Source organism: Pongo abelii, chromosome 3 (assembly GCF_028885655.2).
Source record: "Pongo abelii isolate AG06213 chromosome 3, NHGRI_mPonAbe1-v2.0_pri, whole genome shotgun sequence".
NCBI classification, from domain to species: Eukaryota; Metazoa; Chordata; class Mammalia; order Primates; family Hominidae; genus Pongo; species Pongo abelii.
The window spans coordinates 100,593,756-100,665,844 of record NC_071988.2 but is presented as its reverse complement, the minus strand read 5'-3'; the positions used below and the strand labels follow the sequence as shown (position 1 = coordinate 100,665,844).

Sequence of the window (72,089 nt, the reverse complement as noted above, 5' to 3'; positions counted from 1 at the left end):
ACAAAGGATATTAAATCAGCATGCTGGAGATATAGCTGCACTCTTACGTTTATTGTAGCATTATTCCCAAAAGCAAAGATATGAAATCAACGTGTGTCCATTGATTAACTAATGGATAAAGAAATGTGGTATATATACACAGTGGGATACTTCTTAGCCTTTAAAAAGAAAGAAATCTTGTCATTTGCAACAAGATGGATGAACCTGGAAGACATTATATCAAGTGAAATAAGCTAGGAACAAAAAGACAAATGCCACATAATCTCACTTGTAAAAGGAATCTAAAAAAGTCGAACTCATAGAAGTGGAGAGTAAAATTGTGGTTATTAGAGATAGGAGGTAAAGGATTGAAAGAATTAGAGAAATGTTGGTCAGAGGATACAAAATTTCAGTAAGACAGAGGTAATAAATTTATTATAATATCCTTATAAGAAACATTGTAATGACTATAGTTAATAAGAATATATTGTGTACTTGAAAAGTGCTAGCAGAGTAGATATTAAATGTTCTTACCACAAAAGAATGATAAGCACGTGAGATAAAGCATATGGTAATTAGTTTTATTTAGCCATTCCACAATGTATACATATATTGAAACATCATGTTGACACCATAAATATAAACAATTTTTATTATTTAATTAAAAAAGTAAAGAACATCTTAGTTTGTACACATAAAAAGATTTTAGACTTTATAATAAGAATATTCTTGTATAAGTCTTTTATCTCTTCAATACCTAAAAGTAGAGTTGTGATACATGGGACAGGTGTGTTGTACCTTCTCACCATCAATGTATGAAAATTGACCCACACCTGTAGCATCTGGTGTTGGTATTCTAGTGGATGTGAAGTGGTAACTCATTGTGACTTTATATTTCCTTAAGGACTAAGGCACTTTTCATGCACTTAAGAACCTTTTCACATACTTTCTGGCTCTTATATCTTCTTTGTGAAGCATATTCTGTTTGTCTTTTAATTAGGTTATTTTATTGTCTCTTTGGAGAAGTTCTTCATATGTTCTAAATGTAAGACCTTTCATATTAGTTTTTGGCTTGTAAATGTTGATGAGTAGAAAATTTTAATTGTGATGACATTCAAATTGACAATATTTTTCCTTCATGGTCTGTGTTCTTTTTGTCTTCTCCAGGAAATTTTTGCCTACACTGAGGTTGTAAGTACATTACCTTATGTTTTCTTCTAGAAGCTTTATGATCCTGTATTTTCCATTTAAGTCTGTGAGCCATTTCCATTTCTTGTGTGTGTAAGAATAACATAGGGGTTTTCTATACAGATGTTCAATTGTTCCATCAGCATTTGTTAAAAAGACCTGCCTTTCCCAATTGAAATTTCATGGCACTTTTTCCAAAAATTGATCAATCCTATATATGTGTTTCTGTTATAAGCCCTTTATTCTATGTGTCTGCATTCCAAAATCACACTATATTCTTTCTTCTAGTTTTATATAAAATCTTGAAATCAGGTAATGTAAGTCTTCCTTGTTAACTTTTAAAACTGGCTATTCTATATACTTGGCATCTTCATATAAATTTTAGAATTAGTTTTTCCATTTCTTCAAAATTGACTAGTTATTTAGGCAAAATAACAATATTAAATTATCTAATCCACAAATGTAGTGTATCTCTCCATTTATATAGAAACCAGTAGTGGCTTCTATACAATGTACATTGCTAAACATTGTTTTCTGTTTTTTCTGTAATGGGATGTATAAACCTTTAAAGACAATAACCCATAACCATAGCACAATAAATAATCCATAGTTGACACTTAAGTAGCACAAAATCCCATGTTAGACTCCAAGCTTTACCACTTATTAACTGTGTATCCTTAGGCAAATTCCTTGATATTTATGTTTTTCAGTTTTCATGTCTTTAAAGTGGGATAACAAAACTCTTATAAAATTGTTTGGAAGATTAAATGAGCTAACTCAGATGAAGCTCTTACAATACTGTCTGACATAAAGTAAGCCCACAGTAAATGTTAGCTATTAGTCTGGCCAATATTTTTATTCTTATCTTTATCTAATTATTGAATACTTCTCTCAGTTCATAGGTGTGGCAACATCTTAACCATCCTAAAGATATTTATCTCAGGAATCTTTTTTTTTTTTTTTTTTTTTTTTTTGAGACTGAGTCTTGCTCTGTGGCCCAGGCTGGAGTGCAGTGGCCCCATCTGGGCTCACTGCAAGCTCCGCCTCCCAGGTTCATGCCATTCTCCTGCCTCAGCCTCTGGAGTAAGGAATCTTAAAAAATGCTACAAAAAGGTACTTCTTAACACTGTAGAGATAACAGCTTTAGATCCTTTTAATTAAGTCTTACTTTCTTAAAGATGACCAAGTAGCTGTTTTCAAAGGCTCTCTTTCAGTACTTTACATTGAAAAAGGTGAAAATAATTATTGGATATCATTGTTCAAGCTTTCATGTTCTTCAGTCATTGTTAAAAGAAAATCGCTGTTTTGATGTATTAAATGTAATGAAGCCAGGCATTTTGCAAAGGACCTAGCATCAGATCCAGCCAGATAACAAATATTTCCTTTTGGAAGTCAAATAGGCTCACTGAGGCCCATTCAACTTGGGATAAAATAATAGCTATTCTAATAGAGTAAAGAGTCATATCAGATGCAAACACATTGGGAAGAAATGACAAACATCTGAAAAGGTGCCAAAACCAAAAATCCTGCCTGGAGTAAAGAAGAACCAGTGAATTTGTAAACACAGAAGTTGTCAACATTACTCCATACTGCTTTGTAAATTATAAAACGCCTGTGATGAAGTTGTGCCAAAAGCAAGCATTTCAAAGTAACAGTTTACATTGTGTCTCTCCATGCATTGACTGTATTTACCGTATCACGCAAGTAAGTATCCCAGAAATACCAGTGGGCTAGATTTTCCCAGCTGTATATCTCTCTATGTGAACATGGCTTATATTTCTTTCTTATCAATGTACCTCAAGAAAAGCATTATAGAAAAATGACCATCCAAGTGAGTAGAATGGCAGAACTTCCACTAGTTTTGATAAAATTAAGGAATTTTCAAAAGGGTCCATCACATTTTCAGAACAAAATTAATTAGAATATCTCTTTTTTAAAAAAGACAGAACTTCAAACATTTACTCATTCTGTGGAAGTATTATTTTCTATCAGACTTGTTTAATGAGGTAATTCCAAGTGACATATAAGGCTAATTTGTCTTTCCCTATGGGCTTTAATCTCTTAATATCTAATCTTTAATATTCTTTGTGAAAAAAAGACCAGCAAGGGTATCAGAAGTCTTTTTTTTATCTTTAATTTTTGTTTTTATTTTTTATTTTTTTTTTATTATTATTATACTTTAAGTTTTAGGGTACATGCGCACAGTGTGCCGGTTAGTTACATATGCATACATGTGCCATGCTGGTGTGCTGCACCCATTAACTCGCCATTTAGCATTAGGTATATCTCCTAATGATATCCCTCCCCCCTCCGCCTACCCCACAACAGTCCCCAGAGTGTGATGTTCCCCTTCCTGTGTCCATGTGTCCTCATTGTTCAATTCCTATATCTATGAGTGAGAACATGCAGTGTTTGGTTTTTTGTCCTTGTGATAGTTTACTGAGAATGATGATTTCCAGTTTCATCCATGTCCCTACAAAGGACATGAACTCATCATTTTTTATGGCTGCGTAGTATTCCATGGTGTATATGTGCCACATTTTCTTAATCCAGTCTATCATTGTTGGACATTTGGGTTGGTTCCAAGTCTTTGCTATTGTGAATAGTGCCGCAATAAACATACATGTGCATGTGTCTTTATAGCAGCATGATTTATAGTCCTTCGGGTATATACCCAGTAATGGGATGGCTGGGTCAAATGGTATTTCTAGTTCTAGATCCTTGAGGAATCACCACACTGACTTCCACAAGGGTTGAACTAGTTTACAGTCCCACCAACAGTGTAAAAGTGTTCCTATTTCTCCACATCCTCTCCAGCACCTGTTGTTTCCTGACTTTTTAATGATCACCATTCTAACTGGTGTGAGATGGTATCTCATTGTGGTTTTGATTTGCATTTCTGTGATGGCCAGTGATGATGAGCATTTTTTCATGTGTCTTTTGGCTGCATAAATGTCTTCTTTTGAGAAGTGTCTGTTCATATCCTTTGCCCACTTTTTGATGGGGTTGTTTGTTTTTTTCTTGTAAATTTGTTTGAGTTCATTGTAGATTCTGGATATTAGCCCTTTGTCAGATGAGTAGGTTGTGAAAATTTTCTCCCATTTTGTAGGTTGCCTGTTCACTCTGATGGTAGTTTCTTTTGCTGTGCAGAAGCTCTTTAGTTTAATGAGATCCCATTTGTCAATTTTGGCTTTTGTTGCCATTGCTTTTGGTGTTTTAGACATGAAGTCCTTGCCCATGCCTATGTCCTGAATGGTAATGCCTAGGTTTTCTTCTAGGGTTTTTATGGTTTTAGGTCTAATGTTTAAGTCTTTAATCCATCTTGAATTAATTTTTGTGTAATGTGTAAGGAAGGGATCCAGTTTCAGCTTTCTACATATGGCTAGCCGGTTTTCCCAGCACCATTTATTAAACAGGGAATCCTTTCCCCATTGCTTGTTTTTGTCAGGTTTGTCAAAGATCAGATAGTTGTAGATATGCGGCGTTGTTTGTGAGGGCTCTGTTCTCTTCCATTGATCTATATCTCTGTTTTGGTACCAGTACCATGCTGTTTTGGTTACTGTAGCCTTGTAGTATAGTTTGAAGTCAGGTAGTGTGATGCCTCCAGCTTTGTTCTTTTGGCTTAGGATTGACTTGGCAATGCGGGCTCTTTTCCAGAAGTCTTATCCTCAGTGCCGTTAAGCAGAATAAACTTGGTCAAGTCACGAAAATTTCTCTAAGCCTCAGCTAGTTCATTTCTGTGATGAGAAAAAATAAATGTCCATCCCCAGCGTCTTTATACAGCAATCATGAATTTCATCTAAAAAATACAGGTATATGAAAAGTAAGGAATTTAAGATGCCAAAAATGCTACATTGCATAGGGCCTGGCACATAGTGGCCTCTCAATAAATATTTGTCAAGTAAATGATTACCTACTCAATAAATGATTTACTACTAATATTTGAGAAAAATGGAGTAAAATTACTTCTCTGCTCTCTGATGATATTTTTGTAAAGTCAGTGCAACAGTGGGACAATCACTTAAATAGTGCATATCTAAAATAAAATAATACAGATTGTCCAAAATGGAAGTTATCTTTCCTTGGATAAATTTTCTGCATGAATTTAATGTGTAATTACTTGTTCACCCACTTTACATTTTTAGTGACTATAAGATCAATATGAGACCAATCAGTGAGGAATTGATTCAGGTAAAACACAGCCAGAATGAATTTCTTACAATGAACTATAGAATCAGTTAACAAACAAGGGTATGAACAAAGAAGCAAGACTTGGATCAGTCATTCTAGTATCAGATACAGATGAAATTAAAAAGGGGCAAGAGGAACCAGGACATCAGTACATAGAGCGGCAAAAAACAGTTGGCCAAATATCTTTAGCAAAAATTTCAAAATATAGTAAAAACTAGGTAGAATATACACCAAGTAGGGTAGGCAGCTTGTGGTGACTTAGTTAGAAGTTCTCATTTATGGGATCACCTGAGCAGACAGCAGCGGTCAGATAAAAATAGAAAGTGGTAGCCATATTTTCTGACCAGGAAATACAATTCCTATAAGAATTGGTGACAAGACAGAAGCCAGGTGACTAAATAAGTGGGGTATGCAGAAAGAAAGCCCCTAAACAAGACCTGTGACAACAGCCCACACTGGGAAAATGGAAACAAAATTCATGACTGTACTGACTCGAGGTTGGCCAATAGACAATGGCTAAGGCCACCTTACTATATATCCTTTCAATGCAGGTCAGTGTCAGGCTTTGGCTTAGGAGAAGCAAGAACAACAGAGGAGAGTTATCCGGCCCAGTCTGTCACTAAGAATGGTGGGCTACAGGCCAAGTCATAGTCTTTTCCAAAAGATTTCCAAAAAATAGAACTTGCCCCAAGGACTGACTCCTATCATAATAGAAAGATTAGACAGGAACAGGAAAATAATCATGAGTATTCAACCAAATATGAGAGAAAAGGTCAAAAATAAATATCCTCTAATAGGTCAATTTAAAAATTTCTCTCATTTGCTTTTCTCAACTTTGTTCTAAAGAATAAAATACATTTACTAGCAGCTAATAATGACATTTATATTTTTTGATATCCCAAGCATAATCAATAGCATGTTAACTGACTACTTATAGCACAGAAGTATATTATTATTCAGTCATCAGTGAACATTTGTTACTATCTCCAGAGAAGCATTTTAGTACGGTAATTAATAATGCCAAGTCTGGAGTCAGATTGCCTGTGTCCTAATGTAAGATCCACTACCTACCAACTATGTGACCCTAAACAAATTATGTGACCTCTCTGGCCCTTATTTTCCTAAGCTATCAAATGGGGTTAATGATAGTACTTGCCTCAATAATATTTTTAGAATTAATATGTATCGTTACTTAGAATAGTAACAGGCACATGGTAAGCATTTTACATGTTGTCTCTCTATTTTTATTATTATTATTATTATTATTATTATTATTATTATTATTATGTGTTTACCATATATTCAAGAAATATTTATTGAGTGTACTTTAGACTTGCTAGGTGTTACAAGCAAGATTCTCTGGAAAGAGACAATGGGACATTGTTTGTTTTATAGGATATTTACCAGGACCTAACATAGCTGGAAAGAAGGAGGAAGAACAAGAATTGGGCAGAGGGAGAAGCTGAACTACAGCTCAGGCCAATCAAACCTTGGCCAACAGCACAGAGGTCTGGAGTGTATATAGAACATGAAAATTGTCTCACCAAGAACTGACATGGTCAGACCTCCATGCCCCAAACATGATCAATCAATAGACAGACAAACAATTCCTGAATTGACCAAATATCTTGGTCCATACTTTAAATATTTAAAATTATAAATCAAATTAACAAACTGTCAAATCAAATATAACCTACTCCATTCCCCCTTGACAAATACACATCAGAATAACCTGGAAGGTTGAGCTAAAAATTAAAATCCTCAGGTGCTCAAATTTCCCTCCAACAGCATAGAGGACTGGGGGGAAATTGACCTTTGTCTTGCCCCAACCCACAGCCCTGTATCTTCTCATTCCTAGTTCTCATCCAAAATGTGAGAGGTCTCAAGTCACAGGTTTGGACTCCTGGCTGAGGTCCAAGTTCAGTCCACTTTCCTTGAAAACAGTTGTCCTTTGGTTGTACGTGGCTTGGGGGTGCACATAGTGTCTGTCCTGTCTGCCCTGAAGAAGATAGAGCCAAGGAAGAAGGCCTGAGCAGACCTTAAGAATGGGCTCAGCTCCATGCATGCAAGGAATTCCAGAGTCCCTGGGACAGAAAGGGAGGGGACACAGGCTCCTCTTAGCCAGGTGGTATCCTCATCCTCAGGGAGGGTCACTGCCAGCTGAGGACTGGACTGGAGCCTTAGAATATGTGGCCTGTGATAGGCACATCTCTTTTCTGTATCCAAAGAGGGTGTGTGTGGCCAACTGCCCAAACAGCCCAAACAGTTTGCCCCTAACTTCTTCAGGATAAAGTGGAGCATATAATACCTCTTTCAAAGATAGTGTGTGGGCCTAAAACAGAGAGGTGATTTTGAAAGCACTATATTCAGATGTTAGCAGCAGTTTTGATAGCCAGGCGAAGAGGAAAATGGAAATATTTCCAGTTAGAGATTAGTAAACTCCTTCTACGTCCTTCTATAGAATTTAGACTTGAAAAATGGAAAGCATATTGAAAGTCCAAAGTGTGGACTGTGGGTGAAACAGAATTTCCAGCCAAAAGAATGACAGGAACAAAGGCATAGAGATAAGAAATTATTGTATTTTCCATAACAAGCAATTGGTCCAGACTGCCTGAGGTGGAGGACATTTGCTCAGGCTAGTGTGACTTATGTTCAATGGGAAAGGTGGACTGGGCAGAGACTGGGGTGAGGGAGTGTGGGAGATTATGCGTGTATGCATGAAGAGTGGTTGAATATCAGTCTCAGAATAATTACCAAGACATAACTAAATTAGGATAGTCTTTATATTTTCAGTTTCTGATTTTATATGCACACACATATAAAATATAAAGTTAATTATTTTAAACACAATTATAAACTTCCTCAACATTTTGCATAAGAGCGATTTCCCAAGAATAGAGCTGGTGATGAATCTTTTGGCATATTTTCTTCTTTCTCTTCATATTTGCTGCTTTGTGAAGATTTGAAACCTAGATTCAGCCCTGAAGACACTGGATGCATGAACTGAGGTAAGTTATTTAGCAACTCTGAGTCTCAATTTTCTTTTCCATAAAATGGAGATATCATGCCCACATTATGTATTTCATGGAGCGATATTACAATTGTTAACTTCTTATTCATTTGGGCACATTTTCTACTGACATTCATCCTTGTCTTTCTCACTCTGTCACTTCCCTACTTTCTTGTTGAAAGGGGCGTTTATAGGTTTTCCCTTTCTCATTGCTTTAATATTCTTGGAGAAATATGCAAATGTAAATATTTTTTTAAAGAATTTGTAAGCAATTGCTGGGCAAGGAATTTGGAGGAGGAGGAAACTTGGAAAGGCAAAGAAATTCAGTCAGAGATACAACTAGTCAAATGCTGGGTATGGGATAGTGCAACATGAGCTGTACTTGCACTGAAGTTTTAAATGCAATATAATTAAAAATCATAACTCTTGTATCAAATTGATAGAATGTCAAAATATTTAGGCTAGTGCTTTGAATATCTGGCAAATATTCATTATGGGAATAATGCTTATATCACATGAACTCTTTCAATACTTTATCCTCACTGCTATTCCGCACTTAAGAATTTCTACCTTGCACTGGTTTGTAAAACTAGTTAACTCTCTGCCACCTTGCTCCTACTTGACCACATGCCCTTGAAAGGCAGATTTACATGTTACTTCTTGCAAACACAAGAATGTGCCATTTTACCTTGTAAGTAATACTTAACTATTAAATATTGAATAAACTCTTGGATAATTCTTTCCTAAAGTGCGAACTCTTTTTCAGACACCATGCTAGATAATTATAATACAACAGAAAGAACATTGGTGAAAAGGTAAGGAAAAAGTGAAGAATGGGGTCTAACCCAGACTGGGAGACCTACTGTGAGGAGTGGCACCGGGGTTAATGCTAAATGATGAAACATTTGGTTAGGTCGAGGGCGGGAGGAAAGATGGAGGAAGAATGTTACAGGCTAAGGAGACAGCATGAGCAAAGCCCAGAGAGGAGAAAGAGCTGGATAATTCATATTTCTGAGTGCAGAGTACACTGTTGAAAAGATATAAAATATGACTTTAGAGCAGCAGGAAAATGAGACGAGAGGAAGATAGTCCCCCCAACATAAAGGATGGTATATGGCGTCTGAAGAAGCTCAGAGTGTAATGTGCAGTCAATGAGGAGCCTTTGAAGGGTTAAATAGAAGGATAGCATTGTCAAAATAAACATAGAGCTGGCTGTTGTGTGGAATTTGGATTTGAGACAGACAAGACTACTGGTAAAGGGGCCTGCAGTTACAGGCTATTATTGCAGTGTGATTTGGAGATGGTGAGGGTGAAACCAGGGCAGAGGAGAGTTTCAGTGTGAAAACTCACACCAGAAAATAGAATGAGATATTTAAGAGTGAAAATTGGATGGACATGGAGATTAAGTGAATTTGGCTTATATAGAAAAGGGAAAGATCAAGAATGACTCACAGCCTTCTGGACTGATTATATGCCCATGATTTCATCAAAAAGTAGAGGAAGCAAATTAAGAAAAATATGAGCTTTTTGGACACACTGAATTTAAAAGTAGGTCATATTGATATGAATGTACAGTGGGCAGTTAGCCATGTTATGCTTGGGCTTGGAAAAGATCTGGGTTGTAGTTACAGTATTATAAGCATACATGTATTAATACATTAATAAAACATATGCTTACTATATTATAAGCACATATATATTAATAGGAGCTGAAGAAAACTGCCCAGGAAATACATGATACAACATGAACAGTGGGAACAGAATGGGAACTAAAGCATGGACAGATGAAGAAACACCCAGGAGAGAAAAAATAACAGTTGAGAAATCCAAAGACTAATGTTTTGGAAGCCAGGAGTTGGAAAGTTTCAAAGAGTGAGTGATTAACAAGATTGAATGTCACAGAGAAATTAGATAATATGAAGACTGAAAACTATGAGTGGATTTGGGACTTGGGATATCCTTAATGACCTTTGTAAGAGCATTTTCAGAAGACTAGTTAAAAGTAGAAACTAAATTTCAGTGCATTAAAGAGTGAATGAAAGAACAGTGAAATCTTGAGACAAGAAGAATAGACTACTTTGATGGGAAGGGAGAGTTTGAATGAAAAAAGAGGTTGGAGAAAGTGATAACAAAAGGGTGGCACAGGATTAAGGGAGCTTTTTAAAGTTTTTAGGTGGAGGGAGACTTCAGCACTTTCAGAGGTTGGAGTGATGATGGTAAAAATTTAGTGATATTTTAAAATAACTAAAATATTTTAAACACATTATATGTGGGGCACTGCACTAGATGTTTATATGTATGGTTTTATTTAATGCCTATGACAATTTGACACATAATTATTTCTACAAAGGAAGAGACTGAAGTTAATAGAGATTAAGAGAAACTGCTAATGATTAGAGAGTTAGTAAGCAGTGGAGGTAGAATCTGAGCTTAGTCAGCCAAACTTAATGTTTTGTTCCTGGTCACTACTCTGTAATGTTTCTAGAAGGGAAACAGACAATGAAGAGATGAGAGTAGAAGACGGTGAAAGAGCAGGTGAGACGGAATGAGGCCATGAGCACAGGTGAGATGGCCACCCTTAAGGTGAAGGAGAGATGCAACATTCTCTGAGACTTAAGAGGGGATAAAAGGTAGAGTTTTAGATGTGTTTGTTTGTATCTCTGTAGCAGAAAGAAAAGGATAAGTTTCTTTGTATTCCAATTTTGTCAATGAAGTAACGGAACATTGTCCATGAACATTGTCCATGACTTAGAGTAAAGGCGTGGGTGGTGAGAGACTTGAGGAAAGTGATGAAGATCTGTAACAGATGTTTGAAGGAAAGGGAAGAAGTTAATTGACCAAGTTCAAGTGAAAGAGTAACAAATGGCCTTGAAATAAAATATTAATCAGCATGGCTGTATTTCTATCAGCAGGACTAAGCTTCATGGGTATAAAGAATGAGTAGGCAGTCAACTTTAGGAGGCCAAGGTGGGAGGATCACTTAAGCTCAGGAATTTGAGACCATCCTAGGCAACATGGCAAAATCCCATCTGTACAAAAAATATAAAAATTAGCCAGGTGTTGTGATGCACACTTATAGTCCCAGCTACTTGGGAGATTGAGGTGGGAAGATCAATTGAGCTCTGGAGGTTGAGGCTGCAGTGAGCTATGATCATGCTAGTGCACTCCAGCCTAGGCCACAGAGTGAAATCTTGTTTTAAATAAATAAATAAAGTAAGTAAGTAAGTATGAGTGGGTAAACCTTTTCTTTAGTGAGCCAGAGAGGCTGTGTGGTCCATAAGGTCTCTGTTATAACTAGTCAACTCTACCTTTGTGATGGAAAAGCTGTCATAGACAACATGTAAATGAATAAACATGGCTGTGTTCTAATAAAACTTTATCCATGGACACTGAAAGCTAAATTTCATATAATTTTCATGTGCCATAAAATATTACTCTTTTGAATTATTTCAACTACTAAAAAATGTAAAAGCCACTTTTAGCACGCAGGTTGTAGGAAAAGTGGTGGCCTTAACTTGACCATAGTTTGCTGACCCCTGGGTATATAGCACAGAAGTTGGGCTATATATTTGATATAGGGTTGGGATTTTGCTTATCCAGAGTAGTAGATAGTACAAAAGAATAAAGAGTATTGGTGTGTCAGTCATTTGCCTATTGTACTTAGATCACTTCCTGTCCTTCCCTTGCTCTGCGAGGAATTACATTGTCCAGGTTCCCTAGCTCACTGGTTTTAGGTACATTTAGTCAACAGGGAGGCACTGGTGGAAGATGGTGATAGGGGAGCAAATGGCTGTGTAATTAAGTTATCATTTATTAGCCCCAAACACACCCTTTTATAGTCTGCCCTGTTATGCTGAACTTCTGACTCCACAAACTCTGTTTCTCCTTTGCCAAGAGACTCCTGTTAGGCTTTGTAAATAGGGAGTGCAAGGAGAATCCTGTAAGGCAGTAAAAGGGAGGGCAGCTGAGTTCCTTCCTATTTGCTTTCTGTTAGTGACAGCATGACCACAGCAATGATTTTTCATTCCAAAAGTGGCAGTTTCTTCAGGTAGCCCTTGATTCTAAGTTCCAGGTTTTTTTGTTTATTATTTTTGTATTAGACACTTTCAGAAACAGTCTCATCATCACACTTCATAAAGGATCCAGCACAAGCTGGCAAGCAGCCCCTCCTCAAAGATCTGAGTTCCAGCCCACAGGGACCTTTGCCTAGGCCCCTGAGGTTACAACAGCAGCTAGCTATTACCCACCTTCTCCCCTATTCGGAGGACTGAATTTCAGCCCGGCATGACCCATCTTCAAGTCCCTAGCTTCCAATACTCCTAACTTCTTTCTTTTGTACCCTGGCCCTGGGGCTAGTGGTTGCTTTCTTCAGTTACTATCTCTGTACTGCCTCAGTGTCCCCTCTTTAGTATTTCAGTACTTCAATACCTGTATGTCCAATTACCTATATTAAATTACCTCTGTTAAAAATAATTGGCATGGGTTCTCTTTTTTTCTGACTGTACTCAGTTGCACATACCCCAGGGCTATTTTTTTCTCTTGTTCAGCTTTGATTGGTCTTTCTAGAAGCAGCTGTAGCTTCTCCAGCTCTTTCTGCACATACCCTCCCCTCATAATACCAGCTCTGCCAAGCAACTCTCACCATGGTTTTGCTTCTGTTCAGTAAGCTTTGACTTTTGGACTAGTGGAATGCTACTCTTTCATGCTTTCTATCCAGCCCTGGGGGTGGTGGTGACTTCCTATTTTTGCTAACCTGAGCTGTGACACCATCCATTATTTGTATTTTCAACTCATCTATCACATGTCATTATATTAAACTCCATGTGTTTTAAATATCTAGTATGGCTTCTGTTTTCTTGACTGTACCCAGACTTATACACCAGTGAAGGCATAGCTTAGATGATCAGTCATGAGATTCGAGGTATAAATGAAAGTGAGAGACAAGAAGGGGTTTATTACATTGTGAGAACCTACAGAAATCACATTAATGACAATCTAATGGGGTCAAATAATAGTGTCTTGGGAATAAATAATAAGCAAGCTGCTGACAATGAAAGGTTTCAGTTAGAATGTGAGATATTTGAGGTTTTGTTTTAGAATAATAAAATATTATTTAATGGTATTTCTATCAATCTTATTTAAGAAAATTTTATTTTGAAGTGAGGAAACCAACTCAAGCAACTAGAGAAAATATGAATAAAACTGCTTCTTTGCAAAGTCAATTTTAAATGAACATTAAAATTGTTATTTTCCAGCTTTCTCAAATTGTCAGTTAAAACATATTGAAAAGGAAACTGCTGCCTGCTCTTACCAGATGTTCTGCAAATATTCAGAATATTTTATACACATTAAGTCACTATGGAAAAGTAGTGCTGGACCTGCAAGGTATTTCTCTTGCCAATTTTTAAAATATTGAAAACAAATTTTATATGTCAAGATTATTATGATTAATTTTAATTAACTTTTTTAACAAATTATTATTTTTTAAAAATTTATCACAGGGTATCACTATGTACTAGTGGTAAACTCAGACACTATTACAAAATCAGAATTAATACTTCTGATAATTTATAATGTGTAATTCTGATTTTCTCATTCTTGAATAGGAAAGCTTGTAGTAATTTTGCATTGATTGTTAGGTGACATAATAACAAGTTATTTTGTTAAATGAAAGAATTTCATTTGTGAGTTTACTGAAGTATTTAACCAACTGCATGTTATTTTACATCTCTTTATTGACCTCTCTGCAGCATCAGACAAATAGATGATCTGCTTTTCACTGAGCCTCTAGAGTACCACACTCTCTTGCTTTTTCCCCTATTTTTTAAATCTACATTCGAATTCCTTCTCTTTTCCCAAACCCATTCATATTGATGTGTCCCATCCCAGTTCACTGCTCTGGACCTTTCTCTCTTCTAGTTATACTTATTCACTAGAGAATCTCACTTAGCTTCTTGGCTTTAAATGCCATCCACACACCTCACACCAACTCAAACTACATCTTTATCCCATGTCTCCCTTTTGAACACTGCACTTGTTTACCAGGCTGGCTAGCTGGCATTCCCACTTACAGATCTAACTGATGTCTAAAGTGGAAACTGTCTAGAACAGAGCTCTTTATACCTGCTCCACCTGTAATCTACCCTACCTCCACTGATGGTAGCAACTTTCTCCTTTATATTCTTTGGCCCAAAAACTTCAGAATTATTCTTGAGTCCTCTCTTTTTCTTATGTTTCATTTCTAATTCATCAACATATCCTACTGACTGCCTTCAAAATACATCTAAAATTTGAGCACATTTCACCAACTCAGTGTTTCCATCTTAGTCTCAGTCACCATGATTCTTTATCCAGATTACTTCAGAAGCCTCCTACCAGGACTCCATGTTTCTAACCTTGCCCTCACCCCCCCAATCTTTATAGTTTTTTTTTTTCTCAATACAGCAGCCAAAGTGATACTTTTTAAATTAGATAACGTCATTCTTCTGCTCAAACTTTCCAGTGGCTTTCTGCTGTGGTCTGAATGTTTGCATCCCCCCGGAATTCGTATGTTGAAATCCTAACTACCAAGGTGACGATAGCAGAAAGTGGGACTTTTGGGAGGTGATTAGGTCATAGGAGTGGAGCCCACATAAATGGAAATAGTGCCCTTATGAAAAAGACCCCTCACCCCTTCTACCATGTGAGGACACAGAGAGAAGGCACCAGTTAGGAACCAGAAAGTGGGCTCTCACATATTTAATTGGCTGTTGCCTTGATTTTCCACTTTTCAGCCTCCAGAACTGTAATAAATTTCTCTTGTCTATAAGCCACCCAGTCTATGGTATTTTGTTATTGCAACCCAAATGGACTAAGACACTTCCCATTCCCCTTGTAGTTAAAGCTGAAGTCCTTACCATGGTCTGAGGGTGGTACAACTTCTACCTCCTCCCATCACTCTCTAACTGCTGCTTCTCTCCCCCTTGTTCATTCCTTTCCAGCTACCCAGCACCTTGCTGTTCCTGTTTTCCCAAACTATCCACTGAGGTGCTGACATGGTTTGGCTGTTTCCCCACCCAAATCTCATCTTGAATTGTAGCTCCCATAATTCCTACGTGTTGTGGGAGGGACCCAGTGGGAGTTAATTGAATCATGGGAGTGGTTTCCCCATACTGTTCTCATAGTAGTGAATAAGTCTCACAAGATCTGACGGTTTTGTAAGGGGGGTGGGGGGTTGCTTGCACAAGCTCTCTCTCTTGCCTGCCACCATGTAAGACTTGCCTTTCACCTTCTGCCGTGACTGTGAGGCCTCCCCAGCCACATGGCACTGTGAGACTGTTAGACCCCTTTTTCTTTATAAATTACTCAGTCTTGGGTACATCTTTATCATCAGCATGAAAATGGATTAGTACAGATGCCCTAGAATGGCAGAACAAACTCACAAAGGTATTGAAAGACATCTTAAAAATTTAAAAGAAAAACAAGCAATACCTGACATCTGCCAGACACCATACGAACTTCTAGCTTGAGATAGCTCACAGCTCGCAGTAGATTGTGCTCTATTCTTTTCGATGAGGTCAAACCTTTGTGAAGTTGAATTTGGGGTAGTTTTTGTGGTAAAAGTCTTACACCTCACAAAACTAGTGAGGAATAAGAAATTATGATGTTAATGTTCACTTAACTTAAAGATTTGAGAAGCTACAGAGTTCTCAATAGGCATACATGTTCCATTCATAAATAATTGTGGTAATTTATAAATAAAATAAAAATATTCAATTTCTTACAATATATGTGTTTTAGTTTTTCAACTGACTACTAAAGTATTTGGGAAAACAATTCATGTTGATTGGGACTAACTACTTAATGAATGAAACTGTTTATTTTGGTTTAAAGACACTGTGAGCTTCGTGAATCTAAAAAGTTTGGGACATCTGCTTTGGTCATTCTCTGGCTTTAGGGCCTTTACCCTCTGTTCTGTATTCCTAAAAAGCTCTTTTCTCACACACCTGCATGGCTAACTTCATCACCTCCTTTGAGTCTCTGCTCAAATGTCACTTCACAATGAGGCTGACTGTGAGAACTCTATTTAAAATGACAATCAGCTTCTTACCTCCATCTTGGCACTTGTGATTTTACATAACTCATTCTATTTTATTTTTCACCCCATATCACACATCACTTCAAGCAGACTTAAAATTCTTTAATGTTCATTGTTATTCCCATTAGAATACAAGGAAGAATTTGTCTGCTTTGTTTCCTGATATATTTCAAATGCCTAGAGTATGCCTGGACCATAGTTAGTATTCAATAAGTATTAGTGGAAGGAATATATTTATTTCCCAATCTACAAAAATAGCCACTCAAAAAAAGCAAAAATATAAACAGAAGTGATCTATTATCTTAGTATACTCATTCAAAATTTCACATGCTTTTTAATGTTTAGATGAGACAAGAGGATATTTCCTTGAATCCCAGGATAAGGATTGATTCTCACCTATGTAACCATAAAATGAAGTACATCTTTCTTTAAAAAAAGAACAAATAAAAACCTCTTTGTGTTCTCTTAGCTTTGTCATTCAGGTGGCAAAAAATAATGGGAAAATGATAGGAGGGGTAATAAGATTATAAATAATGAGTGGGAATCATGTCACTATTATAAGAGTTTTCTTAAGTATACTAGATATACTAACTGATTTTCAATAATGTACAAGCTGCATATTAAAAACTGTGTGATACATAAAGACCCCAGACCCTATCCTTGAAAACTACATAATTGTGTATATAAACAGCTACTAATATAAATGGGAAGTTGTTAGTGACTTCAGACCAATATAGACAGAGTGTAATAGGGATTAAGGAGAAACAGGAGGAAAGAAGAATTTGGAAAACTTCAAGGAGAATTTAAGTAAGCTTTTAAACAAGGTTTAGAATTAGAAATGCACAGATTGTGGGGTAGGAGGGAGAATGGATCTTCCAGGCAAAAAAGAGGAGAAATATTTTTAAAGTAATTAGAAGGATAAAATAAAGTAAGTCTTGTTTGGCCAGTTGTGAGTAGATTTATATAGCAGTCATTATCCATAAATATAAATATGTAAATTTGCCTTCATTTATTTGAAGGGCCATTTTGAATCATTTTATAATATTCTCATTTTTTTTAGTACTTGTGTCAGTCTTGAGCTTCTTTGCCCCTAAAGTCACTCCCTGTCCTCCTGCTTCGACTGCAATGCAGGAGGACCGACTCCAGCCAGCCAGGCTGTAAATAATTCTCAGGCTCCTGCATCAGCTGACTTCTGCCCAGTTTTAGCCATTAGGAGGTACAAGCAGAAGAATGAGACTAACAGGTAAGAGTACTCTCCCTTCTCTCTCTGTCTGGAATACTAATCTATGGTAGCAAGTGTATTTCCATTGTGGTTTCCTTGTTTTCAGGCCCTCTAGCCAGGCCTACGTGGTTCCAGCTTCCACCGGGTGATGTCATTATTGCCTAGGTTAGAACTACTTCCTGTTTTTGTCTGTTCACTCTAGGCTTATAAGGGGGTTCCTATTTTTTGATATGTGGATTGCCTCACCATCTCCTTTAAGTTTGCAACTCTCCTATCACCCATAAAATCAATCCCTTGCTTTAAATTGTTTCCATCACAAATAATTGAAGTGCTTTCCATTTTGCTGACTATAACTGACCCTGACTGATTCAGTAATTATTACAGTATCTGTTATGGGCTAAGTTGTGTCACCCCCAAAATTCATGTTGAAGACCTAATCCTTAGTACCTCAGAATGTGACTATATTGGGAGGTAGGCCCTCGATGAGGTAAAACAGGTAAGATAAATTCACATCAATGGTCCTAGTCCAATATGACTGGTATCCCTACAGAAAGAGGAGATTAGGACAAACACACACACAGGGTGAAGACCACATGAAAATAAAGAGGAGAGTTGGCCACCTATAACCCAACGAGAGGCCTCAAGGAAAATTTTCCATGTTAGCAAAGTGTGTTTTCTGTATTCTAATTTAATCAGAATTTTTCTACATGTAATCTGTTGAATGTCATACTCAGAAAGACATACCACTGCATGTAGCCACTAAAAAGCCATGGATTCTTCTAATTTATGGGACAATCTGCTTAAATATACCCAGGAGAGGTGTAGCAGAAAAAGAAAAGTATTATAATAACAGTGATTAGCCTTTCATAATTATTTTTAAATGCACATACATCCAACTGAAAGAACAGATTTAGAATATTTGACTTGGAAGAGGAGATAACTAAGGTGAAAGAAGAGAAAGAAAAATAGCTACTCCAAAAAACTGAGGAAGAACTTCTCACTGACACATTTGAAGAAGCCAGAATTACCCTGATACCAAAATCTGGCAAAGACATAACAAAAAAAGAAAACTACAAGGCATATCCCTAATGAGCACAGACACAAATATCCTCAACAAAATACTAGCAAACTGAATCCAGCAGCACATCAAAAAGTTAATTCACTGTGATCAAGTAGCCCTTATTTTTGGAATGCAAGGTTGGTTTTATATAAGTAAATTGATAAATGTGATTCAACACATAAACAGAATTAAAAACTAAACCATATGACCATCTCAATATCTGCAGAAAAAACCTTCAATGAAATCCAACATCCCCTCATTATAAGAACCCTCAACAGATTATGCATTAAAAGAACATACCTCAAAATAATAAGAGCCATCTATGATAAATGCACAGCCAAAATCATACTGAATAATCAAAACCTGGAAGCATTCCTCTTGAGCAGTGGAACTAGGCAAGGATGCCTACTCTCACCATTCCTATTCAACACAGTGCTGGAAGTCCTATCCAGGGAAAATCAGGCAAGAGAATGAAATACAAGCCATCCAAATAGGAAAGAAGACTCTGAAGGCTCTGCCAAAAGGCTGCTAGAGTTAATAAGTGACTTCAGTAAAGTTTCACGATACAAAAATCAGTAGCATTTCTATACACCAAAAATAGTCAAACTAAAAGCCAAGTTGAGAACACAATCCTATTTACAATAGCCACATAAAATAAAATATATTGGAAGTACATAAGATGTACTTCCTAAAAAGAAATCATAGATGACACAAACAAATTTTTAAAAAGTCCATGTTAATGGATTGGAGGAACCAATATCATTAAAATGACCAGACTACCCAAAGCAATCTACAGATTCAACACTATTCTGATCAAATGACCAGTGTCATTTTCTACAGAACTAGGGAAAAAAAGGCTAAATAGTAACAATTCTAAGCAAAAAGAACAAAACCAGAGACAGGCTGGGTGTGGTGGCTCACGCCTGTAATCCCAGTACTTTGGGAGGTCAAGGCGGGTGGATCACTTGAGGTCAGGAGTTCAATACCATCTTGGCCACCATGGTGAAACCCTGTTTCTACTTTAAACAGTACAAAAATTAGCTGGGTGTGGTGGTGTGCACCTGTAGTCCCCACTACTCAGGAGGCTGGGGCAGGAGAATCTCTCAAACCCAGGAGGCAGAGGTTGCAGTAAGCCAAGATCATGCAATTCCACTCCAGCCTGGGAGACAAAGCAAGACTCTGTCTCAAACAGCAACAACAACAACAGCAAAAAGAACAAAGTCAGAGGCATCACATTACCCAACTTCAAACTATACTATGAGGCTATGGTAATTAAAACAGCATGGTACTGGTTAAAACCAAAACAAAACAAAAAATAGCACAAAAGAACAGGATAGAGAACCAAGAATTAAAGCCACACACAGACAACCATCTGATCTTCAACAAAGTTGACAAAAATAATAAGCAATGAGCAAAGACCTCCCTACTCAATAAATGGTGCTGGGATAGCTGGCTATCCATGTGCAGAAGAATGAAACTGGACCCCTACCTATCACCATATATACTCAAGATGGATTAAAGACTTAAACATAAGACCTCAAACTGTTAAAATCATGGAGGAAATCTAGGAAACACCTTTCTCAGCATCAACCTTGGCAAATAATTTATAGCTATGTCCTCAAAAGCAATTGCAACAAAAACAAAAATTGAGAAATGATATCTATTAATTATTTAACTAAATAGCTTCTGCACAGCAAAAGAAACTGTCAAAAGAATAAACAGACAACCTAAAGAATGGGGGAAAATTTTGTAAACTATGTATCTAACAAAGGTCTAATATCAAGAATCTACAAGGAACACAGGCAAAAACCACACAACCCCTTACAAAGTGGACAAAGGACATGAACAGACACTTCTCAAAATAAAACATACACACAGCCAACATGCATATGAAAAAAAAAATGTTCAACATCGCTAATTATTAGGCAAATGCAAATCAAAACTACAATGAGATACCATCTCTTACCAGTTAGAGTGGGTATTACTAAAAAGTCAAAAAATAACAGATATTAGAGATGCTGCGGAGAAAAGGGAACACATATACACTGCTGGTGGGAATGTAAATTAGTTCAGCTACACGGAGAGCAGTTTGGAGATTTCTGAAACAACTAAAAATAGAACAATCATTTCACCCAGCATCCCCATTATTGGGTATATATCCAAAAGAAAACAAATCATTCTACCAAAAAGACACATGCACCCATATGTTCAAGACAGCACTATTCACAATAGCAAAGATATGGAATCAACCCAGCTGCCTATCAAAGGTGGATTGGATAAAGAAAATGTGGTACATATACATCATGAAATACTATGCAGCCATAAAAAGGAACAAAATCATGTCCTTTGCAGCAGTATGGATGCAGCCAAAGGCTGTTATCATAAGCAAATTCATATGGAAACAGAAAACTTAATACCACTTGTTCTCACTTTTAAGTGGGAGCTAAACATTGCATACATACAGCCATAAAGATGGTAACAACATACACTAAGGACTACAAGAGGGCAAAGTTTAACTAGAAGGCCAAGGGATGAAAAACTACCTGTTGGGTACTATACTCACTACTAGAATGATGGGTTCAATTGTACTCCAAACCTCAGAATCATGCAATATACCATTGTATAAAATATACCATTGTAATACAATGTGTTACAGTGTATACAATATACCATTGTATACCACTGTAAAAAACCTGCGCTTGTACTTCCTGAATCTAAAATAAAAGTTGAAAAGCTGGAAAAAAGAAAAATAGCAAGAAAAACAGAAGTAAAACAGTCAGCTTCCCACTTGCAGTTATACTTGATCTTAGCCATGCATTCCTTTCTAAAAGGTAGTACAATTTGTTATTTGTTTACCTTTATTTCCTCAGTTTTTGTCTGACTTACCCACTAGAACCTCACTAAGGCAAGCACTATGTCTGTCTAGAGGAATTGTATTCCAGAAGCTAGCCCAGCAACTATTAAATAGTTGATATTCAGTCAGTATTTTTTGAATGAATGAAAGAAGAAACAAAGAAGAAGAGCAAAAATATAGATTATCATTATTGTGCATAATTCACTACACAGATTATAAAATGCATAAAGCAATCCCTTCCCATCAGGTATCTTACACTGTAATCAGAGAAAAAAGAATACAAGATGTAAAAAGCAATTGAGAGTGCTGAATGAAGAGACATTGCGTGCCTCAGAAGTTCAGAGGAAGTTCAAAGAGCACTGACAGATGGAATTACTAAGGATATCTATAATTAGCCAACAAAAAGAGAAAAGAAAAACATTGGGATTCTTCATCATCATCAACCTCTGAATGTTTTCCATACTGCAAAAACCATCAGAGTTTCTCTAATATGCTATTTCATGTCAAACCCTAGCTGTCACAGTGAAAGAATTACGCTTTCAACACTCGGTGAAACCAGGGGTTGGCAGGAAGTCTACCAGTCACTTCAGTGATGACCACCTGCAAGACCCTCTAGGATATCACTGAATCCCTGGCCTCTGTGGGTCTATTAGCCCATCTGATGAAAAGGAGGAATCTCAGGGCACCTGGTGCTCTGAAGTATGTTACTCCTGTCCCCTCAGGCTAACTGGAGTGCCCATCTGCCTTAGTTTTCAACAACTGCAAAGAAGCCCAGCATGCAGGGAATGAAATATCTACTGGGTAAGGGGACTGTCAATTCTTAAAATGCTTGTCAGTTACTACAACTGCCTCCAAGGGTCTTTTTCATGCATCGTGGTAATTTTTATGCACCGTGGCAAAATATTTTCAACCTAAGTCCAAACATTTGGCAACTTCCTACACAGCATAATTCAGTATCATTAAGTATGATGATTTTCTAATTTTATCTACATTTTTAGATGATTATCACAGACTTTTTCATTTCTGTTTGCTGCTTTTAGCTACATTTTCAGCTGATAAAGCATTAAGCCAATATATATGTCTCCTAGTATTGAGATCATTCATTATTAATAAACATTTTCAGTAAATATGTATTAGAATAACAAATATACAATGAGTTCAGTATGTATACTTCCGTGTAATGTATGTGGCTCTATCAATATAACAGTTCTAACAATAACTGTGGGGAGGACACCAGTAACTCATTTCATCATTTTAAATCATACTTAATTATTTGGCCAATTGTTTTTTTTTTTTGAGACAAGAGTCTCGCCCTGTCATCCAGGCTGGAGTGCAATGGCACAATCTCAGCTCCTGCAACCTCCACCTCCCTGGTTCAAGCGATTCTCCTGCCTCAGCCTTCCCAGTAGTTGGGGTTACAGGCACACACCACCACGCCCAGCTTTTACTTATTTTTTTTTTGTATCTTTAGTAGAGACACGGTTTCACCATGTTGGCCAGGCTGGTCTAGAACTCCTGACCTCGTGATCCTCCCACCTCGGCCTCCTAAAGTGCTGGGATTACAGGCGTGAGCCACCACACCTGGCTGGCCAATTCATTTCATTCTAAACACTTCAGCAAGAAAACACAGAAATTGATATATAGATCTTCCTTTGTGCTATAAAACATATTTTTCTGCCATTTGTCATCTCTGCAAAATTAAATTTACGTGTTTCCCCTAAGCTGAATAAAAATTGGTAAAATGATGGACTCTAGTATACTGAAGAATAGTTTGTCCATGTATGATTTAACTGTTTTGGTGGATTCAGAAAATTTCCAGGGTCACCCTAGAAATTTATCTTCCAGTGCTGCCTAATTATCAGAAACAAAGTAGTAAATATTCAAAAATATTCAGCATTAAGCTGAACTGTTTTGATGTCTATTTTAGGATATCCTTTAAAAATTCTAATTGTTCCGTCAGAACTCTAAAGCGGAGTCTAGATTTATTTGTGCTTCCAATAGGAATGGTGACCTCTGGAACAGTCACCTGAAGATCACCTGAGAGTTTCAGGATGACTATATGGTGATGCAAATGCCAAATACACGTTCTGTTTTCCCTAAAACCTGATAAACCCTGAAAGTTGGTTGGGCTATCCAACTGTCTATCAATAGGTAATACCTATTAAATGGTTCTACATGCCTGGCATGATGTTAATAATGGGTGACCAAGACAGACAGGGAGCTGCCTTCATGGGGCTTACATTCTGAACAATTAATTCAAATGTAACAAATGTAAGAAAACAGAAGAACAAGGTTCAACAGGGAACTATAGCAGGGTTATTTAACTACCGTTAAGGGTTCAAGAAAGGTTTATTTGAGGAAGGAAAATGAGCTGAAGTTACTTTGGAAAATACATAGTAGAAGGAGGGATGTCCAAAAGGTAAGTCAGCATACGGTTTAAGCCTACTGGAACAAATTAACAAGCATGTGGCTGTTTATCAGTAGACAGTGGATTGTGTCCAGATCATCTAACTGAGAGAATAGAACTCTATCATTCTTTTTTTTTTTTTTTTTTTATGGCTCAGCATATGTGGTCTATCTTTTTTTTTATTATTATACTTTAAGTTTTAGGGTACATGTGCGCAACGTGCAGGTTAGTTACATATGTACACATGTGCCATGCTGCTGTGCTGCACCCATTAACTCGCCATTTAGCATTAGGTATATCTCCTAATGCTATCCCTCCCCCCTCCCCCCACCCCACAACAGTCCCCAGAGTGTGATGTTCCCCCTCCTGTGTCCATGTGTTCTCATTGTTCAATTCCCATCTATGAGTGAGAACATGCGGTGTTTGGTTTTTTGTCCTCGTGATAGTTTACTGAGAATGATGATTTCCAATTTCATCCATGTCCCTACAAAGGACATGAACTCATCATTTTTTATGGCTGTATAGTATTCCATGGTGTATATGTGCCACATTTTCTTAATCCAGTCTATCATTGTTGGACATTTGGGTTGGTTCCTTTAGAAACGAACACAAAATAGAAGTCTCTGTTCCACCCATGACTACTTTTTTGCAAATTATCTAGGACTAGAATGAGACATATTGGTAACTCAGGTGACAGAGTCTACACCTAGGTCTGCACTTCATGGTAACTTCACCTTTAGTGACAGAATATTACATACGCAATAGAAGAAAAGCCTACCACCATCCTGCTCCCAAAACAGCAGGTCTCTCTCAAAATGCCATCACAACCTGTCTCGTCATTACCTGAATGAAAGTTGGCAACCCTAATTTGCACATTACCTTTCAGGGGCATTACATTTTTTAAACAACACTATCAAAATGATTGCTTCTTGAACACAATTTTTCTTTCATTAACTTAAAATAAATATCAAGTTTCATTAGACAATATTTTTTAAAAATCTTTAAGTTTTAAGGAGAAGGGGAGTTTCTTTAGAGGTTACCTAAATTTTGCCCTTGGAAAAAAAAAAAAAAAAGCCAGAGAGGTGATTTGACTTGCTAAAGATCATAAAGCTAGAGTCAGAGCTGGAACTAAAATTCTAATTCTTATTCTAACATAGTTTTCATAATTACATATAGATATTTGTTATCTATATATTTTTTCTCTCAAGCAAATGGGATAATGACTGGATGTAGAACAACAGCCATATTAAGGAAATAACTACTGGTCAACTTATTAATTAGGATTCTATTATGTGACAACTGTACCTTTATAAAATAGAATGAGATCTTAATATTAATAATAGTAATAGTGTGAGTTTGAGTCACAATTTGCAGTGATCATAAGCAATGACTATAAGAAACTAGAGAGCAAACTCTGACAGCAAAAGATGTTTAAATATGGCTTTAGTAATGACCCAGTGACAATAACCCCAATTTTCCCAATTCAGTTTGACCTCCATGCTCTGTAGCTTCTTTATTCATTTTGTTGACATATGCAAACAACATTACACACAAGAAGTGCAAGGAAACCTTTCCATCATATTGCCTTAACACACTTGTTCTGTAAAGTATGTGCAGGCATTTCACAGAAAATCCACTAGAAAAATACTCTGCTGGAACACTTTACTAAAGGCAAATTTGATGCTCAAGAAAAGGCCACAGCCACTGATTCTTGCATGTGGCAGCACTCTGTCCCCCATCCTTTTCACAGAGCATCTGCATACTCTGGGTCTCGTGCAAGGGACATGATCAAAACAACCTTTTGTTCTTCTGCATCTCTTCTTCTCCATCCAGGTAAGAAGCTATAGAGTTACACGGTAGATAATAAGTGGATGGACTCAAGAAATGACACCGTCCATCTGCAGGAGTGGCTATTTTGCTCACTTAGTCAGCAACAATGAACCATAGTCTGCCTTGAAAATGATACACATTCCCCTCCCCATCTCCAACATACACACACACATATACACATTCCAAGGAAAGGTTTAAAGCTTTTTTTTTTTTCCTCTCTCTCTCAAAAAAAAAAAAAAAAAAAAAAAAGATAGGGGTGGGCAAGAATGAGCATCTTTCACATTCTGCATTTTCAGAGTAAGTATCCAATGCAACTTGCCATGATAACTAAATTTATTATTAACTGTGTATTTCATGATGTTAGTGACAATATGTTAATGTGATTTTTCACGTCCTCCTGCAGTGAACAGATGGCTCCTTTTACTTTACTTTCCACATCAAGTGTGATTATTTCTTGGTGCCAAAAGCCACCTGCCGCTCCTCGGTCTCCAGTCTAATTTTTTATGTTGGTAAAACACAGCAGGACTTGTTATCAGTTGGATGGCGTCTTAATAAAAGGAGACATGCCAACATATTGACATCATGTTCAAGGGGAAATTTCAGCCCCTTCAAACCCTTAGCCCCCTTTTCCCACCTCCTTTCAAAAAGTGAGGAAAGAAAACAAAAAAATAAAAAATAAAAAATAAATGCAAAGATCCCATCAGTTTCAAGATGTTTGATTACAATTATTGGGCCTAGAGCCAAGATGCTGATTTGGTCTCCCTTTGTTCCTAAACCCAAGCACCTCACTCAGGGCTCTGATCTTTCATCCTGTGTAATGATAATTAGCTGTAACATATTCCAAAGTCAAATGTAAGCAGGAATACATTAACATTGAGATCAGTGTCAGGGCAATTTTCACTGAGAAAATGACAAAGAACACACACACACACACAATCAATCAAACATTTCAAGATTCAAATATTCATAAAATCACTTCCAGATCCGTGAATATTAAACTCATTGGCTTGTTTGTCATGTAATTCTTACCTAAAATGCCAAGGGCTCCCAATGTGAATGCAGTGGCTCCCACAGCCCATGCATAACAGAGGAAACATGAGTAATAAACCACGGTAGCTTGCTTTAATTTTTCCTTTCTTCATCAGAACAAAGAGGGATAGTACGTTAGGTGATTTGTGGTCCAAGAAGAGGTCTTCCAGGCGATTGGATGGCATGGCTCTCAACAGCTGGTCCAGCACATTTGGGAACAGCATGTAGAAAAATGCATCAGTGTTTTGAAGATTACCAACTGTGATGATGCATTGGTTATGACACGGTGTAAAAAAGTCAAATTTGCTAGCCACAAACTATATAAATGAATGCTCTTACCATCAGGTTGCAGGCTCTCAAATTCAAGACTAAGATAAGTCCAAATTTGGTGAAATCTAAACTTTCCACTGATTCCCACTCTCAAGATTGAAGAGTAGCAGCATTCTTACATGTCCGCAGTTTCTTTCTAAGAGCCAAGGCATTAAACAGGCAGCTGGTTTCCTAGAATTTAAAAAGTTTATAAAAAGCAGAAGAAATGCTTATAATAAAAGTACAACTATCTTATAAAAATCAATCATAATTAATGGTTTTCTTGGGATGAACAACTAGATTATTCTGCCACAGAGTCTCTCAAATTAATGTAAACGTAACAGTGACTTTTTTATTCCATTCACTCAACTGTCCCTCCAAACAAAAGAGCCTGTATGAAATAGGTCTCTTTGCACTGTTTTGCAGCTTGATCAGCTTGTATTTACATTACACTTTCCTAACATTTTATTATGAAAATTTGAAAACATATAGAAAGTTGAAAAAACGTTTATCAACATCGTATCTACCACACAGATTATATAATTATCATTTTATTATACTACTTTTATCATATCTATCTATCCAATCCTCTATCTCTTCATCAATCCATCTTGTTATATCAGATTGAAAATGAGGCCTGGTGCTGTGGCTCATGCCTATAATCCCAGCTCTTTGGGAGGCTGAGGCAGGCAGATCACTTAAGGTCAGGAGTTCAAAACCAGCCTGGCCAACATGGTGAAACCCCGTCTCTACTTAAAATACAAAACTTAGCCAGGCATGTTGGCAGGCCCCTGTAATCCCAGCTACTCCAGAGGCTAAGGCAGGAAAACTGCTTGAACTCTGGAGGCAGAAGTTGCAGTGAGCTGAGATCGTGCCACTGCACTCCAGCCTGGGCGACAGAGCTAGACTGTCTCAAAAAAAAAAAAAAAAAAGAAAGAAAAAGAAAGAAAGAAAAAAAGAAAAAGAAAAATGAATAACCAATAGCCTATCCGGCAAGCAAAATTAAATTCATCTTGACTTTATGATGATTGCTTAATAAAGTGAGGGCTATATTTAGTAGTGTTCATTAATCCATTGAACAAATACTTCTTGAGTTCCTGCTTTGAGTGTAAGTGCTGAAAATACAGGATTGAATAAAATAACCAAGGTCCCTGACTTCATTGAACTTACAATTTAGTGTGCTTAAGAGGAAAAAAATAATTAAACAAGTGTCTGTCTAAAACATGCACAGGAAAATATGTCATTAAGATACGTACATTTAGCTGGTACTGTTCTTAACTTAAAGGTTATAATATGGGCAGTAAGAATGTTTGATGCACCACTATATCATGGCTTATAATGAAATCCATAGATAGCAACCTCTCAAAACATATTCACCATGTTACTGATTGAATGAGTAAATTTTAAATGTTACAATGTGAACACTACTTGAATCCTTCAATACTAAGTAGCTGCGCTTTAGAAGAGTAACCTTAAAGGTAAATGAATAATATACAAAGTCAAGTATGTTAACAACTCTATTTTTAACAATCCCATAATAAAAGACTTTTTGAAGAAAGTCCCCTGATATATTTTTTGTTGTTGTTTGGACTATTCTGAATAGTATGTTCACCATTAAAGCATTTATGATTCTGTGGAATATAATACAAATGAAATAACAATTTTCTTGTAAAATTGAATGCCTTCACAAATAAGGTAGTGCCAACAAATACTTCAGAAGTGCTTAAATCCTACATTAGAATATAAAGAAGCTATTATAGACAACAAAAACTTTAGTTGGTTTTGTTTTGTTTTGTTTTTGAAATAAAGAAGATAGTGGACTTCATTTAAGCTCCTTGGTTTTCATTTGTTTGTTTAAAATACTGTTTATCAGCTTTGGTTAAACCCATCAGTAGTTGGCAATTACTCTAAGGAAGTTATTTCAATTTGGTAAACTTTCTAAACTATATTGAGACACTTATTATCTGATTATTTAGTGGCTACAATTTATTATCAGTGAAACTACTATGTAAGCCAGTTCTTTATAAGCAGAACTGGTGATTTTATAAATAAGATATTTGTAGTAAAGACAAAACACTTAAAGTATTCCCAGACTCAAAAACTAATGGAATTAGGAACATTTGTTTGTAAATATTGGTGTGAATGGAGAGAGGGAATGTAGAAAAGAAGCTTTGGGTCAAATCTTTTTATTGCGTATATTAATCTATACACACAATGTTTACTCTTGCCAAATACCTGGAGAGAAAAAAGTTAAAACAATGTAAATACAAATTTGTTCCATGAAAATGCAGACATGTTATGTTTAACTGGCATATGGGTAAATGTTGCCTCTACAATTTTGCTTGGAAAAGCTTTGATAGAATTTTAAAAACAAAGACACAACCAGGAAAATCTGATCCAGTTTTTAATAATTTCTATACCTTACTTCGCAAATTAAGTCTCGATGTTCTTTCTTTCTCAGACTTCATAATATTTCCTGAAGGATTTTTGCTTAAATAAAAAATATGACCCAGTTAAAATAGTGAAATAAAAATATCACAGTTAATTTTTATGTTATTTTCTATCTTGTTCTGTTTGGTTTTGCTAAACACAAATGGGCCTTATCCTTGAGCTAATTCAGAAATGTAGCCTATGCCCTAATACAGAAAATTGCCATTCATTGACTGCATATTCAATATATTTTAATTAATGATTAAATAAATCTTTATTCACCAACTTTACAGTTAATCTGAAAATTTAAGTTTCCATTTAGTGGAATTCCACTCTGGCCAAGATGTAGTAAAAAGGATTGGAGTTACCTTTTCATCTAAAACAATCAAAAATGGAAAAAATAGATGAAATAGTTCACATAATGTGCAAAATATAAAACAACAGTTCACAAAATGCTGGATATCAGGGAATGAAAGGCAGTAATTTCTAAGAGGTTAAAAACAAGTGACATGACTACTATGATTTCCCTAGCTTAGTTTCTTGAGAGAGTTTTGAAGCAACAGCACAGACAGGGAACCCAATTGAAACTCAGTGGAAACCTATGGCAAGGAGATTAGGCTGAGAGCCTAGAGAAACCAAAGAAGCTAGACTCTGCCAGGCGTTAGCACTGGAGAAAACAGAGTTGCACAGAGAGAGAACTCCACAGAGCTTTAGAGGGTCCCCCAGTGAGCATTCAGTTGGGTATTGATCAGTGCATGTATATGAGAAAACTACTGAGGCTAACGAAAGACGCACCTGGAAAGACTAGAGATAACAGTATCCAGTGGTCACCCAGGGCTGGGAGGAATTACTGTTCCAAACAGCCTCATTTGTCAGGGGTGTTGGGTAGAGTACATAGAAAGATCTCTTCACAGTAAAGAGGAATAATTAGCCCCAGACTGAGTACTATCCTTGTGCCATCTAAGAAATCTTAAAAGCAGACGCAAAAGAATTGAACTGTTTCCAAGTAATTCATCTGCATCCCAAAACAAAACTCAAGACCATTTATAGGGATACAAAAATATCAAGCACCCAGTCAGGTAAAATTCACAATGTTTGGCATCTAATTAAAACTTATCAGGCATGCAAAGAAACAGGAAATACAAGCCATAATAAGGAGATAAGCAATCAATCAAAATTGAACCAGAACTGACACAGAGGTTAGAATTGCAGAAAATGAAAGTAAAAGTTATTCTAACTGTATTCCATGTGTTCAGAGAGTTAAGTAGATATTAAAAAACCCAAGTTGAGCTTCTAGGGATGAACACTACAATATGTGAGGTGAAAAATGTACTGGATGAATTAATAGCAGAGCAGACATTGGAGAAGAAAAGATTAGTGAACTTGAAGAGATAGCAACAGAAACTATCTGAAATCAAGCACAAGGAGAAAAGGTAATTATAATGAGTAGGGCATCAATGGAGTCCCTAAGGGACAGAAGAGACAGAATACAACACATTTGAAGAAATAATGGGCCCAAAGCTTTTCAAAGTCGATGAAACCTGTAAACCTACAGATTCAAGTAGCTCAGTAAACCCCAAGCAAAGAAAATAAGAAAACTATCCCAAGACATTTCACGATAAAACTGGGCAAAACCACTGATAAAGAGAAAAACCCTAAAGATAGAGAAAAATAGACATGTTAAAAATAATAGCAAAGTTCCCACCTCAAACAGCAAGAGAGAAGATGGTAGAGCAACAGCTCCGAGGTCCTGAAACTTAAAAAGAAAAAATATGTCAAATAGAATTCTATACCCAGAGAAAATACCTTTGAATATTACTATGAAATATATTTCAGATGTTCAAATTTGGAAGAATTCATCTCCAGCAGACCTGCACTACTAAGAAGGAAAATGATAACGTAGAGATATAGATCCACACAAAAGAGTGAACACTGGTAACAATTACATGGATAAATATATGATTAAAAAAAAAAAAAAAACTTAAATCTTCGAAGACAACTGATTGGCTGGAGGTGAAGCCTAGGCTGGAAGGGTGGGGTGAGAAGGCGCCACGCAAGTTAAAGGGCAAACGTTGCCTTGCGCCTGCGCCTTGTGCTCCTGACCGGCTGTGCTTCCTGCCCCCAACACCGCCGTCGTCTGGGAAACGGTCCCAGAGCGGCTGAGCCGACCTACTGGTGTCATGGCAGCCCCGAAGACAGCAGCTGTGGGGCCGTTGGTGGGAGCGGTGGTCCAGGGCACCAACTCCACTCGCTTTCTGGTTTTCAATTCAAAAACAGCGGAACTACTTAGTCATCACAAAGTGGAATTAACACAAGAGTTCCCAAAAGAAGGATGGGTGGAACAAGACCCTAAGGAAATTCTTCAGTCTGTCTATGAGTGTATAGCAAGAACGTGTGAGAAACTTGACGAACTAAATATTGATATATCCAACATAAAAGCTGTTGGTGTCAGCAATCAGAGGGAAACCACTGTAATCTGGGACAAGTTAACAGGAGAGCCTCTCTACAATGCTGTGGTGTGGCTGGATCTAAGAACCCAGACTACCGTTGAGGATCTTAGTAAAAAAATTCCAGGAAATAGTAACTTCGTCAAGTCTAAGACAGGCCTTCCCCTCAGCACTTACTTCAGTGCAGTAAAACTTCGTTGGATGCTTGACAATGTGAGAAACGTCCAAAAGGCTGTTGAAGAAGGTAGAGCTCTTTTTGGCACCATTGATTCATGGCTTATCTGGAGTTTGACAGGAGGAGTTAATGGAGGTGTGCATTGTACAGATGTAACAAATGCAAGCAGGACAATGCTTTTTAATATCCATTCTTTGGAATGGGATAAAGAGCTCTGTGACTTTTTTGAAATTCCAATGGACCTTCTTCCAAATGTCTTCAGTTGCTCTGAGATCTATGGCCTAATTAAAACTGGGGCCCTGGAAGGTGTGCCAATATCTGGGTGTTTGGGGGACCAATGTGCTGCATTAGTAGGACAAATGTGCTTCCAGGAGGGACAAGCCAAAAACACCTATGGAACAGGTTGCTTCTTACTGTGTAATACAGGTCGTAAATGTGTGTTTTCTGAACACGGCCTTCTGACCACAGTAGCTTACAAACTAGGCAGAGAGAAGCCAGCATATTATGCATTGGAAGGTTCTGTTGCTATAGCAGGTGCTGTTATTCGTTGGCTAAGAGACAATCTTGGAATTATAGAGACCTCAGGAGACATTGAAAAACTTGCTAAAGAAGTAGGAACTTCTTATGGCTGTTACTTTGTCCCAGCCTTTTCAGGGTTATATGCACCTTATTGGGAGCCCAGTGCAAGAGGGATACTCTGTGGCCTCACTCAGTTTACCAATAAATGTCATATTGCTTTTGCTGCATTAGAAGCTGTTTGTTTCCAAACCCGAGAGATTTTGGAAGCCATGAACCGTGACTGTGGAATTCCACTTCGTCATTTGCAGGTAGATGGAGGAATGACCAACAACAAAGTTCTTATGCAACTACAAGCAGATATTCTTCATATTCCAGTAATAAAACCCTTTATGCCTGAAACAACTGCACTAGGAGCTGCCATGGCAGCAGGGGCTGCAGAGGGAGTCAGCATTTGGAGCCTTGAACCTGAGGCTTTGTCAGTTCTCAGGATGGAACGATTTGAACCACAGATCCAGGCCACAGAAAGTGAAATTCGTTATGCCACATGGAAGAAAGCCGTAATGAAGTCAATGGGTTGGGTTACCAGTCAGTCTCCTGAAAGTGGTGATCCTTCTATCTTCTCTAGTCTGCCTTTGGGATTTTTTATAGTGAGTAGCATGGTAATGCTAATTGGAGCAAGATATATCTCAGGTGTACCATAATAATACCAGCCATGGAGTCCCAAGATGTAAACATTTTACATAATGAAAGCATACAGCAGTTCTGCCTCTTAATATAATGACACTATTATAGACTCTGATTTTGTTTATAAACCACTTGCTACATGACCCATGAAAACCCTACACTTGTGACCTGAAATAAAGAAAATACGTTAGAAGAGCACTGTAGAAATATTGGGTGTGTTTTTTTTAACATCGACAGGGTTGGGCCAGCCATCTTGAAGGCTGGCCCCCTCCATTGCCATAACATTCAGCCCCATTCTTTCTAAAATATAAGCTATTCAGATTCTATTCATGGAATCTTTTTATCAACTATCCTCTAACACTTATGGACCCAGATTTGGTTCTTTGTGTTACACACACTTGATTAAGAGGTGTAATTAATCTGCTAAAATTAAGGGACTTTTTGTCATTGTTATTCTTGTTTTTAATAGGCTACAAGTCCTCCTTTCTACATATTAGAGAGACTACATCTTCACTGAATGTTTAATGGAAATATTTGCTAAATTCTTACAATAGAAATTTAGTATTCTCATAGCTTAGATATTTTCCTGAAAAATATTTGCCAAATTGAAATTTGTTAGACAATTTACATGGTGTCACTAATTACTATTTTACTGATTTATTGTGTGAATCCTAGAGGGACAGGGACACTATTTCCCTTTTTTATATCATGTCTGTATCATATAGAGTAGCTCATTTATAAGTTAAAAGTACATCGTAGTCAGTAGATTATAACATGGATGGTCCTAAATACTTTAAGGTAAACAGCTATATACATTTTGGGGCAATGTGTATACATATTATTTATCAGGAGAAACCTACAAAGGCAGTATTTAAAAGTTAAGTATGTTTTATGCTGCTACAAAAAGTATATTATGATTGCACCAATATTTCTTATAACTTACCCTTTTATTTAATATATTAGCTGGATATATGCTGGGAAAAAACACTGGAATATTTCAGAAAATATTGCTTTCAAGTAGGAAAAAACAAATGACTGTTCAAACAAAAATAATAATATAGTATGAAATGTAAGCATGTCTAAAAGAAAACAATAGCGAAGAAGAGGATAAATGAAGGTGTAGTAGTTTGAGACTCATAAACTGTGTGGGAAATGATGTATCACTTGAAGTTATAGTGATAATGAAAGATATATACTATAAATCCTGAAATAAAAAAGCAAAATGTTATAATTAAAAATATACACTAGAACTATGAAAATATTCAATTCTAAAGAAGATACAAAACAGATGAGGAACAAAGAAAAGGTAGGAAAATATATTTAACCCTAACCATACCAACAAGCACGATAAATGTAAATGATTTGATTACCCCAATTAAAAAGGAAACTTGTCAGATTTAAAAAATAAGACCAAAATATACACTGCCTCCAAGAAACATACTTTACACATAAGAAAAAAAGGTCAAAAGTAAAATGATAGAAAATGGATATACCAAGTTAATAATAATAAGAAAGAAATATCAGAAAGTAAATTTCAAAGCAAAGAATATTAAAAGTGATAAGATCATTTGCAATGATAATGGGGTAAATTCAAGAGGACATAACAATTCTAAATATTTATGTACCTCATGATGGAGCTTCAAAATACATAAAATCTTATAGAACTGAAAGGAAAAATAAAAAGTTGTGCAATTACAGGAAGATATTTCAATACCTCTTCCTCAATATTTGATAGAAAAAGTTGTTAAGAATTTACTAAGATATGGATTTTAACAATACTATCAAACAACATGACTTAATTGACATTTATGGAAAATGCCACCCAACAATAGGAGAATACATATTCTTTTCAAGCGCACAGTGAACATTTAACAAGATTGACCATATAGAGGCCAAAAAGCAAGCCTCAAAAAATTAAAAAAGATTTCTTACAAAATATGGTGTCTGAGCACATTAGAATTATAAATCCACACTAGAAAAACCTTTAGAAAAGTCCCCAAACATTTGAAAACTAAGTGACAAACTTTAAAATAATTGATAAGTTAAAGAGATAAAGAGGGAAAATAGAAAGTATCTAGAACTGAGTAAAAATGAAAGCACAACATATTAAAATTTATGAGAGATTGTTAAAGCAGTACTTAAGAAGAAATTTATAGAACTAAATGCCTGTATTAGAAGGGAGAAAAGGTCTTAAATCACTAACCTCTGCTTCTACCTTAGGAAACAAGAAATAGAGTAATAAATTAAGCCCAAGCTAAATAGAAGAAGAAATAGTAAAGATGAGAGCAGTAGTAATCAATTAATTCTAAAGAAGATACAAAACAGATATAGAAAATAGAAAACAATGACAAAATGGCAAAATTGATAAAACCAAAAGTTCGTTCTTTCAGAGTGTGAATATGATAAACTTTTAGCCTCCATTACTAGAAAAAAAGGAGAGAAGACAAAAATTATCCATATCAGGAATGAGAATGACATTACTACTACAGGTCCTGTAGGATATTAAGGATAGTAAAATGAGAATATAGAAATATTATGAAAACCTTATGCCAGTAAATTTGATGACTTGGATAAGATGAACAAATTCATTGGAAAACACAAACTTCTGAATCTCAGGAAAATATAGATAACCAGAATGGCTCTATATCTCTTAAAAATATTGAATTTCTAGCTTAAAACCCCTCTTACAAAGAAAACTTCAAGCTCAAGTGACTTCTTTCACACTTATAAGGAAGAAATAATGCCCATTCTACACAAATTTTTCCAGAAGACTGTAAAGAAGGAAATGTTCTCAAACTCATTGCATGAGGCCAGGTTTATAGCATTATCCTGGTTCCAACACCAGGAAAAGAAGATGTTACAAGAAAAAACAACTGTGGACCAATATCTGTCATAAACATGGATGCAAAAATTCTAAACAAAATTTTAGCAAAATTAGTTTATCAATATTTGAAAAGAATAATACATCATGACCAAGTGAGGGAATGTAACAATAGGATAATGAGTCAGCATAATTAGAAGACTCAATGTACTTCACCAGATTAACAAACTAAAAAAGAAAAACTACATGAGATAGAAACTACACAGTAACCAGAATACCTAAAAAACAAAACAAACAAAAAAAGAGTGCCTCTACCAAATGCGAGTAAAGATGTAGAAGAACTTGCCTTTCATGTTTATTGTGAAAATATAAAATAGTATAAGCACTTTGGAAAACAGTTTGAGAATTTCTTCAAAAATTAAATATACATATGATCCTAGGTATTTACCCAAGAGAAATGAGAACATATGTCCATACAAAGACTTGTTTATAGGACTTATTATGGCCAAAAGTTGTATACAACTCAAATAGCCATCAACAGGTAGAAAGATAAACAAACTATGATATATCCACACAATGGGATACTATTTAATAACAAAAAGAAATGAACTATTGATAAACACTATAACATAGTTGAATTTCAAAATAATTAAAGGAAATAAGCCAGACAAAAAGAGTATAGTATGATCCTGTCCTTAGAAGATTCTAGAAAATTCAAAGTATTGTAGTGTCAGAAAGCAGATCAGTAGCTTCCTGGGAGCTGGGAGAGGGGTGGTGAGAAATTGGCAGGAAGGCTTAGGAGGCATGATTTTAAAAGGGCACAAAGAAAATGTGGGGGGTGAATAATATATTTATTATAGTAATTATTGCGGTGGTTTGGAGGATAAATACATATGTCAAAATTAATCAAATCAAACACTTTAAATATTTGCAGTGAATAATACCTCAGTAAAACTATTTTTAAAAGGAGAAAATTATCTTCAAACTCTTAAGGAATATAGCCAAAGTTTATTCAAGTAGCTTAATCTCTGCTCTTTATTATGCATACTGATGTATCCTCACTGAGTCTGCAGTGAGCTAGCATGGGGTGTACCAGTTCCTCTCTAGCAGGTCTGTGAGCTCTATTTGAAGTCATTTGTGTGATTAGGCTGGAGAAGTACATGATAATGTCTACAATAATTTAAAACAAATTAATTTCTCATTTCATGCTATCCGGTCATAATTCTCCATCTGGGACCTATTCCAAATGACCTTATGAAGAGTTACAAACAAAGATATCATAAGAAAATCAGAAATAAAAGTCCTCAAACTCAACATCTCACTCTCACTCCTTCCATATGCACATTCCTGTGCTTATCAGCTTATGTTTTTTAGGTATCTTTGCCTTTAAAAGTCTCATTTTCTTAACTTAACTCATAGGATATTGGTAAATTACAATACTTTACCCCAAGGCTATAAAGGAACTTCTGTATATTTTATTATAAAATTATCTAATTAATAATTTCTCTATATTGCCACTAAGCAGAACTACATGGTGAAATTATGATGACGGGGTCTCACTGCATCCATGTTATGAAACAGCAAGTCATCATTTAATGTCAGGCATATGTGCGAGTGAGAGAGCATGAGCTGGAACACTAACCATGAGAAAGAAAAGCACCTAATTCTGATGCTATTTTCCGAGAAGCCATTTTGTAAATTTAAGTTGTGGCTGGGAGAGGAGGCCAGTAAGAAGGAATAGTGAGAGAGAGAAAAAGTTGGAGGACAGGAAGAGAAAGAGAAAGAGAGGAGAAGAAGAAAAAAGAAACAAGATGAGGAAGGGAAAGAAATGTTAAAGGTATCCGAAGAGAAGACAGATGTATTATTAAATCTAATTAAAAACACCTCATGTGATATAAATGTAGATGCAGCACTAAACAGCTAGATCATTTCTAACTGAGCTCTGGGAATAGAAACCATATACACTGCACTGAGACAGATAAGCATCTCCCCCTCCCCACCCTACTCAGAATCTGAATTATCATCTGTTTGTGTGTGATTTCTGGTGCTTGTATTATCATTTTGATATTAATATTCATAACCTACCAAGGAACCTATTGTTTCACTCATGGTAAACCCTCGTTCTCAATGCATGAGTCTAAATGTTACATTATACAATCCTCATTTTGGTGGGAAATTATGTACCAACTGTATGACTGCTCTGTATGGAAAATTTGCTTTCATGCCTTTTTTTAAATCTTGTGAACTAATAAGATCCCCTAGGGTAATCTTCCAGCAAAGTCTAGAATAAATACAATACCATCTCAGTAAGTCACCTACTTTAACCTCCCATTGAAATGACAGCTCTATAGTCTGTCTATATTCTGATTGTTTCAATCAATACAAAATGAATAAACTTAATAAACTTAATATTTAAATAGCCCCCATCGTTTCCATCAACAACCTTTACGGCTCAATTTATTTGAGCCTTGGAGAAATTGCATGTGATCCTTGTTCTCTATGTGTTTAGCATACATTATACTTCATTATCATATCAGCCCTCAACAAAATGATTTATTTTAGAAAAGAAAACAAGAGAAGGCCTTGACCTTTGGTGGGAAAAAAACAGAAGGTGATAAGACTGTATTGTTAATCTCATATTAAACTATCTATGAAATTCAGTTTACTGTTACAAAACTAACAAACCTTTCTTATATTCAGTTATTAGAATATGTTTTTCAAGTGTCATAGGAAAGTCAAGTTTAGAAAATATTTATAATGCCAAAAATAGTAAGGAAACACTATACTGTCTATACCAGTAGGTTTGAAACAGAGTTGAGCAAAACCAGGACAAAAATGTTCTAGTAACTACAAATAATGATAACTCTATTTTGTTTAGATTTTTCTCCAAACAGAGGTAGACAATATGCTTAATTGCACCTCCCTGCTTCCACCTTTGTGGGCCTCAGCAATGTGACCAGAGCAGGGGATGAATAGACACCCTGGAAAAGAATCTTTAATTAGGTTCTCTCTCTCTCTCTCTGCTCTCTCTCTGCTCGCTCGCTCTCTCTCTCTCTCTCTGCTCTCTCTCTCCTCTGTGAAAAAGTTTGTCTGGCCTCAAGTGCACTTCACTGAATCAACTGATCACTTCTTCCACATTCTATTTCAAATAGGTCATAGATATTTACCATTAGCTCAGTTTTACAATTAACAACATTGAGGAAAATAACAAGAAAATCATCTTCACAATCCAAAAAAGTTATAGCGTTAGTATTTAGGAGCTGATTCATCTGGGGAATATGATTAGTTCTATAGAGTTTAGTATTCTCAAAAACAGTGTTCTCAAAGAAAACTCCAAGACTACATTCATGTGCCAGAAGAGGTTAGAGTTAGGTAAGGCTCAAGAGACCATCTAATCCAACATCATCTAATACAACGAAGTAGGTGAAAATTTTAAGTCACTTACTAGATGTCATTAAAACACGTTGAAAGAAAGATTAGAAAAAGATTTTTAGATTTTTAATGTTCCTTTAGTTTCACCCAATTGATAGTGCTTTTCTTGGACTACATGTACCTATACCTACTATCTAAAAGATGAAAGTAAAGGTAATAATAACCATTTATTAGACTTCTTATGAAACTTATGTCTTGACCAATGAATAATTTGGGGCACATTTACATACTCATACATGCATACAAATTCTACGGCCCATTAAGGCAGACACATTCTGGGAGATTCTGAACTATAATGAAATAATTCTCTGTTCACTCATGATTTTTTATTCCTGAAAAAAAAAATGTTTACAGATTCTCTGGGGAATCATTTCTTTAGTCACAAAATGTGCCAGAAATTGGCAAGTGAACTGGCAGGTGTATCATTCTTTTCTAGATACAAAGCTTGTTACTAACTTCTGTAACATTTGTTTCCTTTCAGATTTACCAGTTCATCCCTACCTATCAAAGAAAGAAGGAAATCTCCTTCTCCTGTTTGTCTCCGTCTTTTCCCTTCTTCATTCTCTTCTTTGTCTTTTTCTTTTTTTCTGAAACAGATTCATTGAGTCATATCATATGGTATTTACTACTCATATTCACAAACATCAAAAGGATGGCAATCTGTTTAATATCCTGCAGATGAACATGCGCTAAAAAGTGGCATTGGCAATTGGGCATTTGCTGCCCACTGGGCACCAAGCAGCGATGTGCTAAAGATTTGGCGTGCTGTTCCATAGAGAAGAATGATATTCATTACAGTTGTATCAAAAACAAATTATCTACCAAATGTTTGCCTCAATAAGTACTTGGACAATCATTTGTCTGTCTTTCATTCATCCCTTCACAGCTTCTACCCTTCAGCTCTTGTCAATGTCCATTACTTTGTATTTGTGTTCTTCTCTCATTTGTTTTTGTGAGTTCACTACAGTTTCACTTTCTTATACCAACCCTGACATGTATTATGAGAATCATGCACGCAATGCCCAAATAAGAGTAACAAGGACAAAAAATATTTTAATAGCATCTCATGGTGTCTCATTTTTGTCATGTAACATATAGCTGCTACTGGAGAACTGCAGGTGTTTACTTTTCATTGTCCAGATGTCAAAGACTGTTATAAGTTAACTTACAATTTAGAAAGAGAAACTTTTACATTTAAAACATATCCCATCGTAGTTCATTTTGCTCCTATAACAGAATACCTGACACCGAGTAATTTATAATAAACAGAAATGTATTGGCTCACAGTTCAGGAAAAAGGGAAATCATAGATCAAGGGGCCAGCATCTTGTGAGGGCCTTCTTGCTGTGACATTGCATGGTGGAAGGCAGAAGGTAAGAGGGAACAAGAGAGGGGACTAACTTGCCCTTTTATAACAGCACCAGTCCCACTCATCAGGGTGGAGCCCTCGTGGCCTAATCACCACTCCAAGGTCCTACCTCTTACAGCTGTTACAATGGCAATTAAATGTCAACATCTACTTTGGAGGAAACAAACATTGAAACTATAGCATACACCTCATGAATTTTAGCTGGAAATTAGAAATCACAGATGTCAGACCCCTTATCTTAAAGATTTAGAAACTGGGTTGCAGAGGAAGTTATGGTTCCAGGTCCAAGGATTGGTTTGTGCCTGATAATGCAGGGATTAGAACCCAGGGGAGGTTTCTTCTATACGACACTGCCAATTTTCTTTGAAGATTTCAATTTTAAGAATAAAAACAGTTTTCTCCAAGCTCATATTTGGAGATATTTGTAAATGCAGTAATAATCACACAGGGGTTTCCCGCCAACATTCAATTAATTCCTGAGGAAAGAGGTGAATCAGCGGAACTGAATTTAAAATTGCTTTTCTCTTCCTTCCCCTTCATTCACACTTTTAGTTCAGGCATCACTATTATCCCCTGCCTGATATGGTACAGTAAACTGATTATCTTGTTCCATCTGTAATTTATCCTCGACATTTACAATATGATTCTCCCTCCATTCTGATTCCTTCCCCTTCTAATCTCTGGCACTGTTGGATTTTAACATCGTTTCCCCCCCAAGTCCCCAGATTCATCTTGGAAAGGTTACAACCCCTCACCTTATGACCCCTAGAAAGTCCCTGGTCTTTTTATCTCAAGACAGAGCCTTCTAGATTTTCCCATGCTTTTCAGAAAGGAAGATCCGAGCTCCAGCTCCGCATTTTCTCAAAGCCCTCCTGGTTGTTTTCATGGATGTTTCTTGAGCATCTTCTTCCCTAGTCCTTGCTCATCAGCATGATGTTTATGGGCTTTGTTTGGTGTTGCCACAGGTGTTCTTAATCATCGCAGATCTGGATGATCAAGGCAACAATTCATAACTCCAAGGAAGGAGAGTGATAAAAAGGCAAGAGGCGATAAAAAGGCAAGGCACAGAATGGGCAAAAAATACTTGCAAGTAATATATCGGATGAGGGATTAGTATCCAGAATATATAAAGAAATGCTACCACTCAATAACAAAAAACAAAAACAAAAAAAAGGCAACCAAATTAAAAACTGAGCAAAGGACTTTAATAGACATTTCTCTAAAAAAGATATACAAATGGCCAGTAAAAACAGGAAAAGATGCTTAACATCATTAGTCATTAGGGAAATGCAAATCACAGTCACAGAAAGATACTATTAGGGTGGCTATTCAATTAAAAAAAAAACAGAAATAAGTGTTGGAGAGGATGTGGAAAAATTAAGGCCTTTATGCATTGCTAGTGGTAATATAAAATGTTGCAGTTGTTGTAGAAGACAGTATGGCAGTTCCTCAAAAAGTAAACATAGAATTACCATGAGTCAGCAATTCCACTTCTAACTATATACTCAAAAGGAGTGAAAACATGGGTTCAAACAGATATATGTACATCAATTTTCATAGCAACATTATTCACAATAGCCAAAATTTGGAAGCAACACAAATATTTGTGGAAAGATTAATGAATAAACAAAATCTGCTATGTACAATCAATGAAATACTATTCAGCCTTAAAAAGGAGTAGGATGCTGACATTTGCTACAAAATGGATGAGCCTTGAGAACAATATACTCAGTGAAATAAGTCATACATAAAAACACAAATATTGTATGATTCTATTTATAAGAGGTGCCTGGAACAGTCAGATTCCTAAAAACAGAAAGTAGAATCATGTCATCAGATGCTAGGTAAAGGGATAACTATTTTTTAATGAGTATGCAGTTTCAGTTTGGGATGATGAAAAATTTCTGAAGATGGACAGTGGTGATGATTGCACAACGATGTGAATGTACTAAATGTTACTGAATTGTACACTTAAAATGGTTACAATGATAAATTTTCTATTGTGCATATTTTACCACATGAAAACTTTACTTTTTTGTGGTTATGACCCATCCAGGGCTGATATGAGTAACATCTAATACCACCTCATGGATCATGCCTCTCATGTAACAAATAACTTAAAATTACCATTATGCTAACAATTTCTAAATATGCTGTTAGCCCTTCTCCAAATTCATATATCCCTCTGGTTATTGTTTTTTTTTTAATAAAAAATGTCCTATTCTCCAAATAATAAAGTTCAGAGGTGATGTTTCTTCAATAGGCATTTTAAGATAATATTCCCTAAGAAATACGGTAATATTTGCTACCCTGAAAACTTTCCACAGTCCAAGTGAAATTGTCTCATCAGTCTCATGTTATACGAGTGTACTAGTTTAATTGCATTGAAATGAAAGTATAGTTAATTATGAACAATAGGAGAACAAAAAAAGGGAGAGATTGAAAGACCCATAGCAGAATTCTCATTTGAATGCTTCAAAAGAAGTCTTAAAACATAGGGTTTATCTTAGTTCAATTATTCTTGTCTTCTAGGAAAATACATGCTAATAATAAAGAACTTGACTTTGTGTGTTAAAATATATGCTCTAAAGCTAGTTTGTCTTTAAACGTGGTACATTATCCATAAAGCATTAGTTTCAAATTTTAGTATTCTTTGCATAATAACCTTGAAATAATATGCATTTTAGTTTTCAGAATCTTCAAGAATGTAAAAAGAGATTTTTTCACCACAGAGAGCTTTAAGCCCTTTTCCCTGATCCTTATCTGTTCCCTTTCTCACATTTCCTGGAAAAAAAAAAAATGGGCATGACCCCAAGTGTGGCTCTGAAATTGTTGCTCTGTAAAGATATCCATCTGTTCCTTTCATTGTCTTCCTAGTCATATTTGACTGGTTTGGGATGTCCAAATACATTTCTGTTATTGTCAATACTACAGAGCCAAGAACTCTTTGGACAAGTAAACTGCATTACAAGCAATTGCCTTATGTGTCCTCAAAAGAATTGCCCTTGCCGGGATCCAGAACCTTTATTGCCAGAGAGAATGTGGAATATTCAGTAGGAAAAAAACACACTTGATATTAGACCTGCTATCAAAATGACCATTTTAAAGATCACACTATGAAACAGAAAACAAAACTCATCAAATGTCCAGTGAATATGGCATTTTAAACTTGACCTTTCCTAATGGGCTAATATTTCAGAAATTTTTATTTTTCATGGATGTTTTAAATAGTTTATATCTCATACATTTTACTTGATATAACTACATAAGGTTAAACAGAATATATAAACTATATAAGAAGACATAATTCCTGTTTATTCTTCTCTAGGGTGTAATCACAGGGCCAATTTTTTTAAATGCAACAGAAAATTCATTGAGCTGGAGGTTTTTTCCTAATGAATAAGCATAGACTTGAATTTTATTCTTTTTATTCCCAGAGATCTTCTGGATCAATCTTGAATTATAACTTGCTTCTGAGTTACTACCTCTTAAAGCACAAATATTTATAGAAGTACGTTTTTGGTAAGTACTTCTATTTTTAAAAATAGAAAATTTTACAGATTTTAAATCCAGATATGGAAAACCCTAGATAGTGGTACTATATCACTAGATTCATTAATCCAATTGTCATTTACTGAGTGTCCTGTATATACCAAGTATCATGTCAGCTAAACATTGGGACTATGAAGATGAATAAGATAATTTACCTATAAAAATGTATAGTTTTACAGCAGAGACAAGCACACGTATTAAATAAGAATGTGATAGCTATTTCCCTGGGCTACATCAGACTGGGGATAAAACCAAAGAAAATAATAAACATTATTTCTTGAAGATGTCTCATGGGAATGCCATCTCCTCATGCTCTTCCCTTTGGTCATGTAGGGCTGCTCCAGCATTCACGCTAAGATTTGCCTTAGAGCAGAGGCAATGGTGAGTGTTCTGTTCACAAGAGTGCCATTTGTTTTGCTCACTATTCTTTACACAATCTCACCTATAAATCTTCCTTTATAGGTATGTAGCCTTTTTCTTCCTTTCCACATCTAAAGAACATTTTAAAATATTCATACCAGAACCCATCACCAAAAATTTTGACTTAATTTCTTGGCATATTTTTTGAATTATAGAAGTGATTCTAATCTACAACCATGTTTGAGAACTGCCCTAACAGACTTCCCACTATAATAGGTTTCTTGACCCAACCAACCGAGCCAGCACACAATCAAGCCCAGCCTCATAGACCTGGAATCATTAAAAGGTGGTCTGGTCCCTGGCCTTTTTCATCCCTTGCTTCTGGGCTCTAAAATTGCTTCTAAATAGGGCTGAAAGAGACTGAGATAAGAGAGGCTTGACCATCTTCTAGTCTACTAAAATGGGAAACATTACTCCTATTACTCTACAATTTTCAGTACTCAATTCCAAATAGATATAGGGAGATTGTTCAGCTATGTGAGCAAATAAATCCAGTTTTAGCTGCCAGTTAGAGTTGAATTCTATCATACACAACTGAAAAGACTTCCACTAATGTAACCTCCTTTCCAGGCTAAATTTTGTGTTACCTGCTCAGAGTTCCTATAAATTATTATACATTCCTCTAGGAGCAGTTAACAAATAGCATCTTAATTACATGTTTATCTCCTTTGTCTACTAGACCACAAGCTTTCTTAAGCTAGGAGCTCTCTTATTTTTGTGTCTATGTGTATTTCTTTCCAGTAGAGTTTGGCAGAGAATAGATGTTCAATTAAAAAGAAAACAAAATGTGATGAATGGGTAAAAAACGAATAGCTCCCTAATATTTAAAGCTTGTATATTATTTTTTCAACAGAAGTAACACCTAAAATTCTAAAATGTCTCTAAAGAAACTTTTAATTAAAACATTTACAAAATAATATGGTCTGCCACTGTGACTCATGTCTGTAATCACAGTGCTTTGGGAGGCCAAGGCAGGAGCATCATTTGAAGCCAGGAGTTTGAGACCAGCCTGTGCAGCATACTGAGACCCCATCTCTACAAAAATACAAAAATTAGCCAGCTATAGTGATGCATGGCTATAGTCCCAGCTACTCAGAAGGCTGAGGTAGGAGAATCACTAGAAGCCAAGAGTTTGAGGTTACAATGAGCTATGGTAGTGCCACTGCATTCCAGCCTGGGCAATAGAAAAAGACCAAATCTCTAAAAATTACAATAATAATAATAAAATAGTAATATTAATACTGCTTAGCACATCAACAGTAAATCTTAAATTCCACTTAGCTGTCTACCCCACTGTGCTATCACATTCTAGAACTGAATACTGGCAGTGTTTTAAGTCATGCATAAGATACAGTAAAAAAAAAAATCTAAGCCTAGAGTTCTGAAGGTACCACATTTTAACCATTGTAAACACTGTGTTTTGAAAAATTGTACCTATCACTGAGTAAGTCTTCTGTTAAGTCTTTCTTGATTTAAAGCTAATGGGTCAATAAAATTACTCAAACTATGGCCAGCCATTGAACAGAATAAAGTTGATTATATCATTTGTTTATTTATCTGTACTTATTTTTCTCTGAATTTTCTTCATTTAAAATGTAGCACATTTCCCTAATAAACACTTTGTTATTTTATTAAAGAATCACTGAGTATAAACATATCCTATCTGAAAAAAAATCAATATTAGATAATAAAGTTGGAGCAATTGAACAGTGGGATATTAACAGGCATCTTGTCTGCAATATAAAATCCAAAAGTGCAAATTATTCTATTATATAACCTACAAAATTTCATGTGTCAAAATAGGTTATCACTCTCTTGAGACAATCACAACAAGCTCTAATCCATCTTTGCTCCAATTGATTAGAAAATTCCAATGTAATGAGTGTCAGCCAACTTTAAGATGCAATAGACTGAGTGTTTGTGTCCGCTCACCCTAATGCATGTGTTGAATGAAATATCAACTTTCTGTATGATGACATTAAAAGGTGGGGCTTTTGGGAGGTAATTATGTCATGAGAGTGGAGCTGTTGTGAGTGGAATTCGTGCCCTTATAAAATAAACGCTAGAGAGCTCTCTTGTCCTCTTCTTCTGCCTTGCGACAATACAAGGGGAAGACGTTCTGCAACTTGGAAAAGGGTTCTCAGAATTGGAACCTGCTAGCACCTTGGACTTCCAGCCCCCAGAACTGTAAGAGATAAATTCCTGTCATTCGTAAGCCACTCAGTCTATGGTACTTTGTTTTAGTAGTCTCAACTAAGACATACTGTTAACTAAAACTTTCTCCTAACTTTTAGCAATTATATCTTAAATTTGGATTTAATCTTGGACTTACACTTTAGACACTTTGCAGTAAGTTAGATTGAAATACATATTATTTGCATAAAGACTTAATTCTCAAATAAAATAATATATTCATATGCTAGCTTAGCCAATATTTCTGTTACAAGTATTTTATTAAAGCTGATAGAAAAATGAAGGATTTTAAAATCTTCATTAGCTCTATTTCCCCCCATTTTAAAGCAATGAAAGGCACTAATTTTATAATAAGGTGAAAATCTACCAAAAAAAAAAATGACAAGAGCAACGAAGTATTACAAACTTTAGGTATGGGAAGAAGACAAATAAAGAAATTAGACTACACTAAATAGCTTTATTTCCTAACATGATCCACTTGAAGTGTTTTCTATTTATCACAATGAATGATGTCACTATCCAGTCTTGGAATCCAGAAACCTGAAAATCCTATTTAATATCTCTGTTCACCTTACCACATAGCTCCTCGCTTTCTAAACTATATATATGTTGTCATAAAGTCTTGCCAATCTTAGATCATAAATATTGCTTAAATCTATTTACATTTCTCCAGCTCTGCTACTGATACCCTAGTTCAATATATTGCTGTTTCTGACCAAATATTTACTTTAACAGCATCCTAACTATTGTCCTCGCATCCTTCCAGGTTTTCACCATACCACTGTCCCCCTTTAGAAACAAGTGAGTTGCAACTTAAAATGAAAATTTAATTACTTCTCTTCTCCTCCTCTCTTTTTTTTTTTCACTATTCTAGGATTAATACCAAAACCTTTAATATGACCTTTGAGGCTCAGTGCGTTCTGGTCCTGCCTCATCTCCCAACTAGAGCCCCCTCACTCTCTAAGTTCTAGATATATGACCTTCCTTTAATTTCTGGAACGTAGCATTTGTCTACAGTGTTTAGTTATGTGTTTGAACCCATGTCTAGCAAAGCACTGTGTACAGGCTCTGTGTATTGGCAATAAATATCTTGGTGACTGTGCAGAATGAATAAATGAATGCATGAATAAATGAAGTATAATATTGCAGGATAATGTCATATTAAGTGGATCTGTAGAAGCCGAACTTCTGCTCTGCCATGCAAAATACATATTTTAAGTTGTTTTCTTCAAAAAATAAGCCACTAGTCAGCACCATTGCATAACATATAAACAACTCATTACAACTCAAAGCAATAGCTTTGATTCCCATGACAGGGGATATTCATCTGCACTGTGATTTAGGAATACAAAGGACCTTTACATATCGTATGCATTAATTAAAATAATATTCATTTACAGTAATCTGTAGAAAATATCTTCACAAAGATGTTAAAAAAATTCACACACACAGAAAAACTCATATTTTGACTGAGAAAGACACAGATGCATTGGAAAGTAAAAATAACTCGAATAACAATTTCTTTGAAAGAATACAATTTTAAAATAAATGTGTGGTTCAGGCTGTTTTCTGAATGAGATGCTGAAGTGATTCTGAACTGAGAGAGTTGTAATCTAATCTGGTCCATTTATCCTACGACTCAGTGGATAAAAATCAATTGTTTGGAGGAAAGGAAATTGGAGGAAGTTTAAGTATCTACCATGAATTACACAATGTATTAAGGATTTAATATATATTGTCTCTCTTAATCCTTGCAGCGACCTGGAATGTTACCTACTGTTGTCTACGGTTTACTATTAGGAAACAGAGCCTGGAAATTACACAAATATTAAGGAGCAAACATAGTATTTGTTTGACTTTTCTAACAACATCTCTTGATTTCCTGTGATTAATTGCAGAGCTCTCCCTTCTGTATTTCTCCTTTTAAATAACTACCATAGATTATTTTAACCTTTGGGGATTATTTTCCTATACAGATTTCCAAGTTACTGTCCCCTTCTAACCCTTGTTAGAAACTGTACTTTAGTGTTTTTTTGGTAGCTTTGTTATCTTCATTTCTACCATTCTCTGAATGAGACGATTTATCAAAGAGCAATTACTGATTTAAAAGTATTTTTTCTTTTGAAATTTGTCATTTATCTGAATAGTAAATGCTGAATTTCAAGATTTTGATTTCATCGAAGATGTTTGATGTAACAATACTCCTATACATCTTTTGTCGCCTATCTTTTAAATTATATTTAATATAGCCTACCTCCAAATACCATATGTTAAAGGATTATTTCTGGGCCACTGGTCAAATTTCCTGTATTTTAATCTTAACTTCTCAAAATAAACTATAAATTCTAAAGAAAATTGCTTTAAAACAAAAAACTATTTATTCTTACGTTACAAAATATTTAGACAAATGGTAAAACATCCCGATGTCTTTTACACAGTGTAAAGCATTAGATTTTTAGATTTTAGCTTAATGTTATTAAGTCATAGTCAATCATAGGGATGATTAGTTTATTTTGTTACTTTTCGATGAATAGTCTCTACTTTTAGAAGCAGTCCTGTTTGAATTAACCAATTAAAATGTCAACTCTAGTTTTACACAGCCAGTAACTAATCATCTCACTTCTAGCTGTCTTTCTTTCCGATTTTTATGTAAGAAAATGATTTAAAAAACTTTTATGTTTTAGTAAAAATAACTATCATTATTGAAAAATAAATCTTCCAAATCATCAACTTTTTATGAGCACTAATTTTTTGTGGGTTAATGGAAAGGTGATAGGAATAACAAATTTAAACTTGAAACTGCACTACCTATATTGTCAAAAATAATTCAAACTTAGATAAGGAAAGACTTTACTCCAAAAAAATAAAAAGACTATTGCAACAGGGAAAATGCTCCAATCTCAGAAATCTCCAAGCATCTCAAAATTAAACAGAAAAAGTATTTTTTCCCCATAAGGTAAAGAAAGGTATTATGAATTAAATGTGTTCCTCCAAAAGATGTGTTGAAGTTCTAATCTCCAGGACCTCAGAATGTGATCTTATTTGGAAATAGGGTCATTGCAGGTATTTAAAATGAGGCCATACTTGAGTAGTGTGAATCCTTAATCCATTATGACTGGTGTTATGATGAGACTGTGTAGATAGGAGGGAAGAATGCCATGTGAAGTTGGAGCAGATCCTGGAGCTCGGTGTTAAACATTCAATCTCAGTTTGCCCTGGTTCACTGCATACCATTTCAATCTGCAAATTCAATTCCTTTTTTAAAAAAATAAATATTTATTTATTTACTTACTTATTTTTATTTAATCTCTTTTGTTCTCTTCTTTTGGGGTACTAGTTATGCATTTATTGGATCCCTGTGGATAGTATTTTATTTCTGTTATCAAGTATTTTGAGCGATTTCCTCAAGCCTATTATTATTTTGTGTCTTTGACTTTATTTTATTTGTATTTATTTTAGTTTGTCATTCTGATATAGCTTTCATGTTTCTATTAATGCTTATTTTTGTCTTCCATTTCTATCTTAAGCTCTGCCTGATAACTTTTAATCTTTTGTTGCTTTATACTCTCCTCTGTATCATGGTGTCTCCTTTTATAGCTCTTTTTTCTCTGTATGTTTGTATATATGTGACTGTATGTATGTGTATTATAAATATTATATGTGTATATATTACATGCAAATGTAAATATATGGTTTGTAATTTCTTTGAAAGTATAAACAATTACTTGTCAGATAACTGTCTGTGTCTTTTTTATAACTACTTTGTGATGTATGTCTAACACTTATTATTTACTATTTGCAGACACAGCTCTAAACTCTTAATGCTAATTATATGATTTAACATAAATGCTTTATTTGCTTTGCATATACTATTGTACTTCTTTTTTTTAATAGAGATGGGGTCTTGCTATGTTGCCCAGGCTGGACTTGAACTCCTAGGCACAAGGGAAACTTCTACCTCAGCCTTCCAAGTAGCTGGGACTACAGGCATGCCCCACTGCACTCAGCCACATACTTTTTTTCCCCCACATTTCTTCCTAATTATTAGCCATCTTTGAAGGAATAGGATGAGTTACTTGGAATTATAAAGCAGTGCAGCCAGGAGGGGATTGTAAAGTAAACTGAAGTTTCAGCCGACTTTATTGGGTTTGTTGTCTTGTTGTCTGTAACGCCTCCTTCTTTCCTCAATCAAGCTCAATCTCAGACCAAGGGTTGCAAACTCAAATGTCTACAAGCACTATGTATACATAGGCATTGCAAGTATATGATAAGCTTATGATAGGCAGGTCTACTTTTTACATTTAAAAACATTCTTTTTGTTAAAAATTATATACTAAGGTATTTTTCTCAATATTCTTACTCAAATTTCACTAAAAACAATAGTTATAAACAAAAAGATTAGCCATATGCACACACACTCAAAAAAAATTAAAAAAACAAAAAAACTATGAAGAACTGAGACAGCACACTGAACTGATCTCAATGAAATAAGGGAAGCTACCCCAATGCTAAACCAGACTATTAAGTACAACTGGCAAATGTTGAGAAGTCATCAGGAAGCTAAGGCAGCATGCCAAGAAGCAACACAGCCCGCATCTGACCTCAGGTAGAGCACATTTCTTCCCTCAAAATAAGTACCTTCATGCTGAAAGACATATCCAATAATCTGTATATCTATATTTATATTTTAATTCTTCAGTGCTTATTCTTCCTATTGCAGTAGTTTGCATAGTCACCTCTTTGGAAATCATATTTCCATTTTTTTTAAAATAGGGAGAGTTAATTATACCACACACTATTAATTCTACTCTACTTATCCTTATAAAGTTTACCTGTTATCTACTAGTGTATTAGTTGTCAATTTGTCGGTTTCAGAGGTTTTTTTCACATGTCAACACATGGAAGATACATTGTGTGTTTTCTTGACAAATTGGAGAGAAATAAATGAGCATAAATTTTCCTTTCCACTTTGGGTGAAATACTAATTCAGAGCAACAACACTGATATCTAATGTTGATCTGAAGATTTTATGGCAGTTACTATGTTTTGATTAACTTTTAAGCAGCGTGGCATCTGAATTGTTTGTTGACAAATTCAAGTTTATTCTTCTATAGATTGATGCTTTCAAATTATGGGACCCATGTTCATTGCAGTAAATCTTACTGTTATATAATAAATAAAAGTTCAAAACAATGAAGTGACCAGCAATATTGAAATTTTCAGGTGTATTATACAGTCATTAAAAATGTTATTAAAACATTTAATAAAATATAAAATGTTCAGAATATAATCCAAAGAAAGAAAATGGATACAAAATCATATTTAAATAATCTCAACTTTAGAAACAATATATAAAAATATACATAAAACAACTCAGACAGGAAGTCTATTAATCTGTTAATTGTGCTTATCTCCAAGTCATAAAATTATGGATAATCTTTAATTTTCTTCATTGTGTTTTCATTGTGCCTTCTAAATTGTCTCCATTAGACGTGGATTTTATAATAAGAATAAATAAAATTGTATAAGTAGTGATTTATAGAAGAAAAAATGGGAAAAAATATCCTATGGTAACAAAAAGTTTTGGAATTACTAACTTAACGTCACAAGAAAAATCAGCAACGCAAAAGAAGAGGTAAATTTATTATTCCATGTCTTTTTTATAAGATGACAGTGACTCCTGAGACTCTTTTTAGATACAACACTGAACAAATCATGGTTACTTAGCCAGCCTAGTAAATTGTTTAGTCTTAATGTGAAAAGAAGGACATGACGTGCATCCTTTGACTCCAAAAACAAAAAATGGTAAAATGAATAAAATTAATTAAAATAATTAAAGAAATTATAATTTTTTAAACGTTATCACTTTTTCTCCCTTACATTTTGTCTTTCAGCATGTTGAATAAAATACACTCAGGTAAACTTTTGGGTTTTCTATATCCTCCAACATTTGCGCCAAAATTGCTAATAACAACAATAGTAACAATATTATTAATAATAAATCCAGTGTATAGAAGTACTTGTGAAATAAAAATCGTATTATACAATTCAGTTTTGATTTAATAAAACAACTAGAAATTATTAAATACAATATCATCTCAAGTGCAACAATGAACATTTAATAAAGAAATAATTTAGTTCTTAATTGAAAGTGTCATAGAATGCCAAATATGGATTTTGTATTGGAGTAAGTGAGCCTTTGAATTTAATAGAACTGTTATTGCATTTTCATGTTTTAGGTGAAGAAGAGTTCCCTAGGCTCAGATTTTAAGCATTGTCAACCCTCACAGTTCAATGAACAGATGAAATTGTAGATGAGACCAAGAGTAAAAGTTAGCACTCCTGTTAGCCTTCTGTTTATTATTCTGCTTAACATCATTCTGGATTAGTTACAGTTACAAAAAGTTCTCTCACAAGTATTTGATGAGTTATCTTTAAACATGCAAGTATTTCAAAAAGTCATCTAAACTATATTTCGGTAGACCAGACACCCTTTAGTAATGGTTGCTTTGTAGCTACTTGCTTTTAAAAAAGTATTTTGAGCAATTTCACTGTGAAAACTGTATGTGCATATATATATATATATATATATATATTCCAGCATGAATTATTCTCTAGGGGAGACTTTACCTTAAAGCATTCTGGTTTGTTTCCAAGGCTCTTGTTTCCATTCACAAAGAAAGGTGAGGTCAGGAACGGAACCTCAACCCCATTCGGCATTAGGGTCTTTGTCAGCTATCACCAACAGCAGGGTTTATGACAAATGAGGAGCCAGGCTTCCAGCTGAATTTCAGTTTAGTTATTTTTGTTTTAATGTATGTGTGAATCAATTAATCCTGTCATAGAAGGGCATCGTAAACTGTGTGCCAGAGTTAATGAGTCAGACATTATCACATCATTACACCAGCTGGCATAATGTAGCATGTGTTGTTTGTCATAATATACACTGCCATGCTTAACAACCATTAATTGTTTACACGAGCAGTCATATTTTTCTTCAAAGAACCTTCAGTGACTGGATAATATTTTGAAGGCTTTTTAAGTGAATAACTATTGCAAGAAAAGGATATCTTCACTAAAATAGTCTATAATGTAAGAAACTGAATCAAGGGGAAGACATTTAGATGACGGTGAATGTCTTGAGGATCAAGACATTTCTTCTTTTCAGAGAAAACCCCCATGCTGCAGAATCAGCTAAATCCTAAGACTGATTTACATGATTGATTCAACTATTGTCAAGAAAATGTTGGTGAAGTAGAATTCCCTAGTGGTACATTTTTTTAGAGGATCAGTGAGGCCCATACCTAGGATACCTGTATTACCACTGAGACTTTCTGATAGAAGATACAATCATGGATTTACAATTTTTTTAGAAAGCATTATAAAAAGCTTGGCCATTTTTGTTTTCTTGGCTGACAAAAGGCAGCATGTGGTCATCACAGCCTAAAGTTATAGTTTACCAGCTCTCTGTGGATTGGTTTCAGGCAACTTCTGCACATTTTCATTGGCCATATGGCTTTTTCCAGCCAAACAGGAACACCACAAGTTAAGGTAAAGTTTCCAAAAGAGTCATAGCATAAATCATGGCAACCTTTAACCCAGAGCTAATTTTCTCACTGGCTATTTGGTCATAGGTTAATAATGTCTCAATTAGCCAAAGAGATTTAATAAAAAAAGAATTTACTGTAAACACAAATGATTTTTACAATGAACGAGCAAGTAAGAAATTAAACTAAATGCAAGAAATGAACACAAGGAGGAACTAAACTAAATGCTACTGATGAAAAAAGATCTGATAATGTATATGAAAGCACTTTGCAAAGTGAATACACTGCTATTGCACTGGAAAGTGCTACTATAATTATTGCTACAATTGTAACCAGTTTTCATGAAAACTGTTAAAACTGCTTATGATTATTCGTATGATTATGGTAGAAATAAAGAAAAAATAGTAATTTTATACAAATCAATTCCATAGAGTTTCAAAAATATTTTACATTGAATGGAAGAAGAAATAGTGATATTGTGATGTACTGAAAATATTTCAAAACACTATTTTTTTACTTTTTCGGTTTTTATTGATATATAATATTTGTACATATTTATGTGATACATATGGTATTTTGTTACATGCATACAACATGAAATGATCAAGTCAGGGTATTTAGGATACACATTGTCTCCAGCATTTATCATTTCTATGTGTTGGAAACATTTCAAATCCTCTCTTCTAATTATTTGGAAATGTACAATACACTAGTGTTAATTATAGTTACCCTACTGTGCAATTGAACATTAGAACTTAGTTCTTCTATAGAACTGTATCTTTGTTTCCATAACCTGCCTCTCTTCAGGCCCCATGCCCTCCAATGCACACATCCTTCCCAGCCACTGGTAATTATCATTCTACTCCCTACCTCCATGATATCAACATTTTAAGCTTGCATATATGAGTGAGAATATGTAATATTTGTCTTTCTGTGTCTCTTTTATTTAACTTAACATAATGTCCCCCAGTCGCACTCATGTTGCTGCAAATGACAAGATTTCATTCTTTTTTAATGGCCAAATAGTATTCAGTTGTGTGCGTGTGTGTGTATTATCCTTATCTATTTATTTATCCATTGATAGATGCTTAGGTTGATTTCATATCTTAGTTATTGTGAACAGTGTTGCAATAAACATGAGGATATAGGTATCCCTTTGACATGCTGATCTTTATCCCTTTGGATGCATACCCAGTAGGGAAAATGCTAGATTGTATGATAGTTCTATTTTCAGTCTTCTGAAAAAATCGTATGGATCTTACTGTGATCCATAATGGCTGTATTAATTTACACTCCTACCAACAGTTTATAAGACTCCTCCTTTTTTTGCATTCTCACCTGCACCTGTTAGTTTTTGTCTTTTTGATAGTAACTATTATATAACTCAGGTAAGATGATATATATCTCATTGTGGTTATGATATGCATTTCCCTGATGATCAGTGATGTTGAGCATTTCTTTGTGTATTTGTAGGCTACATGTATGTCTTCTTCTGAGAAATGTCTGTTCAGATCCCTTGCCTGCTTTTAAATGGGGTTATGTGATTTTTTGCTATTGAGTGGAGTTCTTCATATATTCTGGATATTAGTCCCTTGTCAGAGGAATAGTTGGCAAATATTTTTTCCTATTCAACATACGATAAATGTATAGATTTATCCTATTCAAATATTTTTTCCTATTCAACATAGGATAAATATATAGAATGTTGTCCATACATTCTGTTTATTGTTTTCTTTGCTATACAGACAATTTTTAGTTTAATATAGTCCCATTTTTCTATTTTTGTTTTTGTTACCTATGCTTTTGATGTCTTAGCCATAAAATCTTTCCTAGACCAATGTCCTGAAGTGTTCACCCTGTTCTTTTTCCTCAAGCAATTTTATAGTTTTAAATCTTTTGTTTAAGTCTTTAGTGTATCTAGACTTGATTTGTTTATATGGTGAGTGAGAGGGGTCTAGTTTCATTCTTATGCATATGAATGTCTGGTTTTCCCAGCAACGTTTATGGAAGATGGTGTGTTTTCCTCAATGTATGTTCCTGATGTCTTTGTCAAAAATCATGATTTTAAATAACTGAATTTATTTCTGGGTTCTCTATTCTGTTCCATTGGTTTGTGGTGTTTGTTTTTATGTCAATACTATGCTGTGTTGGTTACTACAGTCTTGTGAAATATTTTGAAGTCAGATAGTGTGATGCTTGTAGCTTTGTTCTTCTTTCTTAGAATTATTCTTGCTGTACGGCTCTTTTTTATTCCAAATAAGTTTTAGAATTTTTTTTTTAATTTCTGTGAAAATGTCTTTTTTTTTTTTTTTTTTTTTTGAGATGGAGTCTCACCCTGTCACCCAGGCTAGAGTGCAGTGGCGTGATCTTGGCTCACTCCAACCTCCACCTCCCAGGTTCAAGCAATTCTCATGCCTCAGCCTCCTGAGTGGCTGGGATTATAGGTGCCTGCTACCAGGCCCAGCTAATTTTTGTATTTTTAGTAGGGATGGGGTTTCCCCATGGTGGCCAGGCTGGTCTTGAACTCCTGACCTCAGGTGATCTGAGGTCTTGGCCTCCCAAAGTGCTGGGATTACAGGCGTGAGCCACCTCGCCTGGCCAAAAGTCATGATATTTTGGTAAGGATAGTATTGAATCCATAGATTGCTTTGAGTAGTACTGTCACTTTAATGATATCAATTCTTCTAATCCATGAGCATGGGATGTCTTTCCATTTATTTGTGTCTCGCCTTCAATGTTTTTCATCGGGGTTTTATAGTTTTCTTTCGAAATATTTTTCCCCTCTTTGGCTGAATTTATTCCTAGGATTCTGTGTCTGTGTGTGTGTAGCTACTGTAAATGGAATTTGCGTCCTTGTTTTCAGCTAGGTTGTCACTGATGCATAGAAATGTTATTGATTTTTGCATGTTGATCTTGTATCCTGCAACTTTACTGAATTTATTTACCAGACTTAGGAGTTTGAATGGGCATTTATTGGTATAAACATTCCTCTTTCCACTGCTTTTGCTATATCTCGTAGGTTTTGGTATGTTGTGCTTCCATTTTCATTTGTTTCAAGAATTTTTTCTATTTCCTTCTTAATTTCTTCATTGACCCAATAGTCACTCAGGAACATGTTATTTAATTTCTGCATATTTTAGACTTTCCACAATTCTTGTTATTGATTTCTAGTTTCATTCCATTGTGGTCTGGAAAGATACTTGATATGAATTCAACTGTTTTAAATTTTTTGAGACTTCCTTTGTGTCCTAACATATGGTCTGTCCTGGAGATTTTTGCTTATGCCATTGGGAAGAATGTGTATTCTGCAGCTGTTGGATAAAATATTTTGTAAATACCTATTAGGTCCATTGGCTCCGAAGTGTAGCTTAAATCCAGTGTGTCTATGTTGATTTTCTGTCTAGGTAATCTGTCTAATGCTGAAAACTGAAGCCCCAATTATTATTGTATTTTAGTCTCTCTTTCCTCTTTGATCTAATAATATTTGCTTTATATATCTGGGTACAAATTATATTTGCATGGAATGACTTTTTTCATCCTTTTACTTTCAGTGTATGTCTTTACAGATGATAAGTTTCTTATAGGCAGCATATAGTTAGCTAATGTATATTTAATTCATTCAGCCAGCCTATGTCTTTTAAGTAGATAATTTAATCTGTTTACGTACAAGGTTACTATTGATAGATGAGGACTTATTCCTGGTTTTTAGATTTTTTTCTTGGTATATCCTTTTTATATTTCTTGTTTCTTTCTTTCTTACTGTTTATCATTGTGGTTTGATGGTTTTCTGTAGTGGTAACATTTGACTCCTTTATCTTCCTCATTTTTGATTGTTCTGCCAGAGAGTTGTATACTTTTGTGCATTTTCATGATGGTAGATACCATCCTGGGAGATACTACTTCAAGGTGTAGGATTCCCTTATGCATTGTTTGTATGGCCAATCTAGTGATGAATATCATGTTTTCACTTACCTAGGAAAAACTTTGCTTCTCCTTCACTTTTGAATTATAAGTTTGCTAGGATATAGTTTTCTTGACTGACTTTTTTGCCCCAGCACATTGAATATATCATCTCATTGTTTCCTGGCTTTAAGGTTTCTGCTGAGAAATTTACTGTTAGTCTGATAAGAGTTCCCTAATATGTACTTGATTTTCTCTTGCTGTATTTAAAATTCTCCCTTCGTTTATGACTTTTGACAGCTTATCTATAATTTTCCAGGGAGAAGAACCTTTTATGTTGTATCCATTTGAGGATCTGTAAGTTTACTGTATCTTGATGTCTAAATCTCTTGCTATACTTGAAAAGTTTCCAGCTATTATTACTTCACTAAATATATAATATCATACATATGGGGGCAGGTCCTTGGGCCCCTAGGCAGTATGCACGACATCATTAATGGCAGTAGCAATGTTGGAACAACCCTTGAGGTCCCAAGCAACATGCACTGGTGTTAGCAGTGGTGGTAATGAGCTGGAGAAGCCATTTCCCAAGTGACATATGTGAGTCAGTTATGGTGACGGTGGCAGCAGGCTCTGTGGGCCTGTCCTCAAGCCCCCAGTAGGGATGCATGGATGCTAACTATTGTGAACAAAGTGGGGTAATCTCCAGGCCTTCAGACTGCATGCTTGGGTGCCAGTAAGAGATGATCTAGGTTGTTGTTAGGCCCCTTGATGGTACGTACATGGATCTAGGGTGACCAACAGAGTAGGGCAGTCCCCAGGCCCTTGGCTGTGCTGGGCAATAAGGGGGTCAGTTCCAGGCAGTGTAAGTCTGTCCTCACGTCCCTTTGAAAATGCGCACAGGAGAAGGCTGTGGTGGGTGGGGGTCGGGTGATCCCCAGGCCACCAGACAGCATGCTCAGGTGCCAGCAGCAGACAAGTTGTGTCTTTTGTCAGACCTCCTGATGGTGCACCCGCATGCCCAGAGTGACAGATGCCACTGGACTTCCTCCAGGTCCCCGGGCAGTGTGCTTGAATGCTGGGAGGGGCGGTACAGGCACAGGTACAGGCTGTGGAGGGCAACTCAGAGCCATTCCCAAACCCCTAACAGCATGATCAAGTGGTGGCAGTAGTAGTGGTAGGTAGGCAGAATCTGTCCTCAGGGCATGTGGATGTATGCTGCAGCTCTGCTACTATGGGTGGTGGGGTTGCCATCAGTGGCAGTGGTCCCCAGCAGGTGGCTTTCAGGCTGTGTGTTGCATTGCTTTGGCTCCCTTAGTCCAGGGGCCAACCTCTCCAGTGTGCTGTTACCACCTATTACCTGGAGTGTAGGACTGTGTGGGCTACAGCGCTGGGGACCTGGCTGTACTCACTGCTGGGTCCACCTTGTGTTGTGCCACTGCAGCCTTCCAGGTGGATATTAGGGGATGTCACTAGGGCTGCAGGGATGTGAAGATATGGGGGCTATTCCCCATGTCAGTATGCAGTCTAATGGAGGCTAGGCTCTTAAATTAGTGCCATGTTGCAGCTGCTTGGGTCTTGGGGGATGTGGGACCTAACATGAGCTCCCTCTCTGGAGCAATGCCATCTCATGAACTCCAAGCAGCTCTCTATAGCAGTCTCAGGGCTTGTGAAGGCTGAGAGGGCTTTCCCATGGCTAGGATTTCAGGAGTCCTCAGTGGGAATGTGAACCCCTGGGGATACATCACTTATCTCACCCTGCCTCACAACGAGGATCTTCTGTGGGCTCCCAGGCTATCCCAGAGGGCTGGCTGCCTTGCTTCACACTCCTTCCCTGCCTCAGGTGTTTCTTGAAACCTCTCTGCTGAATTCCAGTGTTGTTTTTCAGAGGCTCTATTTGAACTGATTATTTTGGTTCTTCTTTGTGGAGGAAGCAAGCGCTGGGTGACTCTAGTCGGCCATCTTGAAAATCTGTTTGAATATTGGAATTTTGATGCCCTAATGTTACAAAAAAATAAAAAGTGAAAAGTATGCACAATTCCCTTACATGTTTTCATTATCCATATTAGGTAAAAGTATTTCTATAAAGCCAAGTTTTCTCTACAACAGTTCAACACTTCATGTGTGATAGTGAATTTCATAAAAATAATAAAAATTGCTTTTCAATTTATTATCCAAAAACATCCCAGTGATAAAGTTAGCACTAGAGATCTTTCAGGGTTGACAGAACAAATAGAAATATGCAGATGGAACCAAGTGAAATTGTAAGCAATCATGTTTTTGTCCCACAAAATAGTAATTTTATATAGTTCAACCTAATATCAGCAGTGGAAAATATCTAAACCACATATTGAGTCCTGAACTTAGAATCATGGACACTGGGGGGGCCACACTGATTTTTTTTTTTAATAGGATAATCCATGAAAAAAAGGAGTAATGAGGACAAAACAGTGCTTAATTTGGAAAACAAAACAAAGCAAAAAAAAAAAAAAACTAGTAGTTACTCAAGATGTATCTCACGTCATGGATGAAACAGAAGGGGAAATGTGAGACTTCCTTGGAAGTAAAGCAAACGAGATTCAAGACTCTTTCTTCTCTTGGACTTTTCCACATTCTATCCCTTTCTCTGGAATATTCTTCACTCAGTCTTCTCAGGGAGTGACTTCAAGTCTCAAATTAAATGCCACCTCTTCAGAGATGTTCTTTAACCATACATTTTTAAATTAGTCCTCCCTAGCCCATTCTCCTCCACTGCATCTATCGTTTTTCTTCACACTACACATTACAATTTGGACGATGTACTTGTATCTTTGCTCATGTCTCAATTGTCTATCTTTCCAGACATGAATCTAAGTTTAAGTAGGACACGAACCATGTTTATAAATGAATAATAAAAATGTGTTACATGAATTAGTTGGTTAAATCTACTTCTTTTCCATTAATATACAACCATCTCTGGGTTTTTTTTTTTTTTCATTTTAAGTATTAGTAATATCCCAACAAGCCTAGTTTTATCAAATAAACATAATGGAAAGGTACAAAAGTAACTTCAAATAATTAAATTACATATAAATAATAAAGAACGTCAAAAATGAAATCACTTTGCAAACTATTGACATCATATACTGTATAGTGTTATTGTTGTTGGAAAGATATTTTGTCATGTTCTACAAACACTATACCTTACCGTAAAACCATTAAGACCTATTTTAAGTTTAAGGATATGTATACAAATTTAAAGAGAAAAGAAGCTATGACATTTGACCAAGTAGATATGTGAACTTATTGCTTGGGATGGAAAAAAAGTAAAATTATTTGCTCACATCATCATTGATTTGCTGAGGGTACTGATTGCCTGGCTACCTCCTATGGGATACAACTCTAGGAGTAGCATCATCTATATTGCTGCATACATAATGCTGGGATGTATTTCAGTCATGAGATGTTGCTCATATAGCTGCTCTTCTGAAATTTAAACAAATTGGGTATGTCATACAGATAAACATAAAAACATACATTAAAGATAAAAGGAAAGAAAACAAGGAGAGAGGAAGGGAAGAGGGGAGAAAAAGAGAAGGAGGGAGGAGGAAAGAAAAGATCACTCTAGAAATAAATTAAAGCAGAAAAAAATACATAAGTAAATTATGTTATTTATAATTTCTTGAGAACTATTGAATTAAGAATTCAATATTTGATTAATTCAAGAAAATAGAATATTGATTTCAGTGAATCTGATTCCTGTCTTTCCTTTTTAATTTATTTTTCTATTTATAATTGGCACATAATAATTATACTTATTTACAGCAAAAGATGGGATATTTTAATGCATTTATACATAGTATAATGATCAAATGAGGGTAATTAATATAACCATCACGTTAAACATTTAGCATTTCTCTGTAGTAACAACTTTCTATTAAGACATATGGATATTTTTAAACTGCTCTAGTAATTCTTGCTAGTCAACTTTAATCCTAGTATGTTAAAGTAATTACTGCGGTTCTTCCTTAGACATTTTTCTTAATTACTCCTACAAGTATTTATGAAAATATTTTTATTGGAATTGCTAGAAAATCATTATACTGTTAGAGGAATAGTGAAAAGTTGATCTGAACTAGATTAAAAACTATTTCACAGACATAACAATTTTCAAAATCTTAAACTTTAAGGTGAAAAAAGTGGCATATAGAGTCCTGTTCAGCAGTCTTTTTGCTTCTTTATGAATCTCAAATTTATTAGCACACTAAATTATGTAAATTGAATAAATATCTAATCTTATTAACAGTTCATTTTTTTTTCACACAAGTTATATATACATGGAAAAGAACACTGAGATGAGAGTTTTAGGCTAATAGAAGAACCCTGGGATCTAATGTGCCCAGTAACCATGCATCTCTGTAGTTAGGTGATGACAGTCAGCACACGGCTTTTTGCCTCATTATTTGTGAAACTTACAATAACATTCTGAATTCCTGACAGACTTTCATAAAATTGCTCTTCCTTACTTTTAAACTATTAGTATCCCATGGACAGAAAATAAAGTAACACTATTTTTTTTTTTAGTAAAACCATAGAAACACTTTCTATGTCATTCTCAATTATGAAAATCACACGTCACAACTTAGCCTCTGATTTCAAATTGCCTCAAAATTGCCACAGAACTCTTTCAATAGCGGATGAATTTAGTGGTTCTAATTTCTAATTTTCAGAGCCACACATTATGTTTTCCAAGTAAATAATTTTATTTTCAGGTCTATTTCCAGCTTAAGTTCATGGGACAAGCCTGATAATTGCCAAATTGTGACTTTGATTAAAAGGGTACAATATCTAAGTGAGCGTCAAATTGAAGTCATCAAAACAACAACAGTATGGAAATTATCTTCATCCAAGCACTCTCCTGCCTCCAGATCTTTGCATCCTCCTACCTAGAATGCTCTTCTCAAGATAACCAGAGCTTCTTCCTCATATATATGTATACATATACATACATACATTTATACATACATATATAGGTATACATATTTACAAATACATACTATATTTATATATCATGTTTATCTATCTATTCTCACTGGAATGTAAGCTTCATGTAGGCAGGGATTTTTTTTAATTCTTCACTGCCATTTTCCTAGTATCTAGCAGTTGTGCAACTAATGTTTATTGAATGTATGAATGAAAACATGAACAAGTGAATAAATGAACAAAAATGTCTAGCAAACAAAATCATACTTTTTGATGACAAAAATATAAATATCTAGGAGAGGCGTATAACACAGGTGATTTTGTGTTATGTTAGAAGGCAACAAACAATAATACACACATTTTGAAAGAAGGACTTGTTAACACCAACTTTGTAGGGAAAAACCTCTGAAAGTTATAATTGACCACAGGCAAATATGACTGCAAACAAAAGCCAAAGACTAATTTTCATTCATTATTTGAAATTTATCAGACCTGTGTTAGAGACTTGTATTTTAAGTATAAAAAAGGTCTAAATACTAAATACCAATAATCCACTGAATAAGTGTTACTAAAATTTGATATTCATAAATTAAAATTAGTGTACCCTTAGAACTTACCAAATATTTAATATTCTGCTAAGAAGTCTGGTTGCCACAGAATAGTCGGCAATGTCTCAAAGCTCTTACTGGGCACACACTTACAAATAATTGGAGTTCCCACTATTTCAATGGGAAATTGATTTTGATGCATCATCAGTATTATTCTTTCTGTTTAACTTAAATTTATGTTACTTTAGGCTTCACCATAATCAATTTTGTATCATTTGTGCAAAGGTTGGATGGATATTTTCATAAAGTCTTTCTGTCCTTTATGGGTTTTGTCATATAATTATTTAATCAAAAAGGTTTTAAAACATAAACCCGTGTTCATTATAAAAAACTATTAAAAGAATGAATAAGCAACCCACAGAGTGGAAGAAAATATTTTAACACATATACCCAACAAAGGACCCAGATCCAGAATATATAAAGATCTCCTATAAATAAAAAAGAAAAACATAAGCAACCCTTTAGAAAAATGGTCAATAGACTTTCACAGATGCTTCACAAAAAAGATATTCAGATGTCCAATAAATAGATGCAAAAGTGTTCAGCTTTATTAGTCATCAGAGATGTAAACATTAAAACCACAATATAATACCACTACACAAACATCAGAATGGCTGAAATTAAGAAGGCCTTATATCAAGTGTTGGCTAGCATGTGGAGCAATAATACCTCTCATATACTGCTGATTTGGGTGTAAATTTGTATAGCAAATTTAAAAACTGTTTAACAGTATCCATTAAAATGAAACATATGCATACTCATGACTTAGCAATTCCACCACTAGGGGCATACACGGTAGAAATAGATTCCTACATATAGTCACAAAAAATACATTACTAGAATGATCACAGCAACATTATTTCATAGCAGCACTATTTGTAATATCCCAAACATTGGAAACTATCCAAATGCCCATCGACAAAAGAATAGATTAAAAATTGTCATATGTTCACACAATGGAATCTTACACAGCAATGAGAGTGAATGAACTACAACTGAATGTAATGACAGAGATGACTCTCTCAAACATAATTTTGAGTGCAAAAAAACACACATAAAAAAGTACGTATTATGTTATTACATTTATATAAAAACATACAAAACTAAACTAGGCTGTTGAAGTCAGGATGTTACTTAACTTTGGGTGGCAGAATGTAAGTAACCAAAGGGGACACAGGGGGATATCCTGGATGCAAATAATTTGGTTTCCTTATTTGTTTCTGGCTATTTGTGAGTATTTAACTGGTGAAAATTTGTAGAGCTGTACACCTATAACGTGAACTTATCTGTATTACATTATACTTCAATAATGTTCTAATATCTCAATAGGCAGAAAATGTAAATACACAGCCTAACCACCCCTAAAGTACATGTTCAGTGGCACTTCATGGTTATCATCAAGGGTGTTTTGTTTTGTTTTGTTTTGTTTCACCACTGAAAAGTGAAGTAAAGAGGTATTTAATTCTGCTTCCATGGCAAAAGAGCTAATCATCAAGGTTACAGATGAAAAGTCTAAAGGTAACTCCAGGGCCCACTTCATGAGTGTGAAACCCATGCAGTCACACAGGGCCTCGTGATTGCTTTAATGACCTGCTGTCGCCATCTTGAAATTAACAATGTTTCTTCAACATGGGGCCCACATCTTTATTTTCCACTTATCCTTGCAAATTATGTGACAGTCCTGGGTAACTGATTTACTTTTTTTAAGTATCAGAGGTAGTCTCTGCATTCAAAAATTAAGAAAAAATAAGCTTATATTATGATGAGAAATACTTTGATTGGAAATAAGAAAGGCCTGGCACATCAGTGAAATAGTTCCTTACATATGGATATTCAAATAGATGCACAAAAATGAATTAATAAAAGAAACAGACTAGTGGGATGAGTAGTGACAATTTCAAAATGATTATTAAAAAATGACTATTGGGTAGTTTTGTGGAAAGATAGGCAATCAGGCCAAACAACATGGCATATCCTTCTTACCTGGATAATTCTATGACACAATTCAATAACTTATCATTAATTTGTCTTAGCATATCAGTAAAACTTTTTTCTTTTTTTTTTGTTTTAGTTTTTTTTTTTTTTTTGGCGATAGAGTCTCGCCCTGTCACCCAGGCTGGAGTGCAATGGTGCGATCTCGGCTCACTGCAACCTCTGCCTCCTGGGTTCAAATGATTATCCTGCCTCAGCCTCCTGAGTAGCTGGGACTGCAGGAGCCCACCACCATGCCCGGCTAATTTTTGTATTTTTAGTAGAGATGGGATTTCACCATGTTGGCCAGACTGGACTGGAACTCCTGACCTCAGGTGATCCACCAGCCTCAGTCTCCCAAAGTGCTAGAATTACAGACGTGAGCTGCCGTGCCTGGCTGGAGTAAAACAATTTTTTTACAGAAAATATTCCTTTGGCAATATTGAAAATGTGGGTTAAAAGTGTGAGTTACTTCAAAGGCATGAGACATTCATTCATCAATCCATCTATCCTTTTAATCATCCATTCATTCTTCCACTCACCTATCTACTCACCACACTGGAAGTAAAAGAAATACAAAAATAAACCAGGCCTGGATTCCATCTTAAAGAAGATACAACATATCTATAAATAAATGTCAGACAAGATAGAAAATATGTCCTGAGAGATATATTTATTATTTTAAAAATTTGGTGGAAAAGCAATGACTTCAGGCTGGAAAAAGTCAGAAACACTTTTATAAAAAACATGGCCTGTATATTGTAATTTGAAAACTAGATAAGATTTCGATGTGCACAGAAATTTGGAAGATGTTTTATTCTTGTTATTTCTTTAATACCTAACTCACGTATTCTCTGCTCTAGGAAAATTGCCCTCACTCTTTTCTACTTACCATCATAGCTAGACTGAGTCTTAGATTTATGTAAAAAATGGAATAATTTTAAGGACAAAAACAGAGAACCTATAACTATACATTATGAATTCAAATAAAATCTATTATACACATTAGGAATCAGATACAATTTAAATTCAGTAAATGTCAACTACTTAACTGAAACACTCCAAATTCTTTGGCTTTGAGGTGTAGCCAGTGGTTCAGAGAACAGATTCTAGAACTTTCAATCTGTATGAGTTTGAATTCTAGCTCCAATTCTCACTAGCTTTGCAACCTGAAGTAAGGTGCTTAACCTCCTATACTTCTATTTCTTCACCTATAGAGATAATAGTATAATTTTTATAGATTTATTGTGAGGAAAAGATGAGTTAGTATATTTAAATTCTAGTTATTATTATTATATTTATTCAGAAACTATATTCAGTTTTTTACATATACTTCATGCATTGTATGATTTTAGAGACATTGGTAAGGATCCTTGCCTTAAAAACCACCTTTCCTTGTTTATTTCTTGTTGCCTTAATGTCTACCATCACAGATTTATTTTGTTGCCTTAAATATTCTATGTTTTTCAAAATTTAATTTCTAATTTGAGCTTGAGGAATAGAATAATATTTTCCTTCTTCTCTAGTTCCTTATATTTTCCTCACCCTTGCTTCTAATAGACTTCCTTGAACCAAATAGCTAGAGTGATCCTGTTAAAGTAATATTGATTGGCTAGCATTGTGAGACAAAACACCTCGAAACGTAGAGACTTTAAACAACAACGATTTATTATTTCTCATGACTTTGTGGATTAGCTGGTGATACGGTTTGGCTATGTCCCCACCCATATCTCAACTTGAATTATATCTCTCAGAATTCCCATGTGTTGTGGGAGGGATTCAGGGGGAGGTAATTGAGCTGTGGGGGCCAGTCTTTCCCATGCCACTCTCATGATAGTGAATAAGTCTCATGAGATCTGATGGGTTTATCAGGGGTTTCCTCTTTTGCTTCCTCCTCATTTTTCTCTTGTTGCCACCAAGGAACAAGTGCCTTTTGCCTCCCACAATGATTCTGAGGCCTCCCAGGCCATGTGGAACTGTAAGTCCAATTAAACCTCTTTTTGTTCCCAGTTTCGGGTATGTCTTTATCAGCAGCATGAAAATGAACTAATACAGTTGGGCTATTCTTTTGCTAGATTTATCTGGGCTTACTCTTGCATTCAGCTGGAGGCTAAGCTGGGCTAGAAGATCCAAGATGGCCTCACAGGTCTGGTAATTGGTTTGGCTCTTGGCTGGGAAAACTAAGTTCTCTACACATTGTAATAAAATTTTAATGAAAAGAGCTGTAAAATAATGCAGCCATGTTTTTCAGTCTACCTCAGTCCACCCTCCAATTGTGATGACTTTCATTCCTCACCCATGCAAAAAATTGCTCATCCTTCCCCCCCAACTCTCCTCTCATTACAGAATCAGGCAGAAACCCCACTATCTCACAATTTACATCTAGTTCAGATATAGGCACAACTTCTTGGCTGCATTTATGTGGGTCCAGAGAGCTGTTTTCTAGAGACTAATTATTAAGATATCCATCATACAATGATAAGAGAGAAACTAGAGAACTCCATTAGACCATCCCCTTCAAAGGCAATAACAGAAAGCACATAGAACACCTAACTTGAAGCAATTCTACGGTACAGCTGGACATATGCTTCCAGCTCCCAAGAAAATATGGTAGGGCCAAGATGGCTTCTGGGATGCCATCATTCCCCTTCACGTGGCTTCTCATCCTCCAAGTAGCCAGACTGCCTTCAGTACATGGTGATCTCAAGGTAGCATCCAAAGTGAGCAAAAGGAAAAGACGCTTCTTGAGACTTAGCCTTGAAAATTAAATAACATCACTTTTGCCAGAATGAAGCCTTGCATTGATGATTATGCAATTTTCACTGAGATCCAAACTCATCCTTCTATACTCTGTTTTGTTGTAATGATGGAGCTGGGACTGAGCAGACGATGTTTGACTTTGCCAGTGGGATCAGAGATAACAGAGAGAGACTGCAAAATTGGAGAAAGAAAAGTGGACTTGCTGGGGGAGGAGCCAAGATGGCCGAATAGAAACAGCTCCGGTCTACAGCTCCCAGCGTGAGCGACGCAGAAGATGGGTGATTTCTGCATTTCCATCTGAGCTTTGAAGAGAACAGTGGTTCTCCCAGCACGCAGCTAGAGATCTGAGAACGGGCAGACTGCCTCCTCAAGTGGGTCCCTGACGCCTGACCCCCGAGCAGCCTAACTGGGAGGCATCCCCCAGCAGGGGCAGACTGACACCTGACACGGCCGGCCGGGTACTCCAACAGACCTGCAGCTGAGGGTCCTGTGTGTTAGAAGGAAGACTAACAAACAGAAAGGACATCCACACCAAAAACCCATCTGTACATCACCATCATCAAAGACCAAAAGTAGATAAAACCACAAAGATGGGGAAAAAACAGAGCAGAAAAACTGGAAACTCTAAAAAGCAGAGCACCTCTCCTCCTCCAAAGGAACGCAGTTCCTCACCAGCAACGGATCAAAGCTGGACAGAGAATGACTTTGACGAGCTGAGAGAAGAAGGCTTCAGAAGATCAAATTACTCCGAGCTGCAAGAGGATATTCAAACCAAAGGCAAAGAAGTTGAAAACTTTGAAAAAAATTTAGAAGAATGTATAACTAGAATAACCAATACAGGGAAGTGCTTAAAGGAGCTGATGGAGCTGAAAACCAAGGCTTGAGAACTACATGAAGAATGCAGAAGCCTCAGGAGCCGATGTGATCAAATGGAAGAAAGGGTATCAGTGATGGAAGATGAAATGAATGAAATGAAGTGAGAAGGGAAGTTTAGACAAAAAATAATAAAAAGAAATGAGCAAAGCCTCCAAGAAATATGGGACTATGTGAAAAGACCAAATCTATGCCTGATTGGTGTACCTGAAAGTGACGGGGAGAATGGAACCAAGTTGGAAAACACTCTGCAGGATATTATCCAGGAGAACTTCCCGAATCTAGCAAGGCAGGCCAACATTCAGATTCAGGAAATACAGAGAACACCACAAAGATACTCCTCGAGAAGAGCAACTCCAAGACACATAATTGTCAGAGTCACCAAAGTTGAAATGAAGGAAAAAATGTTAAGGGCAGCCAGAGAGAAAGGTCGGGTTACCCTCAAAGGGAAGCCCATCAGACTAACAGCAGATCTCTCGGCAGAAACTCTACAAGCCAGAAGAGAGTGGGGGCCAATATTCAACATTCTTAAAGAAAAGAATTTTCAACCTAGAATTTCATATCCAGCCAAACTAAGCTTCATAAGTGAAGGAGAAATAAAATACTTTACAGACAAGCAAATGCTGAGAGATTTTGTCACCACCAGGCCTGCCCTACAAGAGCTCCTGAAGGAAGCGCTAAACTTGGAAAGGCACAACCGGAACCAGCCGCTGCAAAATCATGCCAAAATGTAAAGACCATCGAGACTAGGAAGAGACTGCATCAACTAACGAGCAAAATAACCAGTTAACATCATAATGACAGGATCAAATTCACACATAACAATATTAACTTTAAATGTAAATGGACTAAATGCTCCAATTAAAAGACACAGACTGCCAAATTGGATAAAGACTCAAGACCCATCAGTGTGCTGTATTCAAGAAACCCATCTCACGTGCAGAGACACACATAGGCTCAAAATAAAAGGATGGAGGAAGATCTACCAAGCAAATGGAAAACAAAAAAAGGCAGGGGTTGCAATCCTAGTCTCTGATAAAACAGACTTTAAACCAACAAAGATCAAAAGAGACAAAGAAGGCCATTACATAATGGTAAAGGGATCAATTCAACAAGAAGAGCTAACTATCCTAAATATATATGCACCCAATACAGGAGCACCCAGATTCATAAAGCAAGTCCTGAGTGACCTACACAGAGACTTAGACTCCCACACATTAATAATGGGAGACTTTAACAACCCACTGTCAACATTAGACAGATCAACGAGACAGAAAGTCAACAAGGATACCCAGGAATTGAACTCAGCTCTGCACCAAGTGGACCTAATAGATATCTACAGAACTCTCCACCCCAAATCAACAGAATATACATTCTTTTCAGCACCACACCACACCTATTCCAAAATTGACCACATACTTGGAAGTAAAGCTCTCCTCAGTAAATGTAAAAGAACAGAAATTATAACAAACTATCTCTCAGATCACAGTGCAATCAAGCTAGAACTCAGGATTAAGAATCTCACTCAAAACTGCTCAACTAAATGGAAACTGAACAACCTGCTCCTGAATGACTACTGGGTACATAACGAAATGAAGGCAGAAATAAAGATGTTCTTTGAAACCAGTGAGAACCAAGACACAACATACCAGAATCTCTGGGATGCATTCAAAGCAGTGTGTAGAGGGAAATTTATAGCACTAAATGCCCACAAGAGAAAGCAGGAAAGATCCAAAATTGACACCCTAACATCACAATTAAAAGAACTAGAAAAGCAAGAGCAAACACATTCAAAAGCTAGCAGAAGGCAAGAAATAACTAAAATCAGAGCAGAACTGAAGGAAATAGAGACACAAAAAACCCTTCAAAAAATTAATGAATCCAGGAGCTGGTTTTTTGAAAGGATCAACAAAATTGATAGACTGCTAGAAAGATTAATAAAGAAAAAAAGAGAGAAGAATCAAATAGATGCAATAAAAAATGATAAAGGGGATATCACCACCGATCCCACAGAAATACAAACTACCATCAGAGAATACTACAAACACCTCTACACAAATAAACTAGAAAATCTAGAAGAAATAGATAAATTCTTTGACACATACACTCTCCCAAGACTAAACAAGGAAGAAGTTGAATCTCTGAATAGACCAATAACAGGAGCTGAAATTGTGGCAATAATCAATAGCTTACCAACCAAAAAAAGTCCAGGACCAAATGGATTCACAGCCGAATTCTACCACAGGTACAAGGAAGAACTGGTACCATTC

The 72,089-nt window shown here is 35.8% G+C and overlaps 1 protein-coding gene and 1 long non-coding RNA gene across 2 annotated transcripts; one reads left to right on the top strand and one right to left on the bottom strand.

Moving 5' to 3' along the window:
• Positions 1–26,919: 26,919 nt before the first annotated feature.
• Positions 26,920–31,380, bottom strand: LOC129059016 (uncharacterized). The gene is made up of 4 exons (XR_008524594.1): positions 31,292–31,380; positions 29,577–29,646; positions 27,187–27,348; positions 26,920–27,044 (listed from the first exon to the last, which is right to left on the bottom strand). It is a non-coding gene; the product is annotated as an uncharacterized LOC129059016 (long non-coding RNA).
• A 247-nt stretch (positions 31,381–31,627) lies between these two features.
• On the top strand, positions 31,628–33,618 carry GK2 (glycerol kinase 2). The gene has a single exon (XM_002814912.4). The coding sequence runs from the start codon at positions 31,767–31,769 to the stop codon at positions 33,426–33,428; it is 1,662 nt and encodes a 553-aa protein (XP_002814958.3). The 5' UTR covers positions 31,628–31,766; the 3' UTR covers positions 33,429–33,618.
• The last annotated feature ends 38,471 nt before the right edge of the window (positions 33,619–72,089 follow it).

What these genes read in the sequence shown, in the direction of transcription:
- GK2 (XM_002814912.4), top strand. Translation starts at nt 31,767, where the DNA reads ATGGCAGCCCCGAAGACAGCAGCTGTGGGGCCGTTGGTGGGAGCGGTG.